Genomic DNA, 71,856 nt, shown 5'->3' with positions numbered 1-71,856 from the left:
CTCGGGGTGGTATAATACTTAGTAATAACTTATAAAATTTAGTAGAGTTTTCAGATCCTTAGTGGATGTCAGTGAAATTCTTGTATTAGTGGGATTTAGTAGAATTCTTATACTAGTGGAATCTGGTAGATTCCTTAGGCGTAGAGTAGACATTAGTGGAAATCTTACGTCGGTGGAATTTAGTGGAATTCCTAGGTTAGTAGAATCTGGTGGATTCTTCGGGTATAGAGTAGACAGTTATAGAAATTTTAGACTAGTAGATCCTAGCAGATTTTTTAGATTTTAGATTTAGGTCTAAGTAGCGAGTTATAAGGCACTTCTCCTTATAACAGAAGGCGGTAAATAAAAGCTTAAGGTTATCCTAATTAATAGTTACCTTATATAGCTTTATCTAGGATTATTTGGAGATTACTAGGTAACCTAGGGTAGTAACAAAAAGCTTAATCAGTTCTTTATAGTTTAGGTATTAGAGTTTTAGGGTTACTATATAGGTAATACGGCCTAAGATGGTGCGTTTGCCATTAAATCTAAATACGTTAATATGCCGGTTAAGAGGAGTTAGGGTAAAACCATTATCTTACACAAAGATCTTATTAATAAATCCTATGCCGCTAGCTTCTGTGTTAATTAGGATTTAAGTGTTAGCCTATTAATTATTTTGCCAAAGACGGCAGTTAATAGTTATACTACGGTCTTAAGAGTTAGAGTTTGTGACGTTAAATGCGTTTAACAAGATCCTATAGCAGAGCTGTCCCGAAGAGTAACTTAGCTCTAAGACCTTCCTTTTGGAGGCGATTGGGGTGGGGTTCTTATAGGACGTTAGTTAGAGCTTCGTCCTTATAAATGGTGCTTATTAATTATTAAGCTAGAGCCAGATAAAGATTAGGGACGGTGGCTAGAGGATTGGGGCGGTAGACTGCTAGCGTTAACTATTTATAGATCTTTTTGAAAAGGGGCGGAGCAGTAGTTAGAGAGGTGGTATAAGGTACATTGCTAGGGTGTATAGTAGGGAGCAGGTAAGCCAAGCATAAGTTATAAGGAGAGTCGATGGAAGAGGACGATATGGTAATAAGGGTAGGCAATAGCCTCGTATGGAGACAAACTGATAAGGAGGAAAAGGGCTGTAAGCCTGAGGAGCTTATAAGGAGGTGCTAAGCCTAGCCTTCGGCTAGGCCTTAGCTACCCCTTAGAGCTCCTAGGTGATGCAGCCAAGCAAGGGCTAAAATAACCCTTATAAGTGGGAGTTACTTCTATATTTAAAGCAGAGGCCTAGCTTAATGCGTCGTTCTCGTTTAGAGGACCCTAGTAGGGCATATCCTAGGGTCCCAGTATTAATATCTATGGCGTTAGGGTACTTAAGCTAAAATAACTTAGTAGACGTTTATAGGGCTATTATATTATATCAAGGAGTGTGTTTTAGTATTAGGCGTAGTATATTATTATACCGTTTATTAACGACGTTTACGCAAGCATTAAGGGCTCCCGGTAAGTCTACGCCTATTAAAGAGGTTTTTAGTTTAGGGCTTAAAGATTTAATAAGGCTATTAATTAGTACAGAGTCGTTCTAGCCTGTTTTCCTTACGTAATGGTTAAATTTAGAGAAGTATACTAGGAAACTTTTTGTTCCTTAAGCTATATAGTTTATCTTTCTTTAAGTAGTAGCTTAGCGGTTTAGGTTACTATATAAGGCTTTAAGAAGTATAACTAGGCTTTATACTAAGTTTGGCTAAAGAGGTTTAATAAGGTTAGCTACCTTTCCTCCTAGTCAACTTAGGGCGTAATAAAGTTGGTTAGCTTTAGTTAGGTAACGGTTAACGTTACTAGTTAGCTTATTTTTAAGCTAGCTTAGAAATAATTAGAGTTTTTATTATTTACTAGTAAATACTAGGGGATCTAGTAGTTATTTAAATTGTTTTAGTGTAGTAATTAGTTTAGGGTGGATAACTACTATAGGTTTGGGACTCTTGTTCCGCGTATTTATCTCTAAAAATAGTATTTAGTTTTAGGACCCTAGCGTAGGCATTTTAAGGGTACGGACTTTATCTTAGAGGTCCTTAATTAATTATTAGTGTCGTGTTTCTTATTTAGCTTATTATTAATTTAAAGTGGCTTAGTTCTGTATAAAGGCGTCTATAAAAGACTTTTATATCTCTACTAATTGTTTTTAGAGTGCGGATATAATACTAGCGGCCGTTATAGGAGCTTTAGGTTCGTTCTGCATATTAATAGTAGTATAGGTGGTTAACGTAATATAGTATTACAGAGTAAGTATAAGCGATGATAATATATAGTAAGGTAGATATTATTAAACTATATACATAAACTATATAAGGAAGTTAAGACGTTGTGTAAGGAAAGAAGGTAAGAAAACGGAAAGAAAGGGTCTATATTATTAACTTAGTTACTTAGTTAATACGTATATAGGGTAGAATAGGATTCGGGCAGCGGTCCTAGCAGAACTTAGCAGGATTTAGTGGACTTGGTAGAATATAGCAAAGTGTAGTAGATTGTTATAGATTGCCATCAGATTGCTATTAGATTGCTATTAGGTTGCTATCTTATAGTCAGTCTCTAATTGCTAAGTTGGTGGAAATAGGTAAACGTGTGCAAGGTGTTATGGGGGTGTCCCGTGACGGTTTAGAGCTTTATTAGGCTTAATAGATTTCGCTAAATTAAACCGCTACTTCTACTACACTAAACTACGAGAAGATAATAACAAAGCTTTGTAAAATACTTTTTAAAAGGATTTGGGACCTTAGTAAGTACCTACGCGTACTCTATAGGAAGCTCTATACCCCTAATATACACCTTACCGTTAATAAGACGATTAAATATTTTACTAGCCAAGCTTTTAAAATTGTTAATATTTCTACTAAGCTAGCGCTAGAGGGCTTTAAAACCTAGGTTTTAGGGAATTAAGGCTACGTTCTTAACTGGATTTTTCCACGCTAAAGGTAATAAGAAAGGTCTGTATAATCTAGATAAGGAATAAGCTCGGACCCCCGGAACTCGGTTGCCTCCTAAACTCGGACGCATAACCGAATCGGTCACCCTATTAATTTGAGCTATTTACACTTAATTAATTAAGGTTAACCACTTCTGTATATATGGATTTTAATATATTGGCCTTGGCCTTTTAAGCAGATACCCTTTCGGGTCGTGATTTCGTCTCCTTTGTCTTTACACGTGCCTCTTCCTCCTCTGCATTACCTATAGCTTCCTTAATCAAATCTACATTTACAAACTTTGTATTTAAATCTACAGCTACCCGCTTACGTTTTTTTAGACCCTTAAGGTCCTTAAGCTATAATTGCAAGCTATATATTTAAGCCTCCTTATATATAACGTCCGCAGTAAGTTGTTTAAATTATTAAGCTACTTTTTGTAAAAGCGCCCTTGTCTTCCAATTAGGCGTACGCTTAATGCGAAGGCCCTATACTATATTATATATATCGCATAGTTTTACTAAAGTAGTAAAAATATTAGATTAATTAATTTTGGGTTGCTTAAAGCCTAAAGCCCCTATTAGAGCCTTCTTTTTAACCTATAAGGACTTAAGATGTTACGAACGCTTTAAATACGATGCTACGACTACTTGGAGAAGAGTTGGAGGAAGCTAGTTGGTTAATATAGGCACGGTCTAAGATAGAACCCGTAGAATTATGTGACGAGGAATAGTAACCGAGGTTATATAATGTGCTACGTATTAAACGAGAGGAATAAGAGGAACTTATATACCTTACGTATAATACGTATATTATATATAAGAAGGATTTTATAGGAGTACGGTTGTGTATTTAAGGACCCTTAGTCCCTACCTAGATAGTTCCTTCCTTATAGTGATTCTCAGAATATAATTAAAGTTAATCTATTAGGCAACCACTCCACTAGTTATTATTACGTTATTAACTACTGTCTTTATATTTCCTATACACCTAGCCTATTAACAGAACCCATTGTAGTTCCTGCTATAAGGTTCCGTTACACAATTACTACTACGGTTATGGTATTAAATACAAGAAGTCGAACAATATGCCACCAAAAGTAGCCACTATAACGCCATTAACGGCGGCAACTACTTTAAGGTTAGGGGGTGATACTAGTATAGCGGACACTAACTCGCAACAACCTATGACGGTAGGACAATTACAGGAAATAGTTAACTAGTTAATAGAAAATAATATAGTACTTAAAAATAAGATTAACGGGATAGGCGTAGTAAAGGTTAAGTTACTATTAATTAAAAGATTCTTAGGAGAGAGATTAAAGCTTAAAGGATTCCTTACGCAAATGCACTTTAAAGTAGCATAGGAGGGAGTAAAGCTAGCAATACCTATAGATCGAATAGCGTATATAGGACTATTCTTAATAGGAAGGGCACTTAAATAGTTTAAGCCTTATTTTATAGAAATATAGGCAAACGGAATAATAACTATAAACCAAGAAGTATGGTTTATATTTTTAAGCTAGGACGGATTTACGGAACGACTTATATAAATGTTTAGAGACCTAGAGGTAACAACCACGGCGGAAAAAAAATCTAAGATATTATACAGCGAACCTTAGCAATTAAGTACACGATATAGTTTTAAACATTAGTAATATAAGTTAAGTGGAATAATAGGGCGCTTATAGTACAGTATAAATAGGGACTTAAGGCTAAAGTCTAGGACGTAATTATTCTAATGGAAGATGCGGATACCCTAAGGGAATTAATAGATTAAGTGATAAAGATTAATAATAGGATCTACTAAAGGGAATAGACTAAGAGAGGTTAGGATAGAGTTTTATAATTATATAAGACGTAGAGTATATAACGACTAAAGCTAAGTTAAAAACTATAGTATAGCGCAAAGCTAATAGACCTAAGTGGTACTAAAGAAACCTATAAGAGATAGAGTAAAAAACTATAAAAACCTAGAGGTTAAGGATTAAGTAATTATAGGATTAAGAAGTATAGGCTAAACTAAAGATCTTAATAGTAGAAGACGTTTAAGCGGACTCTATAGCAAAAGTAATAGTTTAAAAATAGAGCTTATATAAATTATAGAAAATAGAGTTATTTCGCCTATAGAAGTAGTTAGAGTTATTATATAGTAAAGGGAACTGGGCTAATAGTATATAATATATATGTATAGAAAAACAATAGTGCACTACGAGAAATAAAAGAATATTTAATTAGAAGTTTTACATTTTGTTATAATAACGTATACTGAATTTATAAAGACGCTAAGTATAGTGTAAGCTATTGGCTATAGGAGCTAGAGTTAAGAGGACTTAAAGGAACTAAAGAGTTAGATAAAGAATAAGATTAACTCTATAAGCTAGATTAAGATATTATAGCAATATACGGATAATAATTAGTAATAATAATAATAGAGTTAGAGTACTTATTAATTAATAGTAATAAGGATAGTAAAGGAACTAACTAGGGGTATCTAAACCTTAATAACGTAATAGAAGTAGAGACTGAGACCGTTATAGAGTAAGGTTTAGTAACGGGTATTATAACACCGTTAGATACGGCATTTATTACTTTATAAAATAGAAGGAGTAATATTTAGAGACGATTAAGCAAGTAGATAACTGCTAGTGCTAGCTTACTATTTAATAAAGGCAAAAGGCTATAGGCTTAAGATTCTTAAGACGAGATAAGAGATAACTAAGATTCTTAAGATAAGATAAGGTACGCTTAAGGACCCATAACAGACGAAAACCGATAGGATAGAGCAACGGCTTAGTTTAGTAATATATAAATGAGCTTAGGACGAAGTTTCCTAAAAGCATAAGACTCTTAAGATAAGATAAATAAGATTTAAGACTCTTAAAATGAGATAAAAACACTAATAAAGTCTAGTTGGACTAAGGCTGGAGCTAAGCTTAAGTTAGAAATAAGCTTAGGGTTAAAGAATCTAAGGGATTAAGAATTCGGAGTATAAATTAGGACACCTATAAGTAAGAGGTAAGGAGCTTCTTTATAGATTAGAGAATCTATAGTATAAATAGCAATTAGACTAGGAGATAGATATATAGACCTAGAAGACTTACTAGGTAAATACAGTATTCAACCTAAAGATTAAAAAGTTAATACGGCGATTAAGAAGTAAGAGAACTTTAAAGATTTAATTATAAAACGCAAACGATAAGAAACCATAGATAAGTTTAGAGCAAGAATCCTCGTATAATAAGAAAAGAAACTAAATATAAGATCTAGTATACTAGGTTATATAAGGGATAGAGCACCTATATAAATAATTACTAATAGGCTAAGAACAGGCATACTAAGAGCTAAGTGGCTTACTAAACTGGAAAATAAAGAGGATCTAGGGATTCTAACTAGGTTTAAAGAACGATATATAAAAGGCTGTTATGACGTAGTAATAAGAAGATACTTCTTTACGGATAGACCGTATATACTCTAGTAGCTGTACCAAAAGTAGTATAGGTAACGACACAATGACGAGTAGGAAGATTTCTATATATGGTTGGACGAAAAAGTTATCTAAGACCACCTAATTACGGAAAAAGCGATAAATTATATTAAGGGAGCCTTAATTATAATATTAAAGGATCTAGAGGAACGATTAGAGGACTAGAGAAGTAAGAGATGCATTTTAGTACCCGCGAATAAAGCTATAATATTTAGATTAGCATAATAAAGGTTTAAACTTAAGGATAAAAACGAGCTAAAAGTTAACCTAAAGCACCTAGTATACTACACGCTATTATAAATTACATGTGTGGATAATATGTGCGAAATATATAAGAATCCGAAGAAAAAGAATTAGAAATACCCTATAAGGATATACTAGATAATAGATAAACAATAGTATAGAAATGCTAAGTATATATACAGCTAGCATCCAGTAGAAGTCTAAGAGGAAGGAGATTTAATACTTTAACTAGGAAGATTCCTTATAGAAGAATGCTTAGATAGATAATAGTAGTAGAAATACCTAGAAAACACGTGTTTATAGTATATTAAAGATAAGAAATAAACTAGGCATTGGCCAAAGAATAAGCTAAGCGTAATAGAATTAAGTAGCTAATAGTTAGGAAAAGTAGAGGCCTATAGGACTAGAGGGAGCCAGTAGTAGAGCCTTAGACCCTTAAAGGAATTTAAGAATAATACCTAAACCTAAAAGTTAATTAGCAAGATTAATAGTTTAAAGCGTTAGTAAATAGTAGAGTAATACAAAACCATATTTTATTAATAGTAGTTAAAAGGATAGGGCTACTATATAGGCAAAAAGAGCACCCTTATCTATTAGTAATAATTTTAGGAGATCTAATAGCCTACGGAGGAGGTATTATTAATCTTAAAACAGGACTAATTTAGATAACCATTAAAGGGAGATAAGTTAAGATGTCTTTCGATATATTACTATTAGGGAATAATAAGGTAGTATTAGGAATGCCTTAGTTATAAGAATATAATCTAAAGATCAATTAGATTACCGGTTAGATCGATATTAAAGATACTTAACGCTGTAAAATGCGATAATAAACCAAGTTAGTATAATACTAAGTCGGAGTAATATATAAGGAGACTAATTAGGGATTAAGTTAAGTACTAAAGAGATACTATAAGTATAGCAAAAAACTATAGTTACTAGAAAGTAAAAAGCTGTTAGAATATATAGTATAGAACTATAAGATAGAGTTAAAACTAAGAACGAGTCTAAGGTTCTACCCAACTTATAAGTTAACAGAAAAAGAGTTATAGGCACTTAAGGAGTTTATCCAGGAAAATCTTTAAAAGGGATATATTAGACTATCGTAGTTATTAGTAGAATATCCAGTACTGTTTATACTAAAGAAGAATAAAAAACTTAGGCTATACATCGACTACAGATAGTTAAACAGCATCACTTAGAAGGATAGGTATTCTTTACCCTTAATTAGCGAAATCTAAGATAGGATTGGTAATACGCAAATCTTTACAAAGATAGATCTGAGATAGGCGTACTATTAGATTAGGATTAAGGAAGGTAATAAATAGAAGGCAGCCTTTAGGTTAAAGGAAGGACTATATAAACTACTAGTTATATAATTCGGGCTTATAAACGCACTAGCAATATTTTAGAAGTATATTAACAATATATTAAGAAAGCACTTAGATGAATTTATTATAGTATATCTTAATAATATTATTATCTACTTAATAAGCGAGAAAGAATATAGAGAACACGTTAAATAGGTTTTAAAGAGACTATAAGAAGAATAAATGCTAGTAGTAATTAAGAAATGCAAGTTCTTTACCAGGAAGACCAATTTCGTTAGATTTATTATTAAACTAGGCTAACTTAGTATAGATCTAAAGAAGATTAAGGCTATAGTAAATTAGCAAAAACTAGAAAATATAATATAGTTAAGGTCATTTCTAGGGTTTTGCAATTACTGTAGAAGGTTTATAGCTTAATAGTTAAAGAACATTAAGCTACTTATAAGATTAATAAAAAAAGAAGAACTATAGGCATAGGGAGAAGAATAAAAGGAAATATTTAAAAAGATTAAGCAGCTGTTTATCTAGGAGCCAGTTTTTAAGATCTATTAACTATAGCTAGAGATAGTGGTTAAGATAGATGTATTAGACTATGCACTAAAAGCGTGCTTCCTATAGAAATATTAAGATAGATAGCACCTAGTAGCATATTATAGTTAAAAGATAATACTACCGGAACTAAACTATAATATCTATAACAAGGAGTTATTAAGTATAATTATAGTATTAAGGGAATAGAGATTATTCTTACAAGGTGTAACGGCGCTATCGCACGTTACCTGCCAAATTCTGCCATATTCTGCCGACCTGCGATTGGCCCGCCTAAAGCTAGCGCCTTGGCGGCTCACCCTATATATTTGTTTACATTGGTCCTAGCGACCCCTTTTCCTTCTCTTTAGCTTAGTATCTTCGTAATACAGTATTCTATAAGCTTTGGTTCAGAGGCATTTGTACAAGCCGTGATATTATACTAAGCTCTCCCTACCTTGCCTGGGAAGGCCTTAATAATATCCCACCCTAAAGAAACTTCGTTTGCAACGACGCATTAACACGCTATACTTAGACACCAAAACAACTCTATATTGCCTGGGAAGGCCTAGATAATATCCCACCTTACAAGCTAGACAGGACTGGACCTATACCCCTAGAATTGAAACTAAAGCGTACGATACCGATGAACCTTAGGAAGCTAACGATGGCACCTAAAGTAAGCTCATCTAAGAGAGCTGCCTCTACCCGAGAGGAACCTAAGATCCAATTGGGATCAGAAATTGAAGATAATGATGATGTTGTAGACATACGCGAGCAGATTCGCGCCCTTGCAGCCAGCCAGGAAGCTAATTGTCTTGAAGCGAGAAATACATAAGAGACCCTATAAGAGATCCTAGAAAGCCTTGCGGCCCTATAAAATAGCCTGGCTTCCCCTTTTTAAAGCCCTAGCCGACCTGTTTACTCTACTGAATGTGATACACTAGGGAGTACGGATACAATGACGAAGCAATTAAAGTCCGTTAAGCTCCCTGACCCCCTACTACTATCCGACGGGATAGACCCTACCTTTAAGAATTAGAGGATTTAAGTACGAGGAAAGCTCCGCGTTAATTACAACTATTTCCTTTCCGAAGAAGCTAAAATGCTCTACCTCTTTAGTCAAACCACTGGGGACGCCTAACGGCACCTTTAAGCTAAGTTTGAGGACAACTTCCCTGTCTAATTTATATCTGTTAACAAGATAATACGGCACCTAGCGGCTATCTATGTTAACCCAAACAAAGTACGGGATGCCCGTTATAACTATAATTACCTAATAATAAAACCGAACTAACCCTTTGCTAAATTCTAGACTTAATTCCTATACCTTGCAGGAGAAGGCTAGGTTCCCCTTAAGAACTACCAATTAGACCTATACGATAAGCTGATAATCCAGCTATAAGAAAAGATCGCTGTAACCTTAGATGACCTACCAACCTACGAAAGACTTGCAGCTCGTTGCCTATTATTAGACTTAGAACTAAAGTGGATTAACGCCCGCCCTAATCGGCAGAAGCGACTCTATAACAATTGGAACTTGCTAGCTATACCTATAAAAGCTAGAGCAGGAAGATAAGTTATAACTGCTCTTATACCAAAGGCGGTTATAACTACGCACCGGTGAACCTTACCCAACTAGCTACGTACCACGCCATTAACTAGTATTCGCCATAATACTCCGATCAACCCTACCTCGGCCACGTGTTTTAACTGCGATAAGTAAGGTCACTTTGCCTTGTCCTACCCGGAGCTAAAGGATATAGGCAATATTAAGGAGATAGAGGAAGAAGAAACGTCCGATGAGTTGGGAAAAGAAGAACCCTAGGGAAAGACTCCCCCCTAGGGTACCCTATCAATCTTAAAGAGATTAATCTCAGTTAGTTAATAGGTGGAAAGTATTTCACGGTTCTATATATAGTATCTCAAAATGGATATGGAGTTAATACAACTGCCCTTATTAACACTGGAGTAAATGGCTTCGCCTTTATAAATACTGCCTATGCGAATGATGTTGCCAAGTTTCTAAATATAGAAGCCATCTAACTAGAGAAGCCTGTTTAGGTAAAGGGCTATAACGGCCAAGCTGGTTGGCCCGTTACCTACGTCTTAAAGTTGTATATCGCTTTTAACGGACGACGCCAATATGGTATCCCCTTTTGTATCCTAGACCTAGGGTCCTATAATATAATCCTTAGACGAAAATAGATGTCCTATTTTGATATTTGGTTGAATATGTAAAAAAGACGGTTTATTTAGCCGGAGGATAGACCGAGGTTGCCCTCCTTTGTTAGGGAGATCTGAACCGACCGTAAGACACTAGCCGTAAGGGGTGACCCTACCTACTAGCAGGATGTCCGGGCCCGTGACCTAGCCTTTGCCTAAGAGGACGCCCGCCGCGAAGCTGGAAAGAACTCCGTACTAATAAAGATACTCTCCCGAAGCGCTATGTTTGAAGAGGACTCTACATATAGAAGCGGGATAGATAATAATGTAGATGACGTCCAAATTATATAGATTTAACCGTTATGGAAAAGAACGTATTAATAGGATATAAGGGATAACCTCTGAAAGATGCAATAGGAGCTGAAAGGAGTAATGATGACGCTAGTACCCCGGAAGTCCCTAAAGTTACATACGCCCCTATTGTTAGTTAACCCCCCTACCGTAGACATCGCCGTAATTAGCGCTGTAGCGTTCCACTTTAATATATACTGGAAGGATAATGAGGTCTTTATAACGAGCCTATATGAGATTGACCGAATTATTAATAATAGAGAGGAAAGGCTAGATAAGGAAACTGATAAGGAACTAGTTAAATGCCTCCTTTCTACCATTTATATAGGCTATAAGGATACATTTTTAAAGGCGGCCTTAGATAAGTTACCCCCCTACCGGATATACGATTATAAGATTTAATTAGAGGCTAATAACTTGCTAGGCTATAGCCCCCTCTACTATTAATTAATAGATAAGCTAAAAGTAATAAAGTAGTATTTGATTGACAACCTGGATAAAGGGTTTATTGAGCTAAGTTAAGCCCCTTTTGCTTCCCCTATCCTGTTTGTAAAAAAGCCTAATAGAGGCCTTCGTTTTTGTATCGACTATTGGAAGCTAAACACTATTACTTAAAAGGACCGGTATCCTATTCCTTTAATTGATAAGACCCTTGCACGTCTAAGCTAGGTAAAGATCTTTACCAAACTTAATATCCGCCAAGCTTTCTACCGAATTAGGATAGACCCTATATCTAAAGATTTAACAACGTTCCATACCCGCTATAGTTCCTATAAATATAAAGTTCTTCCTTTTAGACTAATAAACGGACCAGCTACGTACTAAAGGTATATAAATAACGTTCTTTTTGATTACCTTGACGAATTCTACACGGCATACCTAGACGACATTCTTATATACTTGGACGACGAACTTGAGTATTAAGTTTATATTAAGAAGGTTTTAGAGAGGCTACGGAACGCGGGCTTATAAGTCGATATTAAGAAATGCGAGTTTGGGGTAAAATGTATAAAATACCTCGGGTTTATTGTAACTATAGAAGGAATTAAGGTTAACCCTGAGAAGGTAGAGGTAATCTATAACTAGAAGCCCTTTCGCATAGTAAAAGGAATCTAGTCCTTCCTTAGTTTTTGTAATTTCTACCGCCGGTTTATCCGTGACTACAAAATTATGGCAAAACCTCTTATATAACTAACCAGGAAGGATACGCCTTTTGTCTTTAATAATAGCTGCATAGAGGCCTTTAAAGAGGTAAAGGATCGGCTTATTTCTTTTCTAATCCTTTATCACTATAACCCGGACCTTGAATTAATGCTAGAAATAGACGCCTCTAATGGGGTTATAGCGGGAATCCTATTATAGTTACATCCAGACAGCAAATAGTACCCTATAGCTTTCTTCTTAAAGATAATGGACCTAGCTAAGTATAACTACAAAGTACACAACAAAGAAATACTAGCTATTATTTAATTACTCTCCTAATAGCGCGTAGAGCTCAAAGGTACAAACTCCCGGATTAAGATATATACAGATTATAAAGCCCTAGAGTACTTTATAACTATAAAGCAGCTTATAGGGCGACAAGCCCGGTAGGCCAAAATACTCTTCTAATTCTTCTTTACGATTATATATCATTCTAGTAAGCAAAACTCTAAGGCTAATACCCTAACCCAAAGAAAACAAGACGTAGGACCCTAGGATAAGCTAAAGACCTAATATTGGACGCGCGCCCTCCTCTATCCAAAACAGCTCAACCCACGGATCCTTAAGGAGCTAGACTCCTAGTAAAACGAGCTAGCACTAATGGAGGAGTCCTTAAATAAGCTAATAGGGCTAATCAACCGCCTCCTAACTGCAAACCGCACGGCTGATACCCTAAGGGCCCTCCGCGAACAAGCCGCGAAAGGAGACCCCAATTTTAAAATGGAGAAAGGATTGCTCCTATACTAGGAGCGGCTTATAGTCCCTAACGTCAACAATCTACGGACTAAACTAATCCGCGAAGCTTATTGCTAAGTCTCTATAGCATACCCTAGCAAGAACAAGACCCATAAAATCATTAACTACCGCTACTATTAGCCGAGAATGGTTGCGGATATCAATTAATATATACAGAACTGCGAAGACTGCTAGAGAGCTATAATCCCACGGGATAAGACCCTAGGACTATTTAAGCCACTCCCAATACTAGAGCGCCCTTAGCAGTATATCTCTATAGACTTCTATAAACTACCTAGGGACCGTGACGGATACGATATGGTTATAGTTATAGTTAACCACTTTAGTAAACGCCCGTTCTTAATTCCATGTTATAAGAATATTAATGCTAAAGAGGCAGCCCAGCTATATGTCTATTACGTTTACCAAATCTACAGACCACTAAATACTATTGTGTCTGATTGTGGGCCATAGTTTATATTGGCCTTCTAGAATGAGTTTACCTAGATCCTAGGCATTAAGCTAAAGCTTTCTACGGCTTATTACCCTTAGATAGACGGTTAGACAGAGATCGTAAATCAGTACCTAGACCAAAGGCTTAGGCCCTTTGTTAACTATTTCTAAAACAACTGGTTTGAATTACTACCCTTAATAGACTACGCGCAAGCAACCCTACCCTACGACTCCATAGGGTTTGCCCCGATTTAGCTAAAAATGGGATACTTACCCTGCATAAGCTTTGACTGGAAAAGGCTAGAAGAACCCTAGACTGTATGAGAGAAGCTATCCTATGCTGAGGCCCAATAGTACGCCAAACGATTGGAGGAGGCTTAGACGGTAGCCCGCGAGAACTTGGAAAAAGCTTAAAGGTCAATAGAACAGCAGGCGAATAAACACCGTCGAGAGCCCGATTTTGCCCCTAGCAATATAGTCTAGGTCATAATAAGGAATTAAAGGACCGAACAACCTAGCCGTAAGCTGGACTACCAGATAGCAGGACCATATGAGGTTCTTAAGAAGATAGGCAACTTATATAAGATAAAGCTCCCAGACTCAATTAGGGTTCACCCTATCTTCTCACTAGATAAGTTACGGAAAGCTGCGAACGACCTATTACCTAGACAAAAGAATGAGCCTCCCCTACTAGTTTAAGTAAACGGTAATAATAAATAGAAGGTTAACGAAATACTGGCCTGCAAGATAGTATAGGGAGCGCTAAAATACCGTATCTAATGGAAGGGCTACAATCTTAACCCAACCTGGTACCCTACGTAGAACTTTATAGGCTGCCCCCAGAAGCTTAAAGAATTCTATAATTAATACCCTAATGCGCCTGGACCCCCAAAGTACCTAGACGAATGGATAGAATGCTGGCATAATAAAGACAATAAGTTACCGGAAGAACATAGGGATAAAAACGCCCCAAAGCCCTAATATAGCTGTCTGCCAAATTCTGCCATATTCTGCCGTTTTCTGCCAGTACCGTAAAATTTCAGATATCCAGGAACTTCGACTGCCGGTTAAAGTTATCTAATTAGTCAGATCCGTGCCAAGACTTTTAGCGGCTACTCTTTCTGGCCTAGTGCTTCCACTTAGCCCACAATCGCCCTTTATACTTAGTCAGGACGGACTCGTGTCCCCTTTATCTCCTCATCTTATATTTTTGTAATCCTACATTTATAAGCCTAGTGCTACCCTATTTTTTCTAACTAAGCCTAAGGGCAGGCTTTCTTTTAAAGAGGGGGGTGATGTAACGGCGCTATCGCACGTTACCTGCCAAATTCTGCCATATTCTGCCGACCTGCGATTGGCCCGCCTAAAGCTAGCGCCTTGGCGGCTCACCCTACATATTTGTTTACATCGGTCCTAGCGACCCCTTTTCCTTCTCTTTAGCTTAGTATCTTCGTAATACAGCATTCTACAAGCTTCGGTTTAGAGGCATTTGTACGAGCCGTGACACAAGGTATAGAGAAACTATTTATAGTTAAAATAGATTATAAGAACCTAACGGAGTTCCTAATAATAAAAGAACTTAATCGCAGATAGATTAGATAGGCAAAGATGCTTACAGAATACTATTTTAAGATTTAGCATACTAAGGGTATAGAGAACGCACGAGCAGATACTCTAAGTAGAAAAGCTAAACTATAAAGCGACGAAAAGCTATTAGGGGCTTTACTACAAAAGGATATAGATAGATTAATTAGGTATAATTATCCGAAGATTATAGTAATATAAGAAAAGAAGATCTATAAATTACTAGAGAGTAATTAGATATAAAAGATCTTAAACGCATAAATAGAGGATCTAGACTTAGAATAGTATAAAAATTAAGAAGTAATATACGTACCAAGATCTATTGTAAAGGAGTTTATTAAGTCATTTTATAAAGGACTAACTTAAGGACACAACGGAGCTATAGGCTTAGTGTTAAGACTTTAAGAGAAGTATATTATTAATAGAATCTAGGAACTAGCTAGGTAAGTTATAAAAGAATATCTAGATTACTAAAGGAATAAATTAACAAGGTATAAGCCATATAGAGGGCTATAACCAGTCGAAATACTAGAGAGACTATAGGAAGTTATATTATAGGACTTTATTATAAAGTTACTAAAGTTAAAAGATCCTATTACTAGATAAGATTATAATGTAATCTTAGTAATAGTAGATAAGCTTACAAAGTGGGGATACTTTATAGTATGCATAGAAGAAATATCGGCGGAAGATATCGCTAAAATCTATATTAAAGAAGTATTCGTAAGATATAGAGCATTAAGTAAGATTATATTAGACAGAGATCTAAGATTTATAGTAGTATTTTAGGAAGTATTCTTAGCAGAGTAAGGAGTTTAAGTAGTAACTTCTATTATATATTATCCACAGACAGATAATTAAACGGAAAGATTAAATTAGACACTAGAATAGTATCTAAGGCATTATATTAATTATACACAGAATAATTAGGCATTGCTATTACTAGTTATATAGTTTATATACAATATAACACCATAAAAAGGAATAAGTATATTACTATTTAAGGCGAATTATAGATATAAGCTAAGGACCTTATTATTACCACATTAAGTAAAGAAGGTAAGTAGTACAGCTAAGTAAAGAATAAAGAGTTTAATAAATCTTTATGCAAACCTTACGGAAATAGCTAAGGCAGTACAGTAAAAAATAAAAAAGTACTATAATACTAAGAAATCTAAGGGACTAGATCTTAAGGAGGAAGACAAAGTATAGCTACTATATAAAAATTTTAAGAGCCGATAACTAAGTAAGAAGTTAGACCGCGTTAGACTAAGACCTTTTAAAATTATATAAAAAATTTCATTGGTTATATTTAAGTTAAACTTACTAGCTAGGATAAAGATCTACCCTATATAGTATATTATAATGCTAGAGCTAGTATATAGAAATATTAGGCCACCGGTCTATAAAGCAGACATATATAGAGGATAAGAGGAAGACAAATAGTAAGTTTTAAAGATTATTAGTTATAAGGATATAGACAATAAAATATAGTATAAAGTAAAGTAGATAGGCTATAATAAGACTACCTAGGAGCTACTAAAGAACCTAAAGAACGCTATAGGAAAGGTATAGGAGTATCGGAAGAGAAAAGGTTAGGCAATATTAATAAAGGAGAATCGCCGAAGAATAAGTTACCTAAGGGGGACTTAGGAAGAGCGACTGCCAAACTACTTAGAGTTGTTTCCTTCTCTATTAAAAGAGAATCCGTTCTTTTATTACTAAGTTCCTATAGACCTTATTCTATAAGTTTCTACTCCTTAAAATAAACCTTCTCGCGAACTTTCTTAAGACGAAGTAAATGGGCAGATGCCGCAATGTAGGCGTTTAGGGCCTTATATTCCGTATTCTAAGAACGCTTAAGCTCTATAAGGGCCTACGCTAAGTTACTATTAAGCTTTATAGCAGCAGATTAAACATAAAACCCTATAATAAATTACTTAGGGAACTTAGAGATTATTAAGAGTTATAGGACGCGTATACTTAGCGTTAGAAGTAAAGCAAATATCGCAGAATAATTAAACGTTTACTTTAGTGCACTCTAAATAAGAAGAGGGTTATTAAGATAAAGGACTTGCTAACGTGATATATACTAACCCCTCTTTTACATAATAAGAATATAAAGATGGCATTATTTTACTAAGCGATAATATTACAGTAATAGTGTGGGTATAACGTTGCGCGTATAAAGAAGAAGAGGCTTTAGATATAAGTAAAGATATTAACTAAATTAATTAAATAGATATCACACTTCTAGTAAACAACTTAGAGATACTAGGTATCTTTAAGGACGAAGATAAAAAGGAGGGAGATAGTGTTATAAACGCTTTAAGTATAATGCTATAACTACTTAGAGAAGAGTTAGAGGAAGCTTGTTAGTTAATATAGGCACGGTTTAGAATAGAACCCGTAGAACTATATAATGAGAAATAGTAACTAAGGTTATATAATATGCTACGTATTAAACAAGAGGAATAAGAGGAACTTACGTACCTTACGTATAACACGTATATTACGTATAAGAAGGATTTTATAGGAGTACGGTTATGTATTTAAGGACCCTTAATCCCTACCTAGATAGTTCCTTCCTTATAGTAATTCTTAGAATATAATTGGAGTTAATCTATTAGGCAACCACTCTACCAGTTGTTATTACGTTGTTAACTACTGTCTTTACATTTCCTACATACCTAGCCTATTGACAGAACCCATTGTAGTTCCTGCTATAAGGTTCCGTTATATAAGACCTTTAAGCGGATTCTAGGGGTAGATACCAGACGCGCGCTACCTAGATTTAATTGTTCTTGCGGTTAAACCTTCCCCCCTTACCTTGTAGTAGTACTTAATAAAACGGTATTTCTTAATTAGAGCTGCATCGTTAATATATATAAGCTTAGCAATCTACTCTTAATATTTTGTCTTAATTAGGTAAAAGCACGATAGATCTAGGGGTTATAGAACGTACGTTAAATAAGGAGGAAGGAAGACGAGCTATACGTTATTAGCCTTATATTTCTATAGAAACTCTATAATATAGTGGCTTCTATAGACGTTAAGAATAAGTAATTAAGCTTTATTACTAGGTGGTTTGGTTTTAGGTAAAAAGACTTTAATAAGCCAATTAAATATAATGCGATTGGCTATCTAGCTGTTTTTAAAGGTTATATATATCTAATCGGGTACCTTATTATAATAGAACTAGGTTAATTAAATATACTTTCCTTTAAAGATTACTAGAGGCCGAATTAATTAGCTAAGCGCTAAGATTGCCTCTATAATAGATACCTATTTATAATCTTTAGGTAATTATATAAGGGTCTTCTTTTTTAAGGCATCTCCTAGTCTTATTAAGTTTGCGCATACACTTAATGCGATACTAGATTCGTTTATATTCTAGCTATTCTCTACCTATACGCCACTTGCGTTTTATACCCTCTATAAAAGATTATAGAACTCTTAAATTTGCTTAGGTTATGCCCCCTTAGCTTAAGTAGCCTTTATTAGTCGGCTAACTAAGGATTTAATGTAAGGATTGCGTTATAAATAGCTAGAGACCTATAACTTACTAAGGAGCTTTATATTGTAATTTTAATTAATAATTTAAGCCGCTATTTCTTGTAGTCGCGTATGCGATGGGGTAAATCCTTATAGGTCTTATTCAAGCACCCAATTAGTAAGAAAGTCTTCTTGTGTAGGAGTTAGCCGCTGCTTGTACTGGTGAGCAATTCGTTATGGCTGCTTGCCACCTATGCGATCGTAAAAAGTTAACGGAGGGATACCGTACGCGCGCGCGGCTTGAGTTCTAGATTCAAATTTGCCGGCATTAAAATTAGCGATAGCCATTTATAGGTTCTGCTCCTTTTGAGCCATATTAAACGATTGGTGGTGTAGAAAATAGGTGGGCAAGTCGGTGACTTGATTTTGGTATAGTGACCGAGTTTAGGAGGCGACCGAGTTCCGGGGGTCCGAGCTTATATAAAGGAGGGAGACTTTTCTAAGACGTAGGTAATAGTACTTAACTTACTATTATAGAGAGACGACCTTACTAATAAGTCACTTTATCCACCAAATAAATATATAGTTTGGCTTAATAACTTACTTATAAGCGTTAGGCTACTCTCTCGGCTTTAAGAGGTAGGAATTAGTATATTAGAGACTATACGCACTACCAAAACAAAGCGGGAGGAGTAGGAAGAGGCTTTAGGCGAAGTTAAGGCCCAGTATAGAGCTGTAATTAAGCAAATCAGCTCCTCCCTCGCAGAACTTAAATTGGTATTTAATAACTAGATACTATAGGATTCTATATATAGAGAGCTTTCTAAAGACTCTATAGTTGCTTAATTTACCTAAAAAGATTTAAATATAGTGCTGTTTATAAGTACGGTCCTTAATAATAAGTTTACTGCCTAAATAAAACTTAATATAAGGCTTTACTACTAAAAATAGTATTTAACGTTATCTATTGCAGGATCTTAATTAATTAAATAGTAATAATAATGTCCTGTAAAGACCTCCACTAGTACTATAATGACTTAGAAGATCTTTAGCAGCGATATAGTTAAGGAGTTATAAATTCCGCTGTTTATTACCCTCTACAATCACTATATAAAAGGAGTTGATACTACTAATTAGATAAGATCTTATTATAACTCCCTCTAACGCTATTATAAGACTTAAAAGCCTTTACTCTACTTTCTCCTTAATATAATTGTTACTAATTACTATAAGCTATCTTCCTACGCTACTAACGGCTAGCTGAGACAAAGTGGCTATAAGAAGTTCCTTAAACGACTTATAAACTCTCTCTTTAAGCTCTTTACCTAAATACCTTAAAGCAATCGTGCGTAGGTCTCTATAGATTAAATATAGTAGTACCTGGCGATATATTATAGATATAAGGTAGTTAGAATTAATATAAAGCAGATAACTTGCTCTATATACTTAGAGGTAGGAAAAAAGAGCCGAATTAAGAAGCTTTTAGGCAGGAAGCCTCTCTGTAAGCTTTTAGTAAATATAATAAAGAGATTACGCGATAGTAAGGAGTTTAAAAGACCTTAAAGGTTGCTAAGAATAACGTACGGTTATAGACTCTGTCGAATACCACTATATAAAGACGGCTCGTATTAGTAGGAGTATGTAGATTGGCTTAACACTAAAGAATAAGTGTCTATATATATAAAGGCGCGAAGAGACTTTGGGGAAGATTTAAAGGAATGATATAAATTCTATCTAAATTTAAGGGTATATAGCTCTTGCTAAGAACAAGACGTTGCGTAAAGAAGAGAAAGGAATAACAAGAGAATTATATAATTAAATAGTTAGGGGCTTAGTGGTTAATACGTGCGTATATATGCACGCGGTCTTTAACAGACTTTAGTAGAATTTAATTAATCTAGCAGAATTTGGCAGAATTTGGTTAAAGCGTTAGAATTTATTCATTAAGTGTTTTACTAAGACATTCCTACTATAACTGGGCTAGTCCTGTTATAGTACCCCTCCTTTTAGCTAAAGGTCTAAATAATTTAATTTAGTTAAGACTTATTACTTATTGCGTTTATATAGTTATATTAGGTAGCAGTATAGAGTTTTGCCGATTCTATTATTAAATAGGCTGATTAGGATTTTCCATTCCTAAGATAGAAAATCGCTATTAGCTTAGTTAAGGCGGTAAGTAGAACTAATATCTTTATAGTAGGTCTTAGCAAGGCGGATCTAACTAATTAAATAACTTTAACTGCTAGTTGAAGTTCCTTAATATCTTATATATTATGTAATTGTATTATAAATATTATAATATATTTTAAGTTCTTTTTAATTTTAAGCTTCCTGCTATTATATTTTATATATTTATGTTAAATAGTAGTTATTTACCTTTATATCGTGTTTATTTAGCTAGAGTAGGCCGCAAAGGATAGTTTTTATAAAATTCTTTTACTGCGGAAGGCGCGTTGGTCTTAATCTGGTTATAGGTTTCCTAAGTTTATATTTTACATCCTTTCTACTTATAAGGAGTTTAAATTATTTAGATTATGTTTTCTATTATATATTATTAATTAAGTTAATAAAGTAAGAACTATTACCGTTATTAATAATTATAAGAGGTAGCGGTGGCACTTTATAAGTTATAAGTTTACCTTTTAAGGGTTATAGCAAGTTTACGTAAAACGTTAGATATATTTTTATTTTAGTTAGTAGTTTAAGCTTATAAGCGTATAGGCTTAGTTTCTTTTTAATTTAGTATAGGCTTGTAAACTTCTAGTCTAGTTTCTTTAAGGGTCGTTAAGTCTTTAGGTTTTATATATTTAGGTAAACTATATTATCTTCCTTAAAATCCTATATAGGAGCTCGTCCTTTATTTGCATGCTATTCCTATACTATTTAAGTATACGCTAATTTACTTTATAATAGTTCCGTTAACTGCTTTATTTAATTAGTAAAGTTATATACGTTAATTAGTTAAATCCTCTTAATTATAGGTCCTATTATATTAATTTTGGGTTATAGTTTAAATCTAAGTTAGGGGTCTTATTCGTAAGTTACGTAGAACGGCGTTACGCCTATTAATTCGTTTCTTATATTATTTATAGTAAACTTAGCTAAAGGTAGCTACTTTTCCTAGTTGTTTTATAGGTAGGAGTAGTATATTTATAGGTATTATTCTATAATCGCGTTTATAATTTTAGTTTAACTATCTATCTCTAGATAAAATATAGTTAAGAGTTATATTTATATACTTAATTATTTATATAGGGCTTACTAGAAGTCTAAAACGAACTAGCTTCCGTAGTTAGATATTATTAAATTAAAAAGTCTGTATAGCTTAAAGATATACTTAATAAAATATTCGGCTACTAATATTATATTAATTAAGTCTATAGGAATTATATATTACATTTTTATAAGATAGTTAATAACTACTATAACATTCGTAAACCTATTACTATTAGGTAGGTTAACTATAAAGTTAATTAAGATATCTCGATATCTTTATATTAGAATTAGTAACGGTTAAAGTATTCCTTACTTCTTTATATAAGAGGTCTTCCCACGTATATATATTCTATATACTTAAATATATTTCTATATATAGTTATATATTATAGGCTAGCAATATACTTATTAGATAATCTTATAGGTCTTTATATAGCCCGGATGCTTTACTATAAGGGAATTATATATAAATTTAAGTATCTTAAATTGTAAGGGTTTAAAATTTGGGACTACTATTTTCTGTTAATAGTATAACTAATTATTGCGGATTTCGCATTTAGTAAGTATAATATCCTTATATTACCGTTTCCCTATTTAAATTGCTTTTATTATACCTACTATCTAGGGGTTATTCTTATATTTGTGTTCTATTAATTTATTAATTTTTATATCCCACTTATTAATTTCTAATTTATTCCTATTAAGCTCTGCATCTAAAAATATAGGGCGTAGTTTCTTAAAGCGTTTAAGGGGTAGTAGAATTTATAATCTGTTTATTAGAGGCGTTTATAAATAAGTTCTATAATTATTATATTAATAAGTTAGGCTTCTAATTAAGTTTGCTAGGTTAGTATATAATCTTAAAGTTAAATTATAAGAGGTATTTGGTCTAACGAATTTAGCGTTATATTAATTGCTTTATAGTTATAAAGTACTATAGGTTTTTATGGTCTATTAATACGCGTATTAGGAATAATAATTCTTTAAGTTTTAGACGCTATTGTTTAAAGTATCTAATAATTATAAGCAGTTCCTTATTATATATATTATAGTTTAATTTAGTAGGGGTAAGTTTCCGGAAGAGAAAGGCTACTAGGTGTAGCTCGCCGTTCTTATTATATTGCGATAATATTTCTCCTAGTATATAATTAGACGAATCTGTTTAACGATATATTTAAAGTCTGGATTAAAGTAGGTGAGAATTAAAGTAGTTATAAAATGATATTTTAGGTCGTTAAAAGCTTATTTATATTTAGTAGTCTATTTAAATTTTATATTCTTCCTTATTAAGTTTATTAATAGCTAAATAATTTTTAAGACGTAATTAATAAATTAATAATAGAAATTTACAAATCTTAGAAATCCTTAGATATTTTATATACTACTAGGACTTTCCTAGTTTATAATTATAGTAATTTTCTTAGGGTCTATTTTAATTCCGTTATAGGATATAATTAGGTCTAAGTACGTAACTTTAGATGCGTAAAACTTCTATTTCTTAATATCGCATTATAAGCCCGCGTCTTATAGGCATTTAAGGACTATTTAGATATGCTTTTAATACTTAAAAAGCAAAAATAAATAGATTAAGATATTATTAATATACGCGGTAATAAATATATTAAGGAATTTGCAAAGCGTATTATTAATATATTACTAAAACGTACTAGGACCGTTCTTTATACTAAACGGCATTACTAAGTATTTAAAAAGTCCCTATTGTGTATAGAAAGCCGTATACTTTTTATCTCCTTTACAAATACGGATTTAATTAAAGGCAGCAACTATGTTAAGCTTTATAAAGTATTATACTTTTATTAAGCAGTTAAGTGTTTCTTAAAGTAGAGGAATTAGATATTGGTTTTAAATTATATTTATATTTAGGGCTTAATAATTAATATAAAACCTTAAGCCTCCTTTAGGTTTCTTAATAAATAGTATAGGTAAGGTAAATAGTAATTAACTAGGGCGAACAAATCCTTTCTCTAGGTGCTTTTTAAGGTATTATTGCATTATAAGCAGCTCTTTTTGCGATATACCGTATAACGGGCCGAACTTTGGCGTTATACTAGGTTTAAGTTCTATCTTAAAATCGTACTTATTCTAATGCGGGGGTAGTTAGTTTATAAATTGTTTCTTAAACGTATTAATTAAATTATAATATTCTTTAGGTATAAGAGGTTAGGGGTTAATATATTACTTTAGTTTTAATGCCTTTTTAATATCTTCTAGTGTTATAGTAAAGATCTTACAGTCTTGTTTTCTTACTAATAAATAAAAGGGTATGGCTTATATTATATAAATTTTAAGGGGTTTTAATATATTATCTTTGCATTCTTTACCGCGATTAGTAGTTATAACTTTATTATATTAGTTTAAGATTTATAGTAAAGGTAATTTATATTATGTTAAATTTAAATAGTTATATACATATTTATAGGGCAAGTAGTATTTTAAATAATAACTTCGGCAGTAGGTTGTATGGAATTTTAGTATTTCTTTAACCCAGCTAATTAAAGGGTTGTGTTGTTTTAGCTATCTATATCTAAGTATTACCTTATAATACTTTAAGGGTGTTATAAATAGGGAAATATATTTAAGGTGTTTACTTATTTATATCTTTCTAAGAGCGTAGTATATTAGTTTGCTGTATATTAAAGGCTTACTATTAAAGCCTTATAGGTATTACGGACGCTTTAAGTACGATGTTACAACTACTTGGAGAAGAGTTGGAGGAAGCTAGTTGGTTAATACAAGCACGGTCCAGGATAGAACCCGTAGAGCTATATGACGAGGAATAGTAACCAAGGTCACATAATAAGCTCTATAAGCTTTGCGAGGTCTATAAAGAACATCTTACATACCTTACGTACCTCGCGTACTTTACGTACAAGAAGGATTTTATAGGAGTACGGTTGTATATTTAAGGACCCTCAGTCCCTACCTAGATAGTTCCTTCCTTATAGTAATTCTTAGAATACAATTAGAGTTAATCTATTAGGCAACCACTCCACCAGTTATTATTATATTGTTAACTTTATTTAATACCTATATACCTAGCCCATTAACAAGTCTACCGTAGTTCTTACTACAAGGCTCCGTTACATAATCACTACCATAGTTACGGTTTTAATAAGTCAAACAACATGCCACTAAAAGCAGCTACCATGACGCCGTTAACGGCAGCAACCACTTTAAGGTTAAGTGGAGATATAAGTATATAAGATACTAACTCACAACCAGTTATAGTCGGGCAGTTACAGAAAATCGTTAATAGGTTAAATAAGAACAACTAAATACTCGAAGAAAGACTTAATAGGATTGGAGCAGTAAAGGTTAAGTTACCTTTAATCAAACAATTCTTAGGGAAGAGATTAAAGCTTAAAGGATTCCTAACGCAAATGTATTTTAAAGTCATGCAAGAAGGGGCTAAGTTAGCTATAATAATGGATCAGATAGCCTACGTAGGACTATTCCTATCAGGTTAGGCACTTAAATAGTTTAAACCCTACTTAACGGAAATATAGACTAACGGAATAACTACTACCAATTAAGAGGTACGATTTGTGTTTTTTAGCTAGGTAGGATTCGCGGAACGATTAATATAGATATTTAGGGACCTAAAAGTAATAGTTATAGTAAAAAAAAAGCTTTAGGACCTAATATAGCGAACTTTAGCAATTAAGTATACAATATAGTTTTAAATACTTATTATATAGGTTGAATGGAACAATAGGGCGCTTATAGCATAGTATAAATAGGGACTTAAAGCTAAAGTCTAGGACGTAATTATCCTAATAGAAGATGCGGATACCCTAAGGGAATTAATAGATTAAGTAATTAAGATTAATAATAGGATCTTTTAAAGGGAACAGGCTAAGAGAGGTTAGGATAGAGTTCTATAGTTATATAAGACGCAGAGCACATAATAACTAAAGCCAAATTAGAAACTATAGTATAGCGCAGAGCTAATAGACCTAAGTAATACTAAAGAAACCTATAAGAGATAGGGAAAGCAACTATAGAAACCTAGAAGTTAAGGATTAAGTAATTATAGGACTAAGGAGTATAGGTTAAACTAAGGATCCTAATAGCGGAAGACGTTTAAGCGGACTCTATAGTAAAAGCAATAGTTTAAAGACGGAGCTTATATAAATTGCGGAAAATAGGGTTATTTTACTAAAGATTATAAAAGTGGTTAGGGTTATTACGCAGTAAAGGGAACTAGACTAATAGTATATAATATATATATACAGAGAGATAATAGTACACTATAAGGAACAAAAGAATGTTTAATTAGAAGTTTTGCATTTTGTTATAATAACGTATACTAAATTTATAAAGACGCCAAGTACAGTATAAGCTATTAGCCATAAGAGCTAGAGTTAAGAGGACTTAAAGGAACTAAAGAGTTAGATAAAGAATAAGATCGACTCTATAAGCTAGATTAAGATATTATAGTAATATACGGATAATAATTAGTAATAATAATAATAGAGTTAGAGTACTTATTAATTAATAGCAATAAGAATAATAAAGGAACTAACTAGGGGTATCTAAACCTTAATAATATAATAGAAGTAGAGACTAAGACCGCTATAGAGCAAGGTTTAGTAACGGGTATTATAACACCATTAGATACGGCATCTATCGCTTTATAAGACGGAAGGAGTAATATTTAGAGACGATTAAGCAAGCAAACGACTACTAGTGCTAGCTTACTACTTAATAAAGGTAAAAGGCTAAAGGCTTAAGATTCTTAAGACGAGATAAGAGATGATTAAGATTCTTAAGAAGAGATAAGGTATGCTTAAGGACCTATAATGGACGCAAACTAATAGAGTAGGGCAGTAGCTTAGTTTAAAAATATATAAATAAGCTCGGACAAGTGTTCCCAACAGCACAAGATTCTTAAGATAAGATGAGTGAGATTTAAGACTTTTAAGACGAGATAAAAACACTAGTAAAGCCTAGTTGGACTAAGGCTGGAGCTAAGCTTAAGTTAGAGGCAAGCTTAGGATTAAAGAATCTAAGGGGTTAAGAGTTTGGAGTACGAATAAGGATACCTATAAGTAAGAAGTAAGCGGCTTTACTATAGATTAGAGAATCTGCAATATAAATAGCAGTTAGATTAGGAGACAGATATATAGACCTAGAGGACTTACTAGTAGAATAAGAGGTTTAGACTAAAGATTAAGAGTTTAATACCGAGATTAAGAAGTAAGGAGACTTTAAGGATCTACTTATAAGACGTAAAAAGAAAGAAACTATAGAGGAATTTAGAGCAAGAATTACCTTATAGCAAGAACAGAAACTAGATAAGAGATCTAGCATATTAGGACGTATAAAGGATAGAGTACTAGTATAAAGAATCACTAATAGGCCGAGAGCAGGCATACTAAGAGCTAAGTGGCTTACTAAACTAGAACAAGAAGAGGATCTAGGGATTCCTACTAGATTCGAAGAACGATATATAAAGGGCTGTTATAATATAGTAATAAGAAGATACTTCCTTACGGACAGACCGTATATACTCTAATAGCTGTACTAAAAGTGGTATAGGCAACGATATAATAATAAGTGGGAAGATTTCTATATATAGTTAGATGAAAAAGTTATCTAAGACTACCTAATTATAGAAAAAGTAATGAATTATATTAAGGGAGCCTTAATTATAACATTAAAAGATCTAAAGAAATAATTAGAGGACTAGAGAAGCGAGAGGCGCGTCTTAGTACCTGCAAATAAAGTCGTAACGTTTAGATTAGTGCGATAGAGGTTTAAACTTAAAGATAAAGACAAGGCAAGAGTTAACCTAAAGTACCTAGCATACTATACGCTATTATAGATTACATGCGTAGATAATATATATAAAATGCATAAGAATCTAAAGAAAAAGAACCGGAAATACCTTATAAGGATATACTAAATAACAGATAAATAATAGTATAGGAATGCTAAGTATATATACAGATAGCATCTAGTAGAAGTCTAAGAGGAAGGAGATTTAATGCTTTAACTAGGAAGATTCCTTACGGAAGAATGCTTAGATAGATAACAATAGTAGGAATATCTAGAGAATACCTGTCTATAGTATATTAAAGATAAAAAGCGAACTAGGTATTGGCTAAAGAATAAGCTAAGTATAACAGGATTAAGTAGCTAATAGTTAGGAAAAGTAGAGGCCTATAGGACCAGAGGGAGCTAGTAGTAGAGCCTTAGACCCTTAAAGGAATTCAAGGATAATACCTAAATCTAAGAGTTAAATAGCAAGATTAGTAGTTTAAAGCATTAGTAGACAGTAGAGTAATAAGGAACTATATCTTACTAGCAGCAGTTAAAAGGATGGGGCTACCACATAGATAAAAAGAACACCCTTATCTATTAGTAATAATTTTAGAAGATCTAATAGCCTACGGAGGAGGCATTATTAATCTTAAAATAGGACTAATTTAGATAACCATTAAAGGGAGATAAGTTAAGAGGTCTTTTGATATATTACTATTAGGGAATAATAAGGCAGTATTAGGAATACCTTAGTTACAGGAATATAATCTAAAGATTAATTGGGTTATAGGTTAGGTTAATATTAAAAATATATGACGATATAAGATGTAATAATAAACTAAGTTAGTATAGTACTAAGTTAGAGTAATATATAAGGAGACTAATTAAGGATTAAGTTATATACTAAAGAAATACTATAAGTATAGTAAGAAGCTATAATCACCGGAAAGTGAAAAGCTGTTAGAGTATATAGTATAGAATTATAAGATAGAGCTAGAACTAGGAATAAGTCTAAGGTTTTACCTAACCTATAAGTTAACAGAAAAAGAGTTATAGGCACTTAAGGAGTTTGTCTAGGAAAATCTTTAAAAGGGATATATTAGACTATTACAATTATTAGCGGGATATCTAGTACTATTTATACTAAAGAAGAATGGAAAACTTAGGCTATATATTAACTATAGACAGTTAAATAGCATTATTAGGAAGGATAGGTATCCTTTACCCTTAATTAGCAAAATCTAAGATAGGATTAGTAATGCGCAAATCTTTACAAAGATAGATCTAAGATGGGCGTACTATTAGATTAGGATTAAGGAAGGTAATAAATAGAAGGCAGCCTTTAGGTTAAAGGAAGGACTGTATAAATTACTAGTTATATAATTTGGGCTTATAAACGCACTAGCAACGTTTTAGAAGCGTATTAATAATATATTAAGAGAATACTTAGATGAATTTGTTATAGTATATCTTAACGATATTATTATCTACTTAATAAGTAAGGAAGAATATAGAGAACATATTAAATAGGTCTTAAAGAAACTATAGGAAGAATAGATACTAGTAGCAATTAAGAAATACGAGTTCTTTACTAGGAAGACCAATTTCGTTAAATTTATTATTAAACTAGGCCAACTTAGTATAGATCTAAAGAAGATTAAGGCTATAGTGAATTGGTAAGAACTAGAAAACGTAATATAGTTAAGGTTATTTTTAGGGTTCTATAATTACTACAGAAGGTTTATAGCTTAATGGTTAAAGAATATTAAGCCACTTACGAGATTAATAAAGAAGGAAGAACTATAGGTATAGGGAGAGGAATAAAAGGAACTGTTTAAGAAAATTAAACAGTTGTTTACCTAGGAGCCAGTTCTTAAAATCTATTAATTACAGTTAGAGACAGTAGTTAAAACGGATATATTAGACTATATACTAGGAGCGTGCTTTTTATAGAAATATAAAGATGGATAGCACCTAGTGGTATACTATAGTTAAAAGATAACACCACTAGAACTAAACTATAATATCTATAATAAGGAGTTATTAGGTATAGTTATAGCATTAAAGAAATAGAGATTATTCTTATAAGGTATAGAGAAACTATTTATAGTTAAGATGGATTATAAGAACCTAACGGGGTTCCTAATAATAAAAGAACTTAATTGCAGATAAGTTAGATAGGTAGAGATGCTTATAGAATACCATTTTAAGATTTAGTATATTAAGGGTATAGAGAATATATAAGCAGATGCCCTAAGTAGAAAGACTAAACTATAGAATAATAAAAAGCCATTAGGGGCTTTATTACGAAAAGACATAGACGGATTAATTAGGTATAATTATCCAAAAATTGTAGCAATATAAGAAGAACCGATCTATAAATTACTAGAGAGTAATTGGATATAAAAGATCTAAGATATATAGATAGAGGATTTAGACTTAGAGTAGTATAAGAACTAAAAAGCAACGTATGTGCCGAGATCTATTGTAAAAGAGTTTATAGAATTATTTTATAAAGGACCAACTTAAGGACACAACAGAGCTATAGGCTTAGTGTTAAGACTTTAAGAGGAGTATATTATTAATAAAATCTAGGGACTAGCTAGGCAAGTTATAAAGAAATATTTAGATTACTAAAGGAATAAACTAATGAGGTATAAGCTATATAGAGGGCTACAACCTATTAAAATACTAGAGAGACTATAGGAGGTTATATTATAGGACTTTATTATTAAGTTACTAAAGTTAAGAGATCCTATTATTGGATAAGATTATAATATAATCTTAGTAATAATAGACAAGCTTATAAAGTAGGGATACTTTATAGCATATTTAGAAGAAATATTAGCAGAAGATATCGCTAGAATCTATATTAAAAGAAGTATTTATAAGATATGGAGCACTAAGCAAGATTATATCGGATAGAGATCTAAGATTTATAGTAGTATTCTAGGAAGTATTCTTAGTAGAGTAAGGAGTTTAAGTAATAACTTCCACTATATATTATCCACAGATAGACGGTTAAATAGAAAGATTAAATTAGACACTAAAACAGTATCTAAGGCATTATATTAATTATATATAGAATAATTAGGTATTGCTATTACCAGTTATATAGTTTATATATAATACAACACCATAAAAAGGAATAGGTATATTACTATTTAAGGCGAATTATAGATATAAACTAAGGACCTTATTATTGCTACGTTAAGTAAAGAAGATAAGTAGTATAGCTAAGTAAAGAATAAAGAGTTTAATAAATCTTTATGCAGACCTTACGGAAATAGCTAAGGTGGTATAGTAAAGGATAAAAAAGTACTACGATACTAAGAGATCTAAGGGACTAGATCTTAAGGAGGGAGATAAAGTATGGCTACTATACAAAAATTTTAAAAGTTAATAATTAAGTAAGAAGTTGGACTACGTTAGACTAGGACCTTTTGAAATTATATAGAAAATTTTATTAGTTATATTTAAGTTAAACTTACTAGCTAGGATAAAGATCTACCCTATATAGTATATTGCAATGCTAGAGCTAGTATATAGAAATGTTAAGCCACCGGTTTACGAAGTAGACACGTATAGAGGATAAGAGGAAGATAAATAGTAAGTTTTAAAGATCGTTAGTTATAAGGATATAGATAATAAAATATAGTATAAAGTAAAGTAGATAGGCTATAATAAGACTACCTAGGAACCACTAGAGAACCTAAAGAACGCTATAGGAAAGGTATAGGAGTATTAGAAGAGAAAAGGTTAGGCAATATTAATAAAGAAGAATCGCTAAAGAATGAGTTACCTAAGGGGGACCCAGGAAGAGTGACTGCTGAGCTACTTAGAGGTGTTTCCTTTTCTGTTAGAAGAGAACCCGTTCTTTTATCGCCAAGTTCCTATAAACCTTGTTCTATAAGTTTCTACTCCTTAAAATGGACCTTCTTATAAACCTTTTTAAGATAGAGAAGACGAGCATAAGCGTTTTGACGGGCCTTAAGGGCATAATACTCCTTATCACGAATATGAGCTAGATAAAGCTTATTGTTATATTAAAGTCAATAAATCTCGGCCAGCGCCTCTGACAGTTTATTATTAAGCTTTATAGTAGTAAATTAAACATAAGACCTTATAATAAATTATTTAGGGAACTTAGAGACTACTAAAAGTTATAGGACGCGCATACTTAGCGTTAGAAACGGAACGAACATTATAGGAGGACCGCATATTCACTCGCGTACACTTAGAATAGGAGGACGGTTGTTGGTTAATAGGCGACGCTAACGCAATATAAACTAAACCCTCTTTCGTATAATGAGAATAGGGAGGTATAATCTCACCTAGCGACAATATAATAGCTACGGTACGAGACCGGCGCTTAGGCGAAGAAGAAGAAGGTGCTTTAGGTATTATAAGTAATAATATTAACCAAATTAATTAGATGGATATTATACCTCTAGTAAATAACTTAGAGATGCTAGGTATCTTTAAGGATAAAGATAAAGAGGAGGGAGATAGTGTTACGGACGCTTTAAGTACAATATTACGACTACTTGGAGAAGAGTTAGAGGAAGCTAGTTAGTTAATATAAGCATGGTCTAGGATAGAACCCGTAGAGCTATATAACGAGGAATAGTAACTAAGGTTATATAATAAGCTCTATAAGCTCTGCGAGGTCTATAAAGAACGTCTTATATACCTTATATACCTCGCGTACTTTACGTATAAGAAGGATTTCATAGGAGTACGGTTATGTATTTAAGGACCCTTAGTCCCTACCTAGATAGTTCCTTCCTTATAGTGATTCTCAGAATATAATTGGAGTTAATCTATTGGGCAACCACTCCACCAGTTATTATTACGTTGCTGACTTTATTTAATACCTATATACCTAGCCCATTAACAAGTCTACCGTAGTTCTTACTACAAGGCTCCGTTACAATAGGCCTTAGGGCTTATTAAGTTTCTTTAAATTTAAGCGTTAAGTTTTCGCGTAGTTTGTATTAATAAAGCCTATACTAATAGCTCCGCTATCTATAAGGATTTATACTTCCTTTTATTTTTCGCTAAGTATATTAAGGGAGTTATATTATATATTAGCGCTAGAAGAGCCTAAATACTTATACTCTTCCACTTCTTATCCTAAGGCGTAACTTAGCCCTAGGATAATTCGTTTTCTAAATTAACTAAAGGTGAGATACTTTATAGCGACTAAGTATAATTTATAGAATAAGTATAATTTAAGGACTAAGAGGAACTACGTTAGACCTTTTTGAAAGGGTAAATTTAGCAATTTCTTTAAATGTGTCCCTTTTTACTATATCTAAAGTATTCTTTATTTATAGCTCGTATTTTTTTATTTATTAGTTCCTAAGGGTGTATAGGATTAAGTGGTATTAAGGTCTATAGGGTTATATATAGGACTTTTTAGTTTTAAAGACGGATTATACTTTAGGGTATATACTGGGTTTATAGAGTTTTAAATATAAGGTATAGTTGGCTTTAGGGAATAAGTCTATTTGTTATATTAAAGATCCTTATTAATTTGTTAATATATTATAACAAATTTAGGTAAGTCCTTTAGTAATTCTTTACCTACTAACTGTACTCTAATTTTATCTAAAATAGCTTAACGGAGAGTAGTAATTTTAGTGGCTTTATTCTAATCTAGTTTACTAATAAGGCTTAAAAATTCCGAAAAGAAGCTAGTAAAGTCTCGGTTCCGTTATTATAAGTTTTTAAGTTTAGTAATAGCTGTGTATTTATAGCTGGTGTTATTATATATTTATTTTAATAGAGAGATAAAGATTTTAAAATTAATAAAGGTGCTATTATAGAAGAATAGGTCTATAGTTTATATAGCGTTTTTACTTAAATAAGATATTCTATAGCTAATCTTACTAGCTTTAGTAGGGTATTAATTATAGTTTATTAAAAGTTTAAGACGGAGCTTAGTTATAAAGGGACGTAAGTTATTTTAATTTCTATTAAATATTAGAGGGTTAGGGAGCTTTTTAAATTTTATAGTAGGTACGGGTTAAGCTGCCGTTACTAGTTTAGGGTTTATATTTAATGGGTTAGGTTTATATATAGTTATTTTAATTTCGTTTATAGGTGTTACTATTAGGGTCTCTAACGTAAGTGCTTTAAGGTTATAGAGTTCTTTACGGATTGCTCCCATTAATTGCTAGTGCTAAGCCTCTAATATTACTCGCTGTTAGGCTAAAGCATCTATAAAGGACTGTTGTATTATGGTTAACTATTCCCTAACTACCCGTGCCGCTGTCGCGATCCACTTACCTCGTTACCGAGGTAAGTGCCGGCCAGCTCAACGAGTAGAGCCCACCTCAACGTCAGATTTGCCAAGACNATGATTTTAAAGCCGCAGAACTCTACNAAAAAGTCGAATNTTTAGAATTTTGTGGTGTAGTACTGGTTTCTTAATAGAAGGAGTCTCTATATATAATAGGTCAAGGCTCTAGCCGCCTTATGGCGTCCTAAAGAAGCTGCTTCGCAATTGCCCGTTCCTTCCTCAGTAATGTACGTGCAGCTTTTAGAGCCTCCTTCTGCTCGCGCTTTTGTACAATTAACCATGCATTTGCTGCGTATATAACCCCTCCCTTCTATACAACCTTTCTGTTACTTTTTTGGCGTTGCCGACGAGCTCTAGCAACTGCTTATGTATTTGCAAGCTCGCGTTCGGCTTGTAGTCGTGCATATATATTTACTAAACTACCTCTTACGGATTTTATAAAGATATCCATAGCCTCTTTATTATCTTTATATACCTCCTAAGCTAGCGGTAAAACTTTCTTCTAAACTGTATATAAAGATCTTAGTGTATATAGTGTAGATGGTGGCTTATAAGGTAATAGAGGGGGGGGTAGTAGGACGCGCCTCGCGCATAGAATTAAGGACGATTTAAGGGTTGTAAGGAACAAGGCCTGCCTACTAAAAGGCTAATTTAATTATACTCGATTTAAACGTTTAGCGACGAATTAATTTAATCACGTGGAGGAATTCAACTTTATTAAAGTTGGTGCAGCCTATCTATATTGCTTGCTTAACTGCCTTACTATAGTGGTGTTTATACGGCTGAAATATAACGACATTAAGAGGCTGCAAAAGGTGGCTTGTATGCGGAGGTAAGGTAAATGGTATAATCTTTTGATTATTGTAATACTTAATAAACTCCTTGGTAAGGTGAGAGCCGTGGCCGTTAAAAATTAGGAGCCTATATGCACCTAGCTGGCGCTAAGAGCTATACGCGTTAAAGTGCTTAAGCCAATTAAAAGCTAATTCGTTATTTAAATAGCCTATTTTTAATAGGCCCAATAAATAGTGGTTAGGAAGGGCTAAATTCTTAAACCACTAGTGGAGGAACTGTGCGCCCGCAAGTATAATTATAGGTAGTAGATTAACTCCGTTACTACTTATCGTTTCTATTATAGTAACTAGCTCGCGATTCGTATCTGTAGAGATATAAGCTTTTTAATAAGGCTCCCTTGTAATAATTCACTGGTCCTTACTAATACTAACGCGAAATCCTGACTTATCGAAGTTATATATATCCGTAGGCATAACTGCATGCTTAATTATGACGTCGCGGTATTAATAAAACCACGCCTTAATATCCTTCGGCTCGTGTACCGCTGTGCGCTTAAGCTCTATTATCTTCTACCTACGCTTATAGTACTCTAGGTAGCGGCTAAGCTAGCGTTTAACAAAGTGAGAGCCAACGGGAGGTAGTGGCTGATCTGGATTTTCGTTGGCTTAATCTAAAATCTAATTTGCTGTAGAATGTATTATTAGTAGTTAAGCGGCGGTATATAAGGAATCTAAGCGATTAATATAGCTACGAAGAGCAAGGTCTTGATCGTCAGTAAGCCTTCTACCTGCTGTAGGCCTCTCGCAACGCAATTAACGTCCTTTCCACCAAGCGCGGAGGCGTGATTCAGGAACACCGTGTCGGCGCGCAGCCTCTGCAATATTGGGCTTGGTAGACTCTTAGAGTTCTTTAAGAGCCTCCTAGATCTTATTTTCGACGCGAATATACTCAGTAGTTATGGCGTTAATAATATATAATAAGAATATTAATAGTATTTGGGTGTCTTGGCAAATCTGACGTTGAGGTGGGCTCTACTCGTTGAGCTGGCCGGCACTTACCTCGGTAACGAGGTAAGTGGATCGCGACAGCGGCACGGGTAGAGCTATAATGCTCGTAGTTAACGCGGAGGGTTCGAGTTCGTTTGCTATTTTAATAGTGGTTGTTTTAATATAATATAATATAAGGGCATAAAGAGACTTTAGGGAAGATTTAAAGGAATAATATAGATTCTATCTAAATCTAAGGGTATATAGCTCTTGCTAAGAATAAGACGTTGCGTAAAGAAGAGAAAGGAATAATAAGAGAATTATATAATTAAATAGTTAGGGGTTTAGTGGTCGATGCGTGCGTATATACGCACGCGGTCTTTGACGGACTTTGGTAGAATTTAATTAATCTGGTAGAATTCGGTAGAATTTGGTCAAAGCGTCGGAATTTATCTGTCGAGTGTTTCACCGAGACATTCCTACTGTAACTGGGCTAGTCCCGTTACAATATATAATATACACCAACATTTTAATATATTTGTAGCTTTAGTTAAGACCTTTAGTAATACGGCAGAACAATTAACCACCTATAAATGCAGCTTATTAATTAGTACGCACGGGCCACAATTTATAGGACGTAAGTGACAATGTAAGGGATAATGTAAGAGTACATATATTAGATCCCGCCGCGCTTGCGAACAAGTTCGCAAGCACTCCGTGTCTTTTTGGCCGAATGGCGACGTTGGGGCGGGAAACGTTACAGATAAGCACTATCTTAGGTAGTATCTTATTAACTATTATATACTATAATCTTAGCAGTAAATATATAATAAAGTCTTATAGTATATACTAGGTAAACTTATTAATAGGCTAGTTATATAGGTAAATATAATAATAAGATCTAACTATTGAGAATTATAAGAGTATACATATCGGGTCCTGCAAGAGTCGCGATAAATTTATAATTACTTTTTTTTATAGCGACGTAGAGCGGGACACGTTACAAGTAAGTACCTAATAGATTAACTCTAATTATATTCTAATATTTACTATAAAGAGAGAACTATAGTCCTTAAATATATAACCTAACTCCTAAGAAATATACTAAGTACTTTAGTACGTTAGTATGTCGGTACGTCTCGCGTTTCTATATTTCTATATTCCTACGTTTTAAACTAGTCCCGTAATGCGTTATATAACTTAACTACCCTTTATTTTATAGTTTGACTAGTTTTAGCGCCTCTCGCGCTTCTACTACTAGTCTGCTTATATACTCCCTAAGTAGTTATACTATTATTAATATAAGTTCTATAATAGAGTTACAATTTCAGTTAACCGCTTTAGCAAGCGCCTATTCTTAATTCCCTATTATAAGGATATAAATACTAAAGAGGCGGCCCGACTATATATCTGCTACGTTTACTAAATTTATATACTACTAAATACTATTATATCTAATTATAGGCCGTGGTTTATATTAGCCTTCTAGAACGAGTTTGCTTAGATCTTAGACATTAGGCTAAAGCTTTTTATAGTATATTATCCTTAGATAGATGATTAAATAAAGATTATGAATTAATACTTAGACTAGAGACCCTAGTACTTTATTAACTACTTTTAAAATAACTAGGCTAAACTACTACCTCTAATAAACTATACCTAAACGACCCTACCCTATAACTCTACTAGATTTACCCCTATTTAACTAAAAATAGGCTATTTACCCTATATAAGCTTTAACTAAGAAAGACTAGAAGGACCTTAGACTATAGTGCCTATACCTATATTTATAAATAAAGCTAGGCGCCCGCTTTAAGCTTAATAAGGGTTTTAAAGATCCGGAAGTCGTTTCTAGTTAATACTATTGTAATTATTAATATTACCGTCGTCTATAAGCTAGTTGGGCGCGGCGGCTTCTAACGATAAGATTATAGGGGTAAGCGGTTTTCTACGGATATCGCGCTCATATTCGCGTTAGTAGGGTCCTATACTATAGTAGTAGCGGTAACTAAGTAGGTTCTATTAAATTAGTAGAGTTAGTAGTAGATAAGGATAGGAAGGTATTTATTATTTACTATAAGCTACGCAAGACTTTTAGTTGGCGCGGAAAACCGTTTTAGATAGGTTTAGATGTTACCTAAAAGGGCTTATTTACTCTATTTACATTACCTTTAGTTACCAGAAATTAACTCTAAAAACACCAAAGGTCTATTACTAACTACCACTACTACTAAATTAACTATACATAAGCAATGAACAAGCAAGCAAGTAAGCAAGCCCTTCCCTTGCTTGCTTGATTGCCCAAAATGAGGCCTCCTGCTTGCTTATCAGCAAGTCTGTCGATGGCAACAGCCTCTACATGGCCCAGATTATAATCGCTCCAACCGGTGACGTAGTTGATCACCGCCGCAAGATCAAGCCTACCCACGTGAAGCGACTCATCCTTGGTGAAGGTACCGGTAACTCCCTAACCAGTGTAGTCGAGACCGAGATTGGAAATCTTGGGCATCTGAATTGCTAGGAGAATGTAACACTTCAAATTTCTCCCGGTATCCTACAGGATCTTAGCTGATATGCTTCAAGATGAACCCTTCCTCAAAGCCCACGCCAACGCCCTGCACGAACAAATCCACGTCGCAGCCTGGCCCGCCTACCTCAGCGTCTACCCTCTCACACCCCGATCTCTACACCAACATCTCCGAACTGCAGTCCGAGCTTGTGTCTCCCGCCTATGCGTACGAGGCTGGGACTTGGGCGGTTGCTCCAACTCAGGTCGTGACGCGCGAAGGTGCTCGAGCCAATCTGCCCCCCGCCTTCGCGACGACAAAAATGCGGTCGATGGCGAGGCGGCAGTGGTTGGCAATGGGTTTACGAGCCTATCGCCTAGATGGGTATCGGGCTGTTGAAGATCCGGCGAAGACGTTTGAGGGGTTTATACTTGCGGAGATTGATCTTGATGAGAATTTGTTGACTAAGAGGCTCGCTGATTTCGTACGTCCCTACACCTTGAGTTATCATTTCCTTTAACGTATGACGGAAAGTCAAAGGGGACATTCGCTAACGAATAAGCGCGATAAACAGGGAGGCCATTACATGCGCCCCGATCTCATTCGTCTGCTCGTGGACAAGACGCTGAAGACTTATGTCGTGGATGCGAATGCTGCTGATCCGAAGACGTTTCCGAGCACGCTGGAGAGACTTGGACTAAACAAGCCACTGCCGCTTCAAGAACAGCAATTAGGTGATTTCCGGCTACAGGGAGGATCATTTCACTACTTCAAATCGTTGCGTGTGGCAATCCAGTCCTTTTTATTTTACTCCTACATCGTGTCCCCTACTTTCGACTTCTGGCCCCTGAGTTCATTTCCGAAGTCACAGCTGTTAAAAGTGTAATATTAAAAAAAAAAAATCCTGATCACGAAAATACCACCGTATAACGGATTATTGACAGTTACAGTTGCGTGTTAAGCGATGGCACATTTGGACTCTCTAGAATCGATTATGGGCTATAAGCCGTATATAACGCACAAACATTGCTTTTTGCCTTTCCTAATACAGCAGCGCCTAACGCTCATGCTACGACGTGCGTTACCAGAGAATGCGGATGGTTTCGCTCGCTTGTTCCTTTAAGATTCTAGAAAGAGAGCTTACTAGCCATTACAGAACCTTTCCAGGGCATTAGAAAAACTTCTTTTGTTTATAGGCTTTGCTTTCTCCTTTTTCTACCCTGTGGTGAAAACTACTTTTGATTCCCTAAGTTACTTACTGGCGAGACGCTACCTGCTAACCATATTAATTAAAGCTGCTCAATCAACATAGATAGTAATTAAAAATTCATACTTCATATAACCGGTAACTTTGACTCGGATGCCCTGGGATTCTTTTCGGAACCCTCCCGCAAAGCCATCCCAAACGATCTCAATATCTGACTCTGTGGTCTCGTACAATTTCAAATCAAGACGACGAAATACCGCGCCAATAGTGAGGAAAAGCTCCGCAGCAGCAAGGCTGAACAAAATACTCTCAGTTAGCTGCTTTGTTACGTTTTCCAGCGATGCAAAAAGGCACTTTTGGAGAGTGCGAAGTGGCTTACGTACTTCAGTCCAATGCACGCCCGACTCCCCTTTGAAAAGGGCACGACGTATTTTCTCGTCCTATCGCTGGTATCGCAGTCCAGCCAGCGCTCTGGCAAGAACCTCAAAGGCTCGGGGAAGATCTCTGGATCAAGGTGGGTGAAATGCGAAGTCATGCTCACCGGGGTCTATGTAAGAGGTGAGAATCTTTTACCGATCCAGCTTGATCTAGCGCTAAGACTTACACCTGCTGGAATCTCCCACTCCTTGTACTTCAGAGTCTCGTTTGGCGCAATACGGATAAGGCGTGTTGTGATGACAGCACCTATGCGATGGACTTCTTGAATGACAGCTCTCTGCTTGATGTCAGGGCCGTGAGCTTCATCGCTTATGATATACTTACTAGGTACGGCAATTGCTCGAGCTTCTGCCATGGTAAAAGAACATTACGGTCAGGCATCGCCTTCACAAGCTCTTCTCTTAGCTTTTCCAGCTTGTCCGGGTTGTTGAGCAAATGGAAGGTCAGTACGGCAAGAGTTTGCGCTGTAGTCTCGCCCCCAGCGCCAATCAGGATCAGCCCTTCGTCCATGAGACGATCAATAGTCTTCTCTTGCGGAGGCAAAGTGCTCTCTCTCAACTCCTCGAAAATGGTCTTGTGAGTGTTTGTGTTAACCTTCTCAGAGTTACGCTCTTGCACCAGCACTGTTTCGACCTGCTTCCGGATCCCCTATTTTCTATCGCTTCAGTATTTCTAAGAATGACGCGTGTTGTTAAAGACTCACCCTCTGGAGTTGTATGAAGAATGCTGCAGGAGCGCTGATCGCTGCTGCCACAGACTCGGGGAGGTTCATGAGGACAGTGGCGAGCCACGGAAAATGCCTATTGACGATGCCGGCCTCGATGCTGCCTAGAATGGCCTTCTTCCATTCCGGGGAGAAACCTGGTTTGTCAAGGAGGCCGAAAGACTTTCCGAAGGCATAGCACGAGATGACATCTAATGTAAGAGCCATGTAAGTGGTCTGTAGCTCCACTGGTTCTTTGGAGGAGGAATAGGCATTTAGAGCGCTGCAAAGCTTATCCACACACTCCACTACGAGTGGTTCGACCTTCACAATGGAGCTTTTAGAGAAGAACGGGTTTAATGCTGCTCGTCTAAGTCGGTGATGGTCATGGTTGATGGTGCCAAACACGGACTGTCCGCCCGAGCGACCAACAAACCACGCCGACTTATCGCGTTGATACCGGCCGCTGGTGTACAGTGTATCATACCATTCCGGGTCTTTGACATGAATCTCAAAAGGATTGATCCTGACGACCGGGCCTTGAACCTGTGAGCTATGGGCTTGCAATGGCGGACACGAGTACCATCATACCATAGACTGAATGCATACGATCAATCTCTTTGTAAAATTGGCCATGCTGTATTTGCTGGTGAGTCACAAATTCGGAAGCTGATATATAGCCTGACCTCACCTTTACAACATCGAAGTAGAGCTCATACCACAGCGTTGCTGCCGCAAGCTTCGGGCCAGGAAATTTTGCCAGTGGACTCAGATAGAGACGATAAATCGCTAGGACAACTGTGTAGAGAATAGGTACTAAAGCGACTGTGAACAATAATTCTGTTTGTGGAGAGGCGCTCAGAACGCAAAAGGAGGGCATCGTGGCTGGGCTTGCTTTGAGTTCAGAGCAAGCTCAGTCGTATCTTCAGTCCACCGTAAACGATTTTAATGAGGCTCATATACGCAATGATAGCACCAGAAGACGGCTGCCGGTGAATCGGAGCTAGCGATATTGTTTGTTGGCCAAAAGCCGGCATCCCGAGGTTCCGGCACACTAATGCCATGCAGGAGCGCTGGGGCTGAATCCTGCACGAGTCGAGCAACATAAGCCCGCGCTCGCTAACTTCAGCCACCCCATCATTAGTCAGAAGGCAGCCCACCTCCAGTGTAACACCGCTTTGTAATCGATGGAGCCTCAGGTACCCTAGTTTGTGCTGCCGGGCCAGCTCCTTCCGTGCCTATGACTTCCTTTGTCACCTCGCTTTTATCAAGAAATCAAACGTTGCTTCACTTTCTGATTTCTCCTCTAAGTGCTACAACTCTTTTTGTGATCCATCTTTCAAGCTATCACGCACTCTGGCTCTGAATTTCTCAACTCAGACTAAATTATCCTTGTGCAGAATACGTGCAAGTAGAAATCGAAAATGTCTTACTTCCTCACCTTTCTGCACTCGCAGCTGTTCGTTACGCCAACCTATCCAACGTCCGATTTCAGCAACCAAGTACTTATTGTTACTGGCTCAAACACCGGATTGGGATTCGAAGCAGTAAAGCATCTCCTCCGCTTGAATGCTGCAAAAGTCATTTTAGCTGTTCGCACTGTGTCCAAGGGCGAGGCAGCCGTTCAGAAGATTGTGGCTACAACTAAATGTAGCCCCTCTCGCCTCGACGTCTGGCCTTTGGATCTTTCAAAGTACGATTCGGTAAAGCAGTTCGGCGCCCGCGTGCATACTATGGACCGTCTCGACGGTCTGATACAGAATGCAGGGATCTTGACAAGCAACTGGGAGACATGTGAGACTCATGAGAGCCACATTACCGTCAACGTTATTAGCGCCGCCCTCCTCGGGCTGGAAGTTCTGCCCAAGTTGCGTGAGAGTGCAAAAAAGACTGGGTTGAGGGGCCGACTCAGTTTCGTTGGCAGCGATCTCCAGTACATCGCTAAGTTCAAGGAGAAGGAGACGAACGGGCGCATCTTCGATGCACTCGATGCAAAGGAAGGAGCAGACATGAGTGATCGGTGAGTAACCTTGGAACACTAGCCACGGCATCGAGGTATTTATAGCATCATGATCTAACTCTCAGATCAGATATAACGTATCAAAACTTCTGCTCCTTTACTATGTCCGCATCCTGGCCGAAATGGCCCCTCTTGGTCCTGAATCCAACATAATCATCGACAACACCACTCCAGGTGCCTGCAAGAGCGATATCTTCCGCGATGAGGTTGGATGGTTCAAGCGAATGGTGATGAACGTTGGCATCTCGATGCTTGCTCGCACTACCGAAGTTGGAAGCCGCACCCTAGTGCACGCCATCAAACCCGACCTCGAGCCTCAAGCTCATGGCGCTTTCCTGATGGATTGTAAAATTGCCAAGTATGTAATCAAGTTGTCTCATTGATGTCATCGTCTAGTAGCTAACAACAACCGCAGAAACGGTTCAAATGTTGATGGACTCGGTCCTTCTCAAATTCAGGAGAAGGTCAAGAGGGAGCTGTTCGAAATCTTGGAGCAGATCGAGCCGGGCATCACGTCAAATGCCACTCCCTGAGTGCTGGTTCATCCATGTCAGAAGGCTACTTGGGTAGTGGATATGCGGTAACGCAGTGAGATTACACTTTAAACAGGAGTAAAACGCCAAGCAGGGTCTGATTTTTCCTGTAAAGCGACGGTGTTAATGTGCCGAGAGCCTTAGGGCGGTGGGTTTTGCATGGGACTCGATTTGTTTAAGGGAGTTTCACTAGATTTCCAGTAGATACCTCGTATAAAAATACTCCTTCGAAAATGACCCACACAATACTCAATTTTATACAGTATCTTGTTTTCTATCCATCTCATAGTACTTCCTCCATACCTCATGATGTATACATGCGGTGACTCTCTGGCCTCCCATCTTAATATCCATCTTAATTTCTACTCATCTTTTCCTGCAACCTCCCATCAATTTACGGTGTCTAGTATATAAAGAGTGTGTAAGAGAGTATGCGCGAGGGGGTGAGGGGGTGTAGGGATGAGAATGCGTACGAAGATTGCCACATGGTTCGTTTGTATGACATGCCCAATTTTGATCAGTTGTAAGCGACTCTGATAATACTCAAGAAGACAAATATGTCTTTGCATAATACTCGTATAACCCCCCCGAAATACTAAGGAAGTTTAGCATCAGAGGTATTTGCGGAATAGACTTTGCTTCTCCCGACGCGCGGCTTCCAGCGGCCAGTACTGTCACCCACAGCGGCAACCAAAATTCCACCGGCCCTTGTCTCCGTCAGCTCCACAGCCTCAAAGTTGTGGACAGGAGATGCCAGAGTTCGCGCTCCATGAAGTTGGAAGCGGACATAGATTGCCGTGATGACAAACGTTCCCTTAAGCGCTGAGCGCCGATATGGATTAAGTGGAGCCGACCCAGCCATTTGGGAACGGTTGGCATCAGGGTTGGACACGTGCCAAGGCTTTAATCGCTCCCGTGCCCCGGGAGGTTCTTTCCCGCGGCCATTCGGCGTTCTCCGTATGGGATTTATTTTGGCGGTCAGGCTGCGCCTTGACAGGGTATTTGGGACTACGGCTGGTTGGTTCTTAACGTATTTAACAAACGGTGGCGCTGGTAATGCCTTGGTACTCCATCAGACCGGATTAGGCACGGATACCGCTCTGCACGGCCTGGTGGATCATATCTGGGGTCCAGAGATGTAACCTGCGCCACGAAATGAACATCGTTAGGCACTGATAGGAGTTTAGAAGGTAATCGCGGCCGCTCTGATTAACAAGTACGTGTGTTAGCTTCTACCCGGACGGTGTGAGAGAATGGCTTGGTAAGCCTCGGGCTGTACCCAGTGATCTTTTTGGACTGGAGCCAATATGGACTGAGGCTTGCCCTGGAGTGGATCTAAGGTAGTGGAGCTCTTGGAGCTCCAAACCCTATACCCAATCGGGAGGGAGAAAAGGACATTATATCGTCAGTGCGTAAGATTAGCCAATTAGGGGTTTCCTTAGAACTTTTAGTTATACCTTAGCCCTTACCGCCGCTATTATTCTTACAGTTACCTTTTTACCTCCCCCTTAGTATTACCATTTACCCTTTTAGTATTATTCCTCGCTAACTAATGTAGAACGATTCTTCCCTATCTATATACCTGCCTTAGATAATATCCTTAATTAACCTAAACGGAACTAACTCGCTAAGAAAGGAACAATAAGTAGTATATTTAGTGTCACGCCTTATTAAAGGCGCCTTAAAATACTAAAATGCGAATGTTACCAATATAGTACAAGCGTACGGAGGAGCATTAGAGGTAAAGTTCGCCGCTATTAAGGTAATTAATAATACTAATAATAGTAATAAGAATAGAGAGGCTAATAAGGATAATAAGCAGAGAATCTAATTTGATATTAGTAATATTTGCCACCTTTACCTCTACCTCTTTAGCACTATATTTATGCCAAGACTTACTATTTATAGTATATATTTGCTTCGGAGCTCTATGGGGCTCCAGCATTTGGTGGGCTGGTGGAGTGGATTTGAGCCCGGATCCACCCTAGTCCAGTCTAAAGGGATCACTGGCTGTACCCGATTCCCGTCCTCCCGTTTTGTCGATCGATATTGCTAGAATGTGATTCGAAACGTCCCTCTTTCTGCATTCGTGTTGCGCGAATGCTAACGTAATCACCCTTCACTTTGGTTGTGAGACAATTCTTTTTGGCTATGAAAGGTGCTTGTAATGCCCTTGTAAATCTCTTCAAAGCCAGTCCTTCTCTCACTTGTGCTATTTCGTACATCGAAGCAATTGAAGCATCAAACAGAATTTCCAGGAGGTGTCACGCATCACATCGGTCATGTCTAGCCGTGAGAAACCTAGGTCTAACGACCCAGTGTAGGTGTAAACCCACAAATGCGCTGTTAGTAACGAGCTAAAGTCGTAGGCAGAAGTGGAGATATGGTCGCGGAAGCAGAATATCCTTCAGGCTGGAAGTTGGGCTCGATTGTAGTCGCCCTCGTCCTTGCTGTGTTTCTCGTAAGTTTGATTGAGTGCTTTGGGAGCCTCTTTGCTAATAATGCCCAATTTAGTCATCACTTGACATGGTGAGAGCAGCCGTCGTGAGCATACAGAGATGAAGCTGATTTGACCAGAACATCATAGCCACCGCCATACCCACAATCACCGAGCAATTCCATTCTCTCGATGATGTAGGCTGGTATGGCTCTGCCCTATTCCTGACAGTTGCCGCTTCTCAGAGCGTATGGGGCAAAGCGTACACCTTCTTTGACCTCAAGATTGTCTTCTTGATCAGCATGGCAGTCTTCGAGCTGGGCAGCTTGCTTTGTGGTGAGTCTCTTAAACATCTGGAGTCCGACTAGAAGCCACTAAAATCTGCAAGCCGTCGCGCAAAACAGCACTATGTTCATCGTTGGTCGAGCCATCATTGGTCTTGGGGCTGCAGGAACCATGGCTGGTTGCTATATCATCATCGCTTTCGTTGTTCCGGCGCACCGACGCCCAGCTTTTACCGGAATTATAGGGGCCACCTATGGGGTGGCCAGCGTGATAGGACCTTTGCTTGGTGGCGCCTTTACCGATGGCCCGGGATGGCGTTGGTGGTGAGTCTAACTTCATTTTGATGCTTATTGCTGCTCACATCTGTAGTTTCTACATCAACTTACCAATAGGGGGAGTCGCAGCAGGAATAATCATTCTCATATTCCAAACTCCCAAGGCGTCTATTTCGGAAACGTCTCGCGCCACTCCTTTGCCTGACAAGATATTACAGATGGATCCCCTCGGATTCGTCCTAATACTAGGCGCTATCATCTGTTTCTTGCTTGCTTTGCAATGGGGCGGTACTACCAAGCCCTGGGGATCCTCAGATGTTGTCGGCACTATAGTCGGTTTCGCTTTGATGGCCATCCTCTTTGTGGCAACCGAGTGGATCCAGGGTCCGCGCGCTATGCTTCCTAGCGACGTCTTAAAACGTCGTGAAGTATGGAGCGGTGCGATATTTAGTTTCCTGCTTACTGGGTCCTTTTTCATACTCCTATATTATCTACCGATCTACTTCCAAGCAATCCGTAACACGTCAGCGGAGAGTAGCGGTATCCGGAGTTTGGCCCTGATCATAGCAGACACACTTACAGTCATAGCCTCGGGTGTTATAATCACCAAAACTGGCTATTTTGCACCCATAATCATCCTAGGATCAATAATGACAGCTGTAGGCTGCGGGCTTCTCTACACTCTTTCGACCACATCCGGGCCGGCCTTTTGGATTGGCTACCAAGTCTTGACTGGCTTAGGTGTTGGCCTCTGTTTCCAAGCCCCGATTATGGCCGGACAAGCACTGGCTCCTCCCGAACAAGTCTCCACAACGACGGCGGTCCTTCTTTGTCCGTGAACCCCCTTCTTCCTTTGGTATTATTTGCTGACCCCCTTCAAGTTTGTCAAACTATGGGTGGAGCCATCTTTCTTAGTGGTGCGCAATCTGCTTTCACGAATGAACTAACTAGACACGCTGAGCAGCTCGCTCCGCATCTTTCACCCGTTGAAATAATTGCCACAGGTGCCACTGAAATCAGGCACGTGTTCAAGGGCACAGATCTGGAAGCTGTAATCACTTCCTACATGAGTGGTATTAAGACGACGCTGTTGATTAGTGTCGTCTTGGCTGGAGCATCTGTTCTTACCAGTGCTCTCGTGCCATGGACAAATGTTAAGGGTAAAGCAGCAGCAGGCGCGGGCATGGCTTGAGTTTCGTCAGTGAGCCATGCTAGCGTGTACTGTTCGCGGCTTTTACGCTTTCATATATGTAACCGACTACCGGTACCAAAAGCTTGCGCTACCTTATGACTCACCACCCTGTTTCTTGCCATCGCATGTCCTACTACTTATTTCCATTACCTATTTCTATTACCTATCACCGACTGAGTGGCGTTGTCTACAGTGGCAATTGTGGATCATCGTCGTCATCTTCTTGCTACCTACCTCGTGTATATATAGAGACTTTAGAGCTACATTTACAATCAAGTCGCTCGTTCAATTCCCACACTGCAAAAGCTTACAATATAACTAGATGGGAGTTATGGAGTATGGCTCACAGAAGTACGAAATCAAACATTAATCAGCAAGAAATTTTCTTGTTGGTGTCATGGAGAATTTCTCATTCACAAACACTATAATCATGTGATTAGATTCCATTCAAAAAAATTCATATTATATAGGCCCAAAATGTCTTAGAGTAGTATAAAGAATACAATGGAAAATGAGTAAGGCAGACCCACAGATACCACGCCGAGCTTGTCTACGATTCTCCAAATTCCGCAGGAGCCTATCTTAGACTTGGCTACGGAAAAATAAACGTAGTTCGCATTGTGGGTCTTGGAGGTTCGGACATGTCACCAAATCTACTTCAACAGACGACAAGGTGAACTCTTAGTGCTGCAACTCTTCTGTATGCAGAATCCTTCCCGAACATCTGGAACAGAATTTGTGACGATAGAGAAGAACGTTACACTGTCTTGCATGGCAGGAACTGAGTTATCCCGGAAGCACAAAGGATCCTGCTCCAACAGACCTGCATAGATTTGGCAGGGGCCCAATGCTAGCTTGTTCACCCACGACTGTACGCGAGGCTTACAGCAGTGAAGGGATTGGAGCGAGGTCTATTTGGAGCTCCTGGCTGGATTCAGGTTTGATCTGGATCTGGATTTGGCCTTCTGATTGGTGGATTGGAGTGGATTTGAAATTGATTTGACCCTTGGAGCTCCAGATCTATACCTAATTCAAACTGCGGCTGAGGAATAGAGCGCTAAGGGATCAGTGCACGATGTGAGGCTAAACGGTGACTCCGGTGGCTCTATTGCTGACTCGTGTATTAGCCATAGAATCTAGGCCACCCGCTCATCCTGCTGCCGTTATCACTGCTCCTGCCATTACTACTTTGCATCTACACTTACTAGCTTAGTGTTGTAGTACCTTCCTTTCCTACGGCCGCGATGGACCGATATCTATCAATTCGCCTACCTCCACCATCTGATGAAGTTATCCTTGCTCCCAAATCGATTAATCTTAAAGCTGACGGCAGGTAGCAACAGCGGAGGCAGCCGCGGCGGAGGGAGCTGCGGCTAAGTCAGTGGTTATAGAGTCAGATGTAGTAATCTTTTTAGACTGGACTGGAGTGGATCCGGGCTGAAATCCACTCCACTAGCCTACTAAATACTGGAGACCCAGGAGCTCTATCCTTTCGCAAGTTGGAGTCCTACACTTGGCGCTAAGCCTAGGAATATCGTGCTTAGCTGTACACACGGGCGCCCAAGTGTTCCTAGGCTTGGCGCTAAGTGTAGGACTTCAACATACAAAGGGATAGAGCTCCGAAGCAAATATATACTATTAATAGTAAGTCTTAGCATAAATAGAGTGCTAAAGAGGTAGAGGTAAAGGCAGTAAATATTACTACTAATATTAAATTCCATTTTTTACTTAATATCCTTATTAACCTCTCTATTCTTATTACCGTTATTAGTATTATTACCTTAGTCAAGAATTTCCTTAATAGCGGTAAATTTTACCTCTAATACCTCCTCCTTATACTTACGCTATATCGGTAATATTTATATTTTGGTATTTTTAAGCGCCTTTATTAAGGCGTAATACCGAATATACTTTTTGCCATTTCTTCCTTAACGCGTTAGTTCCGTTTAGGTTAATTTCTTTAGGAGTAATAAGGATATTATCTAAGGCGGGTATATAGATAGGGAAGAATCGTTCTATATTAGTTAGCGAGGAACAATACTAAAAGGGTAAGTGGTAATACTAAGGGGGAGGTAAAAAAGGCGACGGCGAGGATAATAGTAGCGGTAAGAGCTAAGGTATAACTAGAAGTTAGCTATTCTAAATAATAAGCCATTATAGAAACCCTCAATTAGCTAATCCTACGCACTAATAATATAATGTTCTTTCCTCCCACCTAATTAGGTATAGGGTTTGGAGCTCTAAGAGCTCCACTACCTAAGATCCACTCTATCCACCAATTAAATTACTTAGATCCACTCTAGGGTAAGCCTCAGTCCATCCTAGAGCTCCATATTGGCTCCAGTCCAAAAAGATCACTAGTCGGATGATGGCGACGGTGAAGGCGACAATGAGGACGCATACACCGCCTTTGAGGCGGTTAGGGTGGAAGATAAGATTATTGAGGAAGTTGGATAGGAAGCTAAGCGATTTGGAGTTAATGGTAAGTTCAATTAAGTCCTACTTCGTTACCTTAACACCAACCTATCGCTAAGATTTACTATTTATAGTATATATTTAAACTGGAGCTGCATTGGAGCCTTGGAGCTCTACGGCCTTTTTGACGTATAGAGTGGATTTGGGGGTGGGATCCACTCCACTCCAATCCAATTCTTTCACTGGCTTACAGGGCGTCGGTGTTACGCCGATGTCGAGCAGACGAGCTGCATGTGTCATCGATGTATGCCTCGAGACATGGATCATAGTGTAATCCATGAAGCTGGTTGCCATGAGGGAGCGGTCTTGGTAGACTGCTAGTCATGCACTCACGACTCCCGTGAGTATAAAATGCTATCATTTGAAGGTAGTCGGTCTTTAGTGTCTGAAAACCGGGCTCTGCAATTTCAATCTTCGGTTATCAATATGTATCTTTACATTTCAGCTATCATTGTGTCTTTGCTTGCGCTTCAACTTGTCTATCATCTAGTCGTTTCCAGATTGAATCTACCAAAAGATGCAAAATGGCTACCTGGGCCCAGGGGTACGCTCATTGCCCTCTACTGTCACTCTGATGAGATGCGAAGACACTGATATGGATCCAGGTATCCCGTTGATTGGGCGCGTATGGGACATTCCTCGTAGCCACAGCTACAAGAAGTTCAAGCAATGGTCGGACGCATTTGGCCCAATATATCAGATCAACGTTTTTGGGGTCAATCATGTCTGGATTGCTTCAGACAAGATCGCGAATGATCTGTTGTCGAAAAAGAGCCTGATATTCTCCGACCGGCCACCCATCAATAATCTGGATAATAGCAAGGAGGCCCCTGAGTACTTACCACTGCTAGGTTACAATGGTGCGAGGTTTCAAAGACGTTGCGGGCGTAGCTAACGGCCTAATATAGATGTCTGGAAGCGCCAGCGCAAATTCGTGCATGGTATCATGTCGGCTTCAGGTCAAAGCCACCATCAGAATATCCCATTATACGAATGCAAACAGTATCTTGTTGAGCTTCTTCAAAACCCTGCCGACCACGAACTCATCTCCGAGACTTTTACCGGGCGTGTCATCTCCCGTCTAGCATTCGGTGACGATCGCTTTGATGGAGATCTCAGGACTCACTCGCATGCGCTCCTTGAGGCTATCTCGCCGGCCGCCAAAATGACCAACATTATTCCGCAGTTGAAGGTCTTACCGTACTGGCTGTCACCGTGGAAGATCAGCGAACGTGCCCGCCACGCGCGCGAGCGACAATTCTTCGAAATGCTCTATAATGAAGTCAGTAACGATATAATCAGAGGTTCACAGAAGCCTTCTTACATGAGCACGTTCTTGCAAGCCAAAGCCAAGACCGGGATGTCTGATCTAGAAGGATCGTATACAGTCGGAATGGTCGGCCTTGCTGGTATTCTGACAACGGCCTCAGCCTTCATGACTTACATCCTGGCCATGTGCTTGTACCCCGAGTGGCAAAAACGGCTGCAAGAAGAAGTTGACAGCGTCTGTGGCGATAGAATGCCTCGTCCGGATGATGCACCCAACATGCCTACTTTACGGGCTGTGATCAAAGAGATTATGCGCTGGAGGCCGGTTACGCCCAGTAGTAAGTTTCTATGTGGTTGCAATATTATCATACTCGAATTGTGTATTGACTCGTTCTTAGGTATTCCGCACGAGTCTGAAGCTGACTTCATTTATGACGGCTATTTCATCCCGAAAGGCAGTCATATTCATCCAAGTCAATGGCAAGTCTCACTTTCTTGTATTTATGGCGCATTGTTTAATCCCTTGTAGGGCCATCACAAGGGATGAATCAGTATATCCTAACCCGGAGGTCTATAACCCTGCTCGCTGGCTTGATCCCGCGTTCCCATCATACCAAGGGCCTCTAACCAAATACCCCACTATTCAAAATTTCACAACATTCGGGTACGGAAGACGCATCTGCATGGGGATGGATCTCGTCGAGCAGGAATTACTCGTCGGCGTGGGAGGCATGGCGTGGGCATTTAATATCTCTAAGAAAAGGGATGCTAACGGGAAAGAGATTGACATCCCAGTTCACGACTATACGAGCCTGCTCATTTCCAGGCCAAAAGCCTTCCCATTTGATTTGAAGACGAGGAGTGCTGAAAGGGAGGATCTGGTATGGCTGCAATATCGTGAGGCTGTGGACAATGGCGAGATTAAGGGGATCAAGTAACAGGGTAGATGGGCGGGATGGATGGCGTGTCGAAGCAAAGAGTACAAGAAACAGGAATTCGTGATTCTAGCCTTGGCCCCTACGATAGTCGGTTTGTTTCCTAGAGTGTTTAGAGCAATAGACAACTTCTGTTTCTTCAGCCCATCAGTTCCAGCCCGCATTCCAAATTGGGGTTAATACAAAATCCACCTCCAAAGTTTTGTTTATTTCGATATCCACCTCCTGCCGATTGAGGCTTAATAGCTTTATATATTCTAACACCAATCTAACCTGGTACTGGGTGGGTTACTAAGTGGGTGGGTCGACCATAGCAAATACCTAAAGACCTAGTCACGTGAAAAAAGGGGGGGAAGGTATTATGGTGGGTGCTATAGTAGATACAAAGCTTCAGCAGAGCTTTAATAGAGCTCCGTCTAGAGCTTTGATAGAGCTCTTGTGAACTAATAAAATACGGCCTATTTGGCTTCTCCAGAAGGACCAGTCTTTTTGGCCCAATTGGGCATTCGACAGTTATGAGCCCGGGTGACTTCTAGCGCATTTTGAGCAATATTACTATGACGACACACAGCGACGCGAGTTCGATTTCCCTCAAAAACAAAGTTCCTCACACGCTAACAAGCGAGACACCCCGATGACCAGACACGAGGCGGGTGCCTGGGGCTAGACACGAGGCAGGTGCCGGGAGCTTGGCACGAGGCAGGTGCCGGAGGCTTGGCACGAGGCAGGGACCCAGGAGCCAGACACGAGGCAGGGACCCAGGAGTCAGACACGAGGCAGGGACCCAGGAGCCAGACACGAGGCAGGGCCCGGGGGCCAGGGAGCCAGACACGCCTTGCAGAGCCTCTAGTAAAGCTTTGGTAAACCCTCAGTTAAATACAGCACGCGCCAGAATTGAGTCAGAAACTGAGTCAGAGGCTCTACCAAGGCTCTGCTAGAATCTCTGCCAGAAGCTCTACACGAAGCTCTACTAGAGGCTCTCTACGAAGCTCCCTCAAAGCTCTACACGGAGCTCTACCAAAGCTCTACACGGAGCTTTGCATCTACTATAAAGCTCTATGTGGGGCTCTATATCTACCAAGTTAGGTTGGGTTTTTAATAGGTTAAGTCCAACTAAGCTAGGTTTGTTAACTGGTTTAGACTCACCCGCTAAGAACCCCTAGTGGGCATTACCCGACCCATTATAACGTCTAGTTCCTATATAGATTAGCGTTATACTAAGCTAGATTGGCATTAGGCTATATAAAGCTATTAAGCCTTAATCAGTAGGAGGTGGATTTTGTATTAACCCCTTTTAAGTTTGGGCCTGCTCTACCATCGTCCTAAGTGGGCGTTCACAAGAGACGTGTAAATGCCAGATGAGATTATCTGTGCGTGAGCTACCGCATAAAACAATAGAGCTCCGAAAATTTTGTTTTACAAGGGGGTAACACGAACGGGGCAGACGCCCTCCCTGCTAGTATGCTAGTAGAATAATACAGCCCAACCATTCTGCAAGGGCTCGCTTATTTTGAAAACATACTAGCAGGGAGGGCGTCTGCCCCATTCGTGGTACCCCCTTGTATAGGACATATCATGGGGGGCTAGCGCTAGCAACCTAGCCCTAGGCGCACCGGACGCGCCGGACCGGACGCTTCGGGGCGTCCCTGCATCGGGTTGGTAGTAGTGGCGTTGATGACAGATTTGTATCTTACATGACCCACTTTCATGCACGATTTCCCAGAATTCGGACCGTCCTGCATGTCCGTGAAAAAAAGCCACTTAACCTTGAGCTGTAACGTTGTTAACAGGGGTTTGACCGCTCCCTGGGTTATGACTGATTGGAAATCAAAATTAGCCGAAATGCTGATTTACAAGGGGGTAACATCAATGCCTCAGACGCCCCCCTGCTAGTATGGTATACAAAATAACCTAGTCCTGCTATATTACTCGGGGTTCGCTTATTTTCCTCTCAAAAAAGCAGGGGGGGCGTCTGAGCTATTCATGGTAAATAACTAATAAAAGTTTAAATCGGTCATAACTCAGGGAGCGGTCAAAACCGCTAACCACGTTAGAGTCTCAATGATAACAATTTTACCACCGTTTATGGGAGGCTTCGCCGCCATCCTGACTTATCTCAATTCGTTTTCAAATCCCGTCAGCCGGAGTACAATGTTTCATAGATTCCTTGGTGTGCAGAATTTTCTTATCATCTTCTTACGGCACCACCATGTAGCTAGTCTTATTTACTTATTGTCAAACAGGATAATCAAGTATGATAACTCTGTTCTTACTGTAAGAGGCTCTAGAGCCTCACTATATACACCAGATAGGTGGCGAAAGACTGACGGCGACGATCTGCAATTGCCACCATAGACATCGTCATTCAGTCGGTAATAGGTAATGGAATAGGTAGTGAGACATTCGATGAGACATTCGATGTCAAGAAAGAAGGTAACTTGTCATAAGTTAAGACATAACTGAGACATTGTATGTAAAGCCGATCTTGGTCGACACCTATTAACGATGCTCGCATTTCTTCTTTCTATTTGACCCTTAGCATTCACTTCTTGTTTTAATGACAACTACGTGGTGGATTTGGTCCAGCATGTTGAGCTGGGCCTAAGCTGCCCATAGTTTGTTTCTTCTTTTTTTAAACTCACGAAAGCGCCTGACGATACAAAGGACTTCTCTTAACGTAAGGCTATTTCATCACGTCAGCCGAGGGCTGAAGCCTTGACGGAGCTGCATTAATAGAAATTTGGAGGAGCGCCTCCTTTCTAGCGACAGCTGTGGACCGATTCCGCGTGGCGTAGCATGGCGGCGTGTGGCCCTCCACGGGCTTGTAGACTATCTAGGCTTCTCTCATAAGATTCTATATCGGGACGTTCTTCGTTTAATCCGCCTGAGTGTGGCTTTTGAAAGCGCTACAACGTACTTAATTATGCCTGGAGATTTTCATACTTTAACTACTCGTTCATTTCCTCCTTCAAGCTGGTCTTTGTTACCAGACACATTCGCTCACAACTCGTTCCTTATCATTCGTTCGTTCGCTAGTCAATTAAAATGCGTTTACCGTACGTTTTTTATACTACACTGCTCCCCATAGCCCTGGCTTATCCTGCCTCAACGGATTCTCAAGATTCTTCGTCTTCTTATCTTGGAAAGCCTGGCGATGCAACCTTTGATTATGTAAGTCCGCTGATGAAGGTGAATGATATGTACTCACGTGATTCAGGTGATTATTGGCGGAGGGACTGCGGGCTTGACCGTCGCGGCGAGATTGGCCGAAAATTCTATAACCACTGTTGCAGTCATCGAGGCAGGCGATTTTGCGGATATCGCTGGCAATCTTTCCACTGTCCCAGGGTATGGCTGGAAAGTCTCTACTCCGCAACTGGACTGGGGCTTCACTACGACTCCTCAGGCAAGCATGGCAGACCGCAGTCTCATTTACAGCAGAGGCAAGGCTATTGGAGGTAGCTCTGTGACAAACCTTCAAGCATACCACCGTGGCACCGTCCAGTCATTCGATCGTTGGGCGCAGGTCGTCGGAGATAATAGCTTTACCTTCAAAAACATGCTCCAGTGGTACAAAAAGAGCGTCAAGTACACCCCCCCTGATAATGTTGTCCGAGCAGCGAATGCGTCTATACCAGCACTGAGCCCTCAAGCCTACAGCAAGTCAGGAGGCCCACTACATGTGACTTACTCAAATTGGGCTAATCCAGCCTCCTCCTACGGCCCAGCAGCCTGGAAAGAACTCGGCGTCAGCGAGCTAAATGACCTGCTCAGCGGCCAGCTCATTGGCAACCAGTATTCTCCAGCTAATATACAGCCGGCCACCCAGACACGCGATACAAGTCAAACCAGTTTCCTCAAGTACGCGCTGAATTCAGGCAGGAACAATATCAAGCTGTATAAAACGTCACTTGCGAAACGGGTTCTGTTTAATACGTCCTCCAAAAATCCCACTGCCACTGGAGTTACCGTGAGAACCAACGAACAGACGTATACTCTGCATGCAAAGAAGGAAGTCATCATCTCTGCAGGAGCTGTAAGCCCTCGTCATAATTGCTCATTTCCGGAACATCACTAACGGATTGGTTAGCTTCAAGCACCTCAGATCCTGATGGTCTCCGGTGTAGGACCAAAAAGCACACTCCAGAGCTTGGGAATTCCTGTAATCGCTGACCGGCCTGGGGTGGGCCGAAATATGCAGGTTCGTTTAAAAGGTCCATATTCAAGCTGATATTATTGCAATAATGACGCTTCCTAGGATCACATGTTTGTATCGCTGGTATACCAAGTGGCAACCGTTACCGAGTCTAGTCTTTCCATCCCGGAAAACAACGATAAAGCCAACTCAGATTTCAACGAGAAACACCAAGGAATACTAACCAATACTGGAGCTGATCACTTTGGCTGGGAGAAGCTTCCCAGCTCGTACTTGGACAAACTTGACAATTCCACCCGCGCATACCTCGCATCATTCCCCAGTGATTGGCCGGACTATGAGCTCGTCATTGGGGATTTGCCTTTCACACCTTCTGGGTCGTACAGCGGAGATTATATTCAGGGGATTATAATGCTGCAAAGTCCAGAATCTCGTGGCTCCATCTCAATATCCTCTAATAACACCTCAGATCCGCCTCTTATTGACACCAAAACTCTCACGTCGGCGAAGGATCGTGCGATACTTGTTCAAGCTTTCCATCGTGTGCGGGAATTCTTTGAGACGAAGTCTATGAAGAGTGTCATTATAGGAAATGAAGTGGTTCCTGGAAACGGCACCGAGACTGACGAGCAGATACTGTCATATCTTGAACAGAATGGGGGCCCCGGTTTTCACGCTGCATGCACGTGTAAGAATTTCGTCGTTGCTTTTTCTTGTAACATGGCTGATGGTTGTTAGGTTCGATGGGTAAGACCAGTGACCCCAATGCTGTGGTTGACACACAAGGCCGCGTGATTGGTGTGAAGAATCTTAGGGTCGTCGATGCCAGCGTTTTCCCGCTCTTACCACCTGGTCATCTCGTCTCCACTGTCTGTAAGTTTTCTCAGTCCATTGTGGATCAACTTGTAAGATTCCCTGCTAAATCATCGTTTTCTCCGTTAAGACGCTGTGGCGGAGAAGCTCGCAAATAGTATAAAAGGTTAGGCTGGGCAGAAGAGGGCTCTTTTGGTTTCATATCTCAGGGTTGGTCAGAATTTTGGGGGGGGACTTATCTTAGTCGTCTTTGTTTAGATTAATGGAGTTTGGAGTAATACACTTAAAGTCCAAAATTCATGCTCTACATAACTATCAACCTATAAAATGCGTCCTATTTGGCTTTGCCAGAGTGTTCGGTCTTTTTGGGCCAATTGGGCGTCGACAGTTATGAGCCCGGATGACTACTAGCGCATTTTGAGAAGCACCAGCAATATTATTCCATGACGACACACGGTGGCACAGTGCGATTCCCGTCAGTTTCGGAAAAAAGTTCTTCACACGCTAACAAGCGAGACACCCTTGGCCAGACACGAGGCAGGTGCCAGGAGCTAGACACGAGGCAGGACCCAGGAGCCAGACACGAGGCAAGACACGAGGCAGGGCCGGGGGGCTAGACACAAGGCAGGTGCCGGGGGCCGGACACGAGGCAGGAGCCAGCAGGCCGGGGGACAGGCACAAGAAAATTTTTTCAGGCGCTACTAGCTGCTATTAAGCTATTAGCCCCTGGGGGGGTGTGTCAACCTATAAAACACGTCCTATTTAGCTTCGCCCGAACCGGTCTTTTTGGGCCAATTGGGCGTCGACAATAACCAACCCCTTGTATCTTACGGGTCAACATATCCCACGTGCCTCCCAGGTCACCGGCACTGTACCGTGGACAGTATCTCTTGTTACCACTCCACAGGTGAATACACTGATTTTTAATACTCACCACAGAAAACGGTGGTGCAGAAACCCAAATGTCTTGGAAGCCACGCACTCGCGAACAAATAGGCGGATATGACAATGGTCGAATCATGAATGAAAAGGCAAGATGTGCCGACGGAGCGGCCGGGACTCACTCCGTTTAGCTTCCGATGAGCTAAACGGGCCGGTCAAGGTCAATAATTAATTACTCATTTGGGCAAGATAATCCTAAGCCAAGGCGGACGCTACACGGCACTAGCCTCTATCGAAGCGCCGGGAGCGCTCGGAAGCCGGTACCTGGGCGCGCCTGCAGCGCACGGCTGACCAATCCCCCGCCAGCCTAAATAGAACACGCATGAGTGAATTACACTAGCTGCGCCTTCGTTCCGCCAACCAACTTCGAGTCGGTAACTCCCCCTGTCCTATACTCTTATTCAGTACACCGCCACAATTCTTTGAGCTCACCTCCATGTGGACTAAAGGAAATCTTATCTGGCCGATGCACATTCGACAGGCATCGGAATCCCACACTCAGCTTATCGTTACCTAGTCGAAGCCTAGCTGCGGAGTGCCATTCTAAGCCCTTGTGTATGCTGTACCTCACCTGCTGGGCCTATCTAGACCATCATCGTAGATGGCGAAGCTGCATGACTTGGCTTTAGAGTCGGCTCGGGGATATGCCGATAACCCGTGCTGAAATAATATGTAGTTATCAAACATTAGGCTTAGAATTTCTCGTATCAGACTTACTCGACCCATTGTGTTCTTCAAGGAATTGAGGAGCCACACTTTTTGACCCTCAAGTGCCCGCTCAGTGAGGGAAAAAATGGCTTCTTTGGCTGACGTCTCAAAACCTCAATGGTCTTTGATGGCCTTGCTTGACGCCGTAGCTCATAAAGGCGATGGTAGTCTTTGGACCGTGGAAGCAGCCACCTGTTTAGGCATTCTAGTGGCAATTTTCGTGTTGTCCAGAGGCAGGCAGAAGAAAGTTCTGCATTCTCCTGTATATGGCAAGCCCGGAGACGCATCGTTTGGACAAGCACTTAGCACAGGATACAAAAAGGTACGTCAATAGAGATGGACGAGGTTTAGATGCTCGCAACTTACATTCAGTCAATACCAGTTCAAAGATGGGATCTTTACGATTCCGACGGCACATCATTCTATGGTTATCGTGCCTCCCAGGTTCTTAGACGAAATCAAGGCTCAACCTGAAAGTATTCTCAGCTTCCAGAAACAAGTCTCGGAGCGGTTCCTCGGAAAGTACACCGGTCTTGGTGTTAATGATACGCTCGTGCGTTCAGTTAAAGTGGACTTGACCAAAAACATTATCCAAATCTTGGGAGAATTGAGTGAGGAAGTCGATTATTCAGTGGGTCTGAATATCGGTGATTGTCCAGGTAAGTCTTCATATAACCAGTCATTAGACATACGAAATGACACTTCACAGAATGGAAGCCAATTCAGCTGTACCATACTCTATCTACCCTTGTGGCACTACTTTCTGGCCGGATCTTTGTTGGGCTTCCGCTTAGCCGTGATCCGTTCTGGGTAAGTTGATGTTTCCTGCCATAAGATGTGCTAATGTTGAGTGTCTGCGCAGATTAAAGCCACACTAAGTTACACCATTGAAGGTTTCGTCGGTAAGCCTGTGTTTTGCTTCGCCTTGGTCCCACGTCCAATCTAGGCTCACTGACGTGTTAGGGTCGGATAAATTGTGGAAATATCCTCGATTCCTCCATCCGCTCATGCAGTTTTTTATTCCAGAGGTACACTTTAGAGTTACCCCTTTTTAAGCATCGCTGACGACGTGGAGTAGATCAGAAACGTAAAGAAATATCTTGCAGAAGGCGCTAAGTATGTGAAATTGGGACAGATACCGGAAATCATTGCTAATTGTACGTTGAAGAAATCTTGGTCCAATTATGAAAGAACGACGAGACCTCATGGCGAAAGACCGAAATTACAAGCCCCCTTCAGATATGATCCAGTGGATCGTCGATAATTCGGAAGAAAACAACCAGGAAGATGTCAACTGTAAGCTCTCGACTACGTGGTGCCAAACCCATAATAATGACCAAAACAGATGTATCAAAAACTCAGATGCTGATCTCAGTTGTGGCAATCCACACAACAAGCATGACTGTAAGCCCTCAATTGGATAGACAACACAATTCCGTGCACTCATTGATGCGAGCAGATGGCACAAGCGATTTTTGACCTCACGTCTCATCCAGAGTATATCCAGCCGTTGCGAGATGAGCTTGAAGAAGTATATGCGAAGTTCGGTAGGAAGTGGACGAAGGCGAGCATTGCGTCTCTCCGGAAGATGGACAGCTTCCTGAAGGAGTCTCAGAGGTTTCGACCTCCTGGTCTTGGTAAGCAAAGATTTTTGCCTAGGTTTATTCTGCTTGCTAATACTGACATCAGTAACTATGAACCGCCAGTGCGAGGTCGACCTCAAGCTATCCAATGGGCTGGTGCTCCCGAAAGGGACACATATCGGCGTCGCGGCTGGCGCTAATGCTCTTGATCCTGCTCTGCTTGATAATGTAGAGGAATTCGATGGGTTTCGATTTGAGAGGCTGCGTTCGCTCCCTGGTAATGAGTCTAAATACCAAGTGCGTGTCATCATTGAAAGCCCTCCTCATCGAGGCACCTGATGTACTGACGATCATCTAGTTTGTCACGACTAATGACCTTGATCAACTTCACTGGGGTGTTGGAACTCATGCTTGTCCGGGTCGATTCTTTGCAAGCTATGAGATAAAGATGCTGCTCACCAAAATCCTAACGGATTACGACATTATGATTGAGCCGGGATCTTCACGTCCACAGGACATCCTCCGAGATATTAGGATCATCCCAAATCCGGCTGCACAAGTTCTGTTCCGAAACCGTAGGAAGTAGGTTAGCTAGTATAGGAAGTCTTTCATTATTTGAGGTCACTTTCTAGCTCAACTAAAGTCTCTCTGGTCGGAAACGTCATTCGGGAGGTCTGCTTTGTACCTACAACTGGTAATCGAGTTCAAAGGTTTGATATCCCGAACGCTTTTCAACTTGTTTTCAGTACACAAAATACTTCTTGTTCTATGCCTAGAGCTTAGCTTCGAATATGCATTCTTCAGCCTTACTTCATTAGCTTCACTAATGGCCTGCGCAGCGCGGGCGCAGCGACATAGTAGTGTCGTGAAAAATTTTCACTGGGAGGGTAAGCCCCAACGAAAACTCAACACGGCTATCACGTCTTTACGTACATTCCAATTGATCATTCAAATCACGGCATCTACGTCCAGCACCCCCCCCTCCCCTTTCCTCCCAAACGGCATACCTTTACTACATAGTACCTATACACAGCATGGCAACTAAACTGTTGAACGAACGATCAGGAATGAGAACTCTGTCTATTAAAGAGGGCTCTAGAAGCTCTTAATATACATTAGGTAGGTCTAAACAACTAAGTCAAAATAGGTAATAGAAATAGGTAATAAGACATTTAATAAAACGTTTAGTTATAAGTTAAGAGACAACTAAGATATAGTTCGTATAGACGATCTAGGTCTTTAGATAGTAGTATAATAGTAGTAAGGAACTCCGATTTAGGTTAATATACCCCCTAGCTACACAAAGCCTTCTAGGCTGCTGTAGAAATACTTAAAAGTCACAATACTAATTTAGTGTTGAGTTAAGGGAAATCCTCTATATACTTACCCTACCCAAAGATTATTTAAATTAAATTAATTAGATCCTTTATGTTAATGAGGTTTAATTACTAAATAAATATCTTATATTTTTAACGAGGTAGAGCCTTCGTTAAGCCGTCTGCTACTATATCCACAGTAGGGACCTATTTAGTATTGATCCTTTCTTTATAAACTTTCTAGCGGAGCTAGTAGTAATAGATATTAACGTATTAAAGCTTAGTATTAAGCTTAGCGTTGCTTTTAGTAAGTAGTTAAATTGTCTATATATTATCGCAATAGATTACTTACTTATTAGTATTAAATATAACTTCTTTAAAGAATCGCTGCCACTAAATTAACTTAGTAGCCGTATACGACAGGGCTAAGAGCTCTACTTTAGTACTTAATTTCGTTACTAATTTTTGCTTAGTCGATTGCCAGTTAATTAGTCCTCTAAATAAGGTAAATAGATAGCCTTTTAAGCTTTTCCTACTAACTAGATTACAGGGTAGGCAAAAATCTAATCTTATCTCGATCCGATTAATAATCTATAATTAATACAATATTTTATATCAATTAAAGTATTATAATATTTTCTTAGTATTCCCCCAATAGCCCCACCAATATAGGTCTGTATTTTATAAATAGAGGCCTATTTTATAGCTCTATTCTAGGGCTATAAAATAAGCCCTTATTTATATAATTTAGGGCTGTTTTAGTGGAGTTATTAGGGGGCAAGTAATCTATTCTAGTTAAATAGGGGCGAATCCAGTATAGTTATAGGGTAGGGTTGCTTAGGCGTAGTCTATTAAGGGCAATAGTTTAGCCTAGTTATCCTAAAAGTGTTACGGCGCTAGTGGAAAACAGTGGATTATAGTAGTAGATTGTAGCGGACAATCGCAGACAGTTTCTTACTGTTTTAAATAGTCGCAGTCATATAACCAGATAATCGCATAAAACCTTAAGAGGCGCTACCCTTCTTCCCTTTTTATTTCTCTAGCTTTAAATCCTTATTTATAGATAATCCAATTACATAGGCTTACGCGACCCTTTTACTGTGCTTGTGCCTTAATTAACTAAGTTACTAATATTATTTAAAGCTTATTTATTCTTCTTCTTAAGAAGGAACTTAAAAAATATCTATAAAATATAAATAAGAATAGAACACAGAAATAGACCTAAAGACTATTACTAAAATTTAAGGAATAGACTAGAACTTAAAGAATAGAAAAGAATAATAAGATTTATAATATATATATAGACTAAAACCCCTATAGAGTCCTACCGGAAGTTACCCTAATAACTATACTACTATACTAAGAAATATAGTAGCCAGTAAAGCAGCTATAGAACCTATTAGCGACTTAGTTAATCGAGATATAAGTACGGCAAAAGGGTCGCGCAAGCCTATACGATTGGATTGTCTATAAACGAGAATCTAAAGCTAAAGAAAAGGAAAGGAAAGAATAAGTAGTAACGCGAGGAGTTATATACAATCCCCTAGTTACGTAAGAGTCACGTAAGCCTTGTGTCTACCATAACGTCTACTATAGCTGCCGCTTTCTGCTAGTGCTGTAACATTACCCCCCCCTCCGCAAAAGCCTGCCCTTAGGCTTTGTATATCCATATTATGCCCATAAGGCGTTCTTATCTTTATGTTCTTCCAGTAGCTTATTATCTTTATTATACTAGTATTCCATCTATTCGTCTAGGTACTTTAGCGGTCCCAGTTTATTAGGGTAACGGCTATAGAATTTTTAAAGCTTATAGGGACTGCCGATAAAGTTCTATATAGGGTACCAAGTAGGATCTAAGTTATAGCCTTTCTAACTAACGTAGTACTTTAGCGTTTTCCTTACCAGCTTATAGGCCAGTATCTCTATTACGGCACTGGTAGAACTTAGCAGAACACAGGTAGAACTTAGTAGAACTTCGCGATTACGTAACTAGAGGACCGTATAAAAGAACCCTACTTCGACCGGCGCTACTCTTCTTCTCCTTTCCTTTCTCTAGCTTTAGATTCTCGTTTATAGACAATCTAATTGTATAGGCTTGCGCAACCCTCTTGCCGTACTTATATCTCAATTAACTAAGTCGCTAATATTATCTAAAGCTTATTCTACTCTTTCTTCCTAAAGAGGAACTTAAATATATCTATAAGACTATAAATAGGATAAGAACACAGAATAAGACCCTAAGGACATTACTAGAACCATAAGGACAGGACCTAAAGGAAAAGAACAGAACCCTAAGGAAAGGACCTATAAGATACGTATAGACTAGAACCCCTAAAGAAATTACCCAGAATTACCTAATACCCCTACTACCATGCCACGAAATATAGTAGCAGGTAAAGCAGCTATAGGACTCTTAAATACTTCAGATAAAGAAACAATTAACGTTTTAACCCCCTAGGCGGAGCTTACGGCAGCTAATACCAAAATTAAACGACTATAAGAGCTGCTTAAAGCCAGAGATACCCCTATATCTAATAATAAGTTATTATTAGACAACTAAAGACTTGCTATAGTCCTTTAGGACCTATCCTAGCGCCTTAGTAGATCTACTAAGGCCTATATAGCACCAAAGTGGTCGGTAAGGGTTATAAATCCCCTACTACTTACAGATGGAACCAACCCTATATTTAATAATTAGAAGCTTTAATTACGGGATAAACTTAAAGTTAATATAGACTACTTCCCTAACGCCTAAGCCAGAATAGCCTATATCTTCGGCCGTACTAGCGGAGACGCCTAGACGTATTTACGCCCGCGATATACTAAAGACTTAGCAGACTACTTTACCTCTAAAGAAGAAATAATTAAATACTTGTCTTCTATTTATAAAGACCCTTTTAAAGTATAGAACGCCCGCCTTAGCTATAAAAGCCTAAACATAAAAATAACGGAGACCTTTTTAGCCTTTTAAACCCGCTTTTTATACCTAGCTGGATAGGCCTAGATCCCTTAAAAAGACCTACTACCAGACCTCTTTAATAAGCTTACTCTAGACCTATAGCGGGCCGTATTACTAGCTTATACTACGGCACAGACATTAAAGGAACTTATAGACTATTGTCTAGCTATTAACTAAGGCCTTTATCGCATTAAGGCACGCGCTAATTAGCTAAAAACTAGAAACCTTATAAACTAGGCCGTAAGTACTACAAGAACGGCCTATAGTGCCCTGGCACGATTAGCAACCCCTATAGTACCGGCCGCTTAGCCTATAGTTAACCTAGCAGCTAGCCGCGCAGCTACCCATACTACGGGTTTAGTATACACCCGGCCTATATACAACGACCCCCGTATATAAACCCTTAGCGATTAAAAAGCTTACTTTTTATACTGTTAATTAGGCTACCCTATAAGGAACTACCTAATAAAGGTAAAGATAAATAAGGTCCTGTTAATTTAGGAGGATAGTATAAAGTTAGAAAAAGAGAAACCCTAGAGGAAGACTCCTCTTTAGGGTTAAAAGGGATTAATATGTTATATATTAATCTAGGTCAGCTAATTAGTAGGAAAAGCTACACTATCCCTTATACTTTATTCCGTAATAAATATTAAGTTTTAACCTCTACTTTAGCTAACTTAGGAGTAAATACCTTTACCTTAATTAATATAAAGTGCGCTGTAAAACTAGCTAACTTTTTAAATATACCCCTTAAAGAACTGCCTAAACTAATTCCTATTTATGGGTATAACGGATAGATAGGGCCTTTTATTACAACTATCTTGCGAATTTACCTCCGCGTTAACGGACGGAGGTAGTATAATATCCCCTTCCTTATTACGGACCTTAGAAGCTATAATATAATCTTAGAGAGAAAATAGCTAGCCTATTTAGGCTTATAGCTTAATATACGGAACAGGCAGCTTATTTAGCCTAAAACTATACCCCTAACGCCTTCCTTTATAAAAGAGATTAGTATTATAATAGAAAACCTTATACGGCCGCAGATAAACGCCGTTTACTAGGCTAATGCGACGCGTAGGGACTAGGCTTTTAAGAAGGATATACAGCTTAATCTATAACGAATTTGTATACTACGCCGCCCCCAGACTGCCTATATTATACCACCCGCAATTAAGACTTAGGAAGTTAGTAGTGGCCTAACTAAGCCTCTAATAGAGAACTTAGGCCCTATACAGCCATAAAGAAAGGCTAGGGACATTAGACGACACACTAAACTAATAGATTAAAAGGATAACTTATAGAAAATAGAATGTGAGCTAAGGAAGACTATAAACCCTATATCGCAAAATACGGCCCAAATATCCGTAAAGAAACCTACGGACCTCCCACCAGTTAATATCTACTATACTAGCGCTATAGGATTCTACTAGAACCTAGTTCAGCCTAATACTATTGCCTTTATAACTAGCTTATAGATAAGGAGCTAGTAAAACAGAAACTACCCCGTTAATACCAGAAATTTAAAAACACCTTCTCTAAAGCAGCGTCTAATATACTTCCGCCTTACTGACCGTATAACTATAAGATTAAAATTAAGCCAGATAAGGTAGTTACCCTTAGCTATAGCCCCCTTTAACAGCAATCTACTGCCGAATTACAGGCTATAAAGTAGTATCTCATTAATAACCTGGATAAGGGCTTTATTAAGCCTAGTTAAGCCCCTTTTAACTTACCTATTCTCTTTACTAAAAAACTAAATAGAGGACTTTGTTTCTATATCGACTACCATAAGCTTAACAATTTAACCCTTAAAGACCGCTACCCACTGCCTTTACTTAATAAGACTTTGGCCTAAATAAGTAGAGCTAAGATCTTTATAAAGCTTAATATCCGCTAGGCTTTTTACTAAATTAGGATAAACCCTAAATTAGAAGACCTTACTACGTTTTAAACCCGTTACGGAACGTATAAATATAAAGTACTACCTTTTAGACTAACTAACGGACCGGCCACATACCAACGATATATAAATAATGTACTATTTAACTACCTTAACAACTTCTATACAGTATACCTAGATAATATTATAATCTACTCTAAAAATAAACTAGAATATAAAGAGCATATTTATAAAGTCCTACAACGGCTTTAGGAAGCTAGCCTCTAAGCCAATATTAAGAAGTTAGAATTTAGTGTTAAGCGTATAAAGTACCTAGGGTTTATTATTAGTATAAACGGAATTAAGGCAGACCTAGAAAAAACGGTTATAATTAACTAATAGGTACCCCCAAGGACCGTAAAGGGGGTATAGTTATTCTTAGGGTTCTATAACTTCTACTAACGCTTTATTAAGAACTATAGTAGGATTACCTAGCTACTAAGCCTACTTACCTATAAGGAACAGCCCTTTTACTTTAATACCGTATATAGGCAGGCCTTTAATAAGCTTAAGAAACGACTGGTCTCTGCTCCCTTACTCGCCCACTTTAACCTAAAACGGCCCTTAATGCTAGAAACTAATGCCTTAGATAGTATTATAGCTAGCGTTTACTCCCAAAAGCAGATAGACGGAGAATAGCACCCTATTGCTTACTATTTAAAGACTATAGTAAATGCTAAGCTAAACTACCCGATTCACGATAAAGAAATGCTAGCTATTATCTTTAGCTTTTAGCACTGGCGAGCCTAATTAAAAGGCACCCCTAAGTTTATCTAGGTAGTTTCCAATTATAAGGCCTTAGAATATTTTATAATAATAAAGGCCCTTACGGCCCGATAGGCGCGCTAGGCGGACACCCTATCTTAGTTTAACTTCCTAATTATATATAGGCTAAGCGCCACCAACCGTGCAGATATTCTTATAAAGCGTAAATAGGATATAAATAACTAAATAGCCGTAAAGATCTTATTACGGACCTAGGCGCTACTATAACTAAAGCACCTTAACCCCTAAATACGGGCAGAACTAAATATAGACTTTTTAAATACTAAGATATACCTTGTTAACTCCATAGAACTAAACCTTATTAATAAACTACTGCAGGTAAACTATACGGCCCCTTCTCTATAGGAGTACCGCGAAAAGGCAAAGAACGTTTCTAGCCTATAGTCCCTTAAAAGTAGACTGCTTAAGCACCGCGAACGGCTAGTAGTAGTAAAGGAACAGAACTTACGGACTTAGCTTATTGTCGAAGCACATACCTAGGTCTCTACGGCCCACCCTAGAAAAAATAAAACCTATAGGATTATTAGCGACCGCTACTACTGGCCTAGAATAATTATAAATATTAACTGCTATATACGGAACTGTAATAACTGCTATAGGTCCACAATTCTACAAGATAAGACCCTAGGATTATTAAAACCCCTCCTAATACCTAACCGCCCCTAGTAATATATCTTTATAGACTTTTATAAGCTACCTCTAGACCGTAACGGACATAATATAGTTATAATCCTAGTTAACCGCTTTAGTAAGCGCCCGTTCTTAATTCCCTATTATAAGAATATTAATGCTAAAGAGGCGGCCCAACTATATATCTACTACGTCTACTAAATTTACGGACTACTAGATACTATTATATCAGACTACGGGCCGTAGTTGATATTAGCCTTTTAAAATAAGTTTACCTAGATCCTAGGCATTAAACTAAAGCTTTTTATAGTATATTACCCCCAGACAGACGGTTAGACAGAGATTATAAATTAATACTTAGACTAGAGACTCCGGCCTTTTATTAACTACTTTTAAGATAACTAGGCCAAACTATTACCCTTAATAGACTACGCCTAAGTAACCCTACCCCATAACTCTACCGGATTTGCCCCTATTTAACTAAAAATAGATTACCTACCCCGCACAAGCTTTAACTGGGAAAGACTAGAAGGGCCCTAGACCGTACGCGAAAAACTATCTTATAAGAAAGCCTAGCAGTACGCTAAGCGCTTAGAAGAAGCCTATAAAGTAGCCTATACAAACCTAAAAAAGGCCTAGAAATTAATANAANAGTAGGNNAATAAGNATAGGCGNGAGCCTNACTTTACTNTAGGNNATATAGTCTAGATTATAATAAAGAACTAGAAGATAGAACGGCCTAGCTATAAGCTAAACTATAAAATAGTAGGACCGTATAAGATTCTTAATAAAGTAGGCAGCTCGTATAAGGTTAAGCTCCTAGACTTAATTAAAGTCCACCCTATCTTCTTACTGGATAAGCTATAGAAAGCCACAAACAACCTATTACCTAGATAAAAGAATAAAACTCCCCTACTAATTTAAGTTAATAGCGACGACAAATAGGAAATTAAAGAAGTACTAGCCTGTAAGCTAGTAAGGAAAACGCTAAAGTACTATATTAGTTGGAAAGGCTATAACCTAGATCCTACCTAGTACCCTATATAGAACTTTATTAGCAGCCCCTATAAGCTTTAAAATTTTTATAGCCGTTACCCTAATAAACTAGGACCCCTAAAGTACCTTAATAAGTAGATAGAGTGCTAAAATAGTAAAGATAATAAGCTACCTATTAACCATAAAGATAAGAATACCCTATAGATATACAGAGCCTAAGGGCAGGCTTTTTTAGAGGGGGGGGTAATATTATGGCACTGGTAGAACTTAGCAGAACACAGGTAGAACTTAGCAGAACTTCGCAATTATATGACTAGAGGACTATATAAAAGAACCCTACTTCGACCGGCGCTACTCTTCTTCTCCTTTCCTTTCTTTAGCTTTGGATTCTCATTTATAGACAATCCAATCGTATAGGCTTGCGCGACCCTCTTGCTGTGCTTATATCTCAATTGACTAAGTCGCTAACAATCTCTTTAATTTCCTATTTATTATCGCCATTGACTTAAATCGGCAGGGGGGGTTCGTTCTTTTGTTTAGGTAATAGGTTGTTTATAGCCTTCTATAGCTTATTTAGTAAGAAAATAGGGTAAACATTAATTAAATCTAGGAGTTCTACTTTGTATAAGTTGCCTATTTTCTTAAGGACCTTATACGGTCCTACTATCTAATAATTAAGCTTATAACTAGGCCGTTCCATCTTTTAGTTCTTTATTATAACCCAGACCATATTACTTACGGTAAAGCTAGGCTTACGCCTATACTTATTTACCTACTATTTTATTAATTTTTGGGCCTTTTCTATATTTATACAGGCTACCGTCTTGGCTTCCTCTAAGCGCTTAGCGTACTACTAGGCTTCCTTATAAGACAGTTTCTTACGTACAGTCCGTAGTCCTTCTGGCCTATCCTAGTTAAAGCTTATTTAGGGCAAATACCCTATTTCTAGTTAAATAGGTATAAATCCCGTAGAGTTGTAGGGTAGGGTCGCCTAGGCGTAGTTTATTAGAGGTAGCAGTTTGCCCTAGTTATTTTAGAAGTAGTTAACAAAGGGCCGGAGTCTCTAGTCTAAGTATTGATTTATAATCTCCGTCTAACTATCTATCTAGGGGTAGTACGCCATAGAAAGCTTTAGCCTAATTCTTAGGATCTAAGTAAACTCGTTCTAGAAAGCTAATATAAACTATAGTCTGCGGTCCAATATAATAGTGTCTAGTAGTCTATAAATTTGGTAAATATAGTAAATATATAGTTAGGCCGCCTCTTTAGTATTAATATTCTTGTAATAGGGGATTAAGAAGGGGCGTTTGCCAAAACGGTTAACTAAGATTATAACTATATCGTACCCGTCACGGTCTACTAGTAGTTTATAAAAGTCTATAGAGATATACTACTAGGGGCGCTCTAGTATTAAAAGTGGCTTTAATAGTCCTAGGGTCTTATCTTATAGAATTATAGACCTATAGTAGTTGTTACAGTTCTATATATAACGGTTAATATCTATAACTATTCCGGGCTAGTAGTAATAGTTGCTAATAATTTTACAGGTCTTGTTTTTTTTGGGGTAGGCCGTAGAGACCTAGGTATATGCTTTAGTAATAAAACAGGTTTATAAGTTCTGTTCTTCTACTACTATTAGCCGTTCCTAGTACTTAAGCAGTCTATTTTTAAGGGACTATAGGCTAGTAACATCCTTTACCTTTTTGTGGTACTCTTATAGAGAAGGGTCCGTACAGTTTACTTATAGTAGTTTATTAATAAGGTCGAATTCTATAGGGTTAATAGGATATATCTCGGCGCTTAAAGATTTAGTACCTAGTTCTTCCCGTATCTAAGGGTTAAGGTACTCTGGTTATAGTAGCGTCTAGGTTTATAATAAGATCTTCGCGGCTATCTAGTCATTTAGATCCTATTTACGTCTTATAAGAGCGTCCGCATAATTAGTGGCGCCTAGCCTATATATAATTAGGAAGTTAAACTAGGATAAGATATCCGCCTAGCGTACCTACCGGGCCGTAAGGGCTTTTGTTATTATAAAATATGCTAAGGCCTTATAATCTAAAACTACTTAAATAAGTTTAGGGGTCCCTTTTAGCTATACTTACTAGTGCTAAAGGCTAGAGATAATAGCCAACATTTCTTTATCGTGGATTGGGTAGTTTAGCTTAGCGTCTACTATAGTCTTTAAGTAGTAAGCAATAGGGTACTATTTTCCGTCCGTCTATTTCTAGAAATAAACGCCAGTAATAACACTATTTAAGGCATCCGTTTCTAGCATTAAGGGCCATTTTAGGTTAAAGTAGGCGAGTAAAGGAGCGGAGACTAGCCGTTTCTTAAGTTTATTAAAAGCCTACCTATATACGGTGTTGAAGTGAAAGGGCCAGTTCTTTATAGTAAGGCGGCTAAGGGGCTAAGTAATCCTGCTATAGTTTTTAATAAAGCGTTAGTAGAAGTTATAGAAGCCTAAGAATAACTATATCCCTTTTACAGTCCGTAGTAGTTCCTATTAATTAATTACGGCCGTCTTTTCTAGGTCTGCCTTAATTCCGTCTATACTAATAATAAACCCTAGGTACTTTATACACTTTATGCTAAATTCTAACTTCTTAATATTAGCCTAGAGACTAGCCTTATAGAGCCGTTATAGGACCTTATAGACGTGCTCCTCGTATTCTAGCTTGTTTTTAGAGTAAATTATAATATTATCTAGGTAAGCTATATAGAAGTTATTAAGGTAGTTAAAGAGAACATCGTTTATATATCGTTGGTATGTCGCTAGTCCGTTAGTTAGTTTAAAAGGATGTACTTTATACTTATATAATCTATATTAAGTCTAAAAGGTAATAAGATCTATAGATCTAGGGTTTATTTTAATTTAGTAGAAAGCCTAACAGATATTAAGCTTTGTAAATATCTTAGCTCTATTTATTTAGGCTAGTGTCTTATTAAGTAAAGGTAGCGGATAACAGTCTTTATAGGTTATATTATTAAGCTTATAGTAGTTAATGCAGAAATAAAGTCCTTTATTTAGCTTTTTAGTAAAGAGAATAAACCTTTACCACACATGCAACCTTACCAAAAGGTAGCGCCACACTCCAAAACTTACGCATACCCATCTTACCATTAAAAACAATCGAT

At 38.2% G+C, this 71,856-nt stretch overlaps 7 protein-coding genes across 7 annotated transcripts; 6 read left to right on the top strand and 1 right to left on the bottom strand.

Moving 5' to 3' along the window:
• The first annotated feature begins 38,017 nt into the window (after positions 1 to 38,017).
• Positions 38,018 to 39,059, top strand: K441DRAFT_721184 (uncharacterized protein). The gene is made up of 3 exons (XM_067654056.1): positions 38,018 to 38,138; positions 38,195 to 38,602; positions 38,693 to 39,059. The coding sequence occupies exons 2-3, from the start codon at positions 38,195 to 38,197 to the stop codon at positions 39,002 to 39,004; spliced, it is 720 nt and encodes a 239-aa protein (XP_067503608.1). The 5' UTR covers positions 38,018 to 38,138; the 3' UTR covers positions 39,005 to 39,059.
• K441DRAFT_636860 (cytochrome P450) lies at positions 39,030 to 41,435 on the bottom strand. Its single transcript, XM_067646493.1, has 7 exons — positions 41,158 to 41,435; positions 41,058 to 41,103; positions 40,467 to 41,005; positions 40,088 to 40,411; positions 39,930 to 40,040; positions 39,709 to 39,872; positions 39,030 to 39,619 (listed from the first exon to the last, which is right to left on the bottom strand). Exons 1-7 carry the CDS (start codon positions 41,344 to 41,346, stop codon positions 39,418 to 39,420), a joined length of 1,575 nt encoding a protein of 524 aa, XP_067503607.1. The 5' UTR covers positions 41,347 to 41,435; the 3' UTR covers positions 39,030 to 39,417.
• A 275-nt stretch (positions 41,436 to 41,710) lies between these two features.
• On the top strand, positions 41,711 to 43,014 carry K441DRAFT_119975 (NAD(P)-binding protein). The gene is made up of 2 exons (XM_067640009.1): positions 41,711 to 42,486; positions 42,557 to 43,014. The coding sequence occupies exons 1-2, from the start codon at positions 41,891 to 41,893 to the stop codon at positions 42,867 to 42,869; spliced, it is 909 nt and encodes a 302-aa protein (XP_067503606.1). The 5' UTR covers positions 41,711 to 41,890; the 3' UTR covers positions 42,870 to 43,014.
• Positions 43,015 to 45,293: 2,279 nt separating this feature from the next.
• K441DRAFT_611574 (MFS multidrug transporter) lies at positions 45,294 to 47,208 on the top strand (the record flags this gene model as incomplete). Its single annotated transcript, XM_067645579.1, has 7 exons — positions 45,294 to 45,339; positions 45,393 to 45,480; positions 45,534 to 45,548; positions 45,597 to 45,792; positions 45,845 to 46,064; positions 46,111 to 46,847; positions 46,898 to 47,208. The coding sequence occupies exons 1-7, from the start codon at positions 45,302 to 45,304 to the stop codon at positions 47,206 to 47,208; spliced, it is 1,605 nt and encodes a 534-aa protein (XP_067503605.1). The 5' UTR covers positions 45,294 to 45,301.
• Positions 47,209 to 50,278: 3,070 nt separating this feature from the next.
• On the top strand, positions 50,279 to 52,030 carry K441DRAFT_611571 (cytochrome P450; the record flags this gene model as incomplete). The annotated part of the gene is given in 4 exon segments (XM_067645578.1): positions 50,279 to 50,543; positions 50,592 to 51,290; positions 51,351 to 51,465; positions 51,482 to 52,030. 4 exon segments carry the CDS (start codon positions 50,279 to 50,281, stop codon positions 51,888 to 51,890), a joined length of 1,488 nt encoding a protein of 495 aa, XP_067503604.1. The 3' UTR covers positions 51,891 to 52,030.
• Positions 52,031 to 55,080: 3,050 nt separating this feature from the next.
• K441DRAFT_611568 (GMC oxidoreductase) lies at positions 55,081 to 57,014 on the top strand (the record flags this gene model as incomplete). Its single annotated transcript, XM_067645577.1, has 4 exons — positions 55,081 to 55,923; positions 55,978 to 56,088; positions 56,146 to 56,731; positions 56,782 to 57,014. 4 exons carry the CDS (start codon positions 55,081 to 55,083, stop codon positions 57,012 to 57,014), a joined length of 1,773 nt encoding a protein of 590 aa, XP_067503603.1.
• Positions 57,015 to 58,633: 1,619 nt separating this feature from the next.
• Positions 58,634 to 60,675, top strand: K441DRAFT_562639 (putative cytochrome P450; the record flags this gene model as incomplete). Its single annotated transcript, XM_067643566.1, has 11 exons — positions 58,634 to 58,828; positions 58,889 to 59,165; positions 59,216 to 59,316; positions 59,369 to 59,408; positions 59,470 to 59,534; positions 59,585 to 59,622; positions 59,675 to 59,802; positions 59,852 to 59,910; positions 59,966 to 60,143; positions 60,196 to 60,386; positions 60,448 to 60,675. 11 exons carry the CDS (start codon positions 58,634 to 58,636, stop codon positions 60,673 to 60,675), a joined length of 1,500 nt encoding a protein of 499 aa, XP_067503602.1.
• Between the last annotated feature and the right edge of the window lie 11,181 nt (positions 60,676 to 71,856).

Source organism: Cenococcum geophilum (assembly GCF_001692895.1).
Source record: "Cenococcum geophilum 1.58 unplaced genomic scaffold K441scaffold_23, whole genome shotgun sequence".
Lineage (NCBI taxonomy): Eukaryota > Fungi > Ascomycota > Dothideomycetes > Gloniales > Gloniaceae > Cenococcum > Cenococcum geophilum.
Note: the sequence above shows the minus strand (reverse complement) of the source record. Positions and strands in the feature narration are given on the sequence as shown.

Coding starts and splice junctions, on each gene's coding strand:
- K441DRAFT_636860 (XM_067646493.1), bottom strand. CDS start 41,346: ATGCCCTCCTTTTGCGTTCTGAGCGCCTCTCCACAAACAGAATTATTG. Junction 40,412..40,466: donor TCTTCATACAACTCCAGAGG/GTGAGTCTTTAA, acceptor GATAGAAAATAG/GGGATCCGGAAGCAGGTCGA. Junction 40,041..40,087: donor TCGAGCAATTGCCGTACCTA/GTAAGTATATCA, acceptor GACATCAAGCAG/AGAGCTGTCATTCAAGAAGT.
- K441DRAFT_721184 (XM_067654056.1), top strand. CDS start 38,195: ATGAACCCTTCCTCAAAGCCCACGCCAACGCCCTGCACGAACAAATCC. Junction 38,603..38,692: donor CTAAGAGGCTCGCTGATTTC/GTACGTCCCTAC, acceptor CGCGATAAACAG/GGAGGCCATTACATGCGCCC.
- K441DRAFT_119975 (XM_067640009.1), top strand. CDS start 41,891: ATGTCTTACTTCCTCACCTTTCTGCACTCGCAGCTGTTCGTTACGCCA. Junction 42,487..42,556: donor GGAGCAGACATGAGTGATCG/GTGAGTAACCTT, acceptor CTCTCAGATCAG/ATATAACGTATCAAAACTTC.